The sequence below is a fragment of the Haemaphysalis longicornis genome, unplaced genomic scaffold (genome assembly GCF_048455015.1).
Source record: "Haemaphysalis longicornis isolate Haplotype H1 unplaced genomic scaffold, Haemaphysalis longicornis Haplotype H1 scaffold_8, whole genome shotgun sequence".
In the NCBI taxonomy this organism is placed as follows: Eukaryota; Metazoa; Arthropoda; class Arachnida; order Ixodida; family Ixodidae; genus Haemaphysalis; species Haemaphysalis longicornis.
Window position 1 is genome coordinate 119549269 of NW_027526445.1, and position 71829 is coordinate 119621097.

Genomic DNA, 71829 nt, shown 5'->3' on the forward strand with positions numbered 1-71829 from the left:
TAAGTAGCAAAGGATGTATTTTAGAGCCTCATGATTTGCTCTGAGAAGGAAAGTGCTCACTAGATTTTCATGTAGTGTAGGGGATTGTATGGCAGAAGGAAACAGTCGCAGTTAAGTAGCAAAGCACGCATTTGAGGGCCTCATGATTCGCACTATGAAGGAAACTTCATCAGATTCCCGCGTAGTGTGGGTGATTTTATGGCAGAAGGAAATCATTGCATGTAAGTAGCAAAGCACGCATTTGAAACCCTCGTGATTTGCGCTATGAAGGACACTGCTCAACAGATTCCCACGTAGTGTGGGGGATTGAATGGCAGAAAGGAACAGTTGCAAGTAAGTAGATAAGGATGCATTTGAGAGCTTCATGACCTGCGCAACGCATGGAACTGCTCACCGTGTTCCGCCGCACACACATTAGATGCACATGTTATTTTACTAAGATTTTTTATTCATCTGATTTTTGAAGGAGGGTTCTTACTTTCCCCTTCACACCGGTTTACGTCTAGTTTTCCATTGTGCTGAGCAGAGTTGTAAGTGGCCATATAAGTTGTGAATTAATTGCAATCGTAGTACGTTGTAGCACCTATAATATGGAAGAGGGAGACCCGTGGTTCAAGGAGAGGGGACTGGGTGAATAAGAACTGAGGTCGGGATCAACACAGAGTGAAGGGTATGAGTTGATTCTGGGAGCAGTTCTTCATTTCACCGTGAATTGTTCTTTTTATCTTATGCTTCAGTCCTGGATCTTGGTTCAGTTTTGAAGGTGGTCGCGGAGGACACAGTATTGACCCAGCAGCCGCTGTTAGAGATGGAAGTTTTCATGAAATTGAGGGGCGTAAAAAGCAGATCTCTTTCATGTGGTTTTTAGGAAAATATGAAAAACTGAAAAAAAAACACGTTTTCGCACCGATCTATCAAAAACGAGACCTACTTCTTAAGGAGAACGCCTTAGATGTCTCATCACACGCGAAAAGTGACCGTAGTTGCTGGCGACTATAGGAATGGAACCAATTACGGCTGCTTTAAAAAGAAAATAAGTTAACAAAGTATACATAAGACCCATTTGAGTTCTAATGTGATTTGAACCCGGGTACCAGAGCAGTACCCAAGTGCGGCAACTACAGCGCAAACCCGGCACCCCCGTGTCACGATGGAACAGAATTATCTGACTGCGTGCCGCATGACAGGTGAATGTGACGGCACCGCAAACACGACGCAGAAGTGAAGAAGTCTCCAATAATCGCTGGCTTTCGCATTCAGATCATTCAAGTAACAGAATTCAGTGCCCAATGAATTCTTTTGTGTACCACTGAAAAGAATATAACTGTCACATGCTGCGTCACAAAAGTCCCCTTAGATCTTCGTATCAGCACTCAAAATCTGGGCACGATCTCACGTCAAAGCACTGATTTCAGAAAGCGCTTCCCTCCCTGCAGATTGGTCGCATCACAACAAATTTCCCCTGAGCAGCTCTGTGTTTTCAGTGTTATCCTGGTTGAAAAAAAAAAAAACACGGACAAAGCCTGTTTTTTTTTGTCAGAGTTTTTTTTACTTTTTTTTTTTCAACCGCTCACATCTGCAGTCGCAGTGCTTGTGCTTCACCGCTTTTAGTGGAATAAACGGACATTTTATTAATGGCAAAAAGAAAGTTTGCACATCGCCACAGATTGGCCAAAGGAGTGCGCCCTTCTCAACTGTGCGCCCACCAAAGAAGGGGAGAGGAAGGGCTAAAGGTGGGGAACAGCCGATCACGAGGACCTCCCAGGTCTTCCTTGCCCGAAGGGACGCGATCCCACAGGTTTCGGCCTCCTCCGGGCGGTATCGCTGTCCTGTCGCATGTCACGGGGAAAAGGAGTGCCTTCGAGATAACCGCCGACGCGGTCTCCCCCGACAATCGCGCATCGTGCTACTTAACGAGGAACAAATGCATGTGTGCTCGACAGCTAGAAATGAAAAACGATGACCTTGCCCGTCGGGCGGCTTGCTTGACGCCCTCCACGACCATGCCGAAAGTTTAAGTACGTGCCAGGGAGCGCGTCTCTCCCAGATGGCATGTGGTAGGGAGGGCCCTCTGAGACCGCCCCAAACCCTCTACTCTTTACTGGCGGCATCGCCCGCAGGAGACAAGCTTCGTCGCCAACTGCTTTGTCGGCTTGCTGAGATTCCCTTAAGTGAGCACGAAGGTAGGTAAGCGGCCCCGGAAGCTAAATGACATACGTAGCTACAACGGTGGGGTTCCAAGCTTTCACCTGGCATTCACCAAGATGCACCAACTCACCAACAACAAGTTCTTCTAAATCACCCGGTACTTTCTTGGTGCACACTTTTTTTCTTTTTAAATAGTGATTGTTTACGTGCGCCAATAGTTAATAGCGCCATCTCAACAGCTAATCATAGTTTAGCCGCTATGGCTAGATGATAAAAAAGTGTCAGAACAAAAATATCTTTCTTTTGAGTTTTGGATGCGAAAGCATTATTTTTCAATAGAGCCCCGCTGGGTGCTACTTTGAGCGGGTATGTTGACGGACCAGCCAACATGGACATGAAAATCGGTGTTGAGCCCCTGACTGCCGCTATCATCGTAACTGCCAATCCCACAGAGTCTCGGTGAGGGAAAATTTCGGTTCGTTATGCTGACGTCGCAGCAAAGTTATATTTGTTCAATTGTCCGTGAGCTTCTGACGACAACTGTGATCGTGATTGACTACTCGATCCCGTGGATTGAGGTGTCCCTGAGCACGGTGGGTAGGTGTGTTAGGCCAAATAAGAATTGGTGAAATGGCCCGGACCTTCTAACGGAAGCTGTCCCCGCATCTGGCCAATCTGCCTGAATTGGCATAATGCCATCCACATTTTCAGCCTCAAACTGTAGACACCTTAATGCTAAGCTCAACGGCTTGCCAAGCAACGTCAAACGTATTGCGCGTTGAGCTGGGTACAATAATAAAACACCTTTTATTCTGGAATCACTAAATGAACATTTAAAAGTAAAAGCAACTTAACCTATGTCAATATATTAGGTCAGCTTGCCTTGTCACCACCGTCATCAGTATACTCCGGTCCACTGCAGGACGAGGCACTCTCTCCCATTCACCTCCAACCACTCCTCTCCTGTGCTGCTCGAATCCACTGTTTGGCCCCTAAATTTTTCATTTCATCCCTTCATCGGGATAATGGCCTTCTCCTCCTTTAAAACCCATCTCTTGGTATCCACTCTGTTACTACAATTGCTCACCGGTTGTCAGTTCGTCTCATTACATGACCAGCTCAAGTACGTTTCTTTTTCTTTACTTGAACTATGCCATCATCTACTCTTGTTTGTTCCCTGACCCGGGAATCTCATTTCTTGTCCCGGAGTGTTACTCCTATAATTATTCCTTCCAGGCCCATTGATCCCACGTAAGTCTGCTTTGTAGTTGTTTAGTAAGGCGCCAAGTCTCAGCTCCATATGTCATCACTGGCAGTATGCACTGGGTGTATACATGTATTAGGGGCGAAGCACTTAAGGGGCTCGGGCTGTTGGCGTCTCTTGTATTCACGGTAGTCGGTACTAAAACACCGGGACACTCATTTTCCGGCGCCTCGTGCTAGAACCTAACGTGTACTAAAAGAAAAGTGTAGAATGAATAAAACCTGCCTAAAATCAAGTAACATAACGTAAAGATTTGGGTTCCCTGTTCGCTTCAGCAATCGTCCAGCACAATGTGTTTGTAGACGGGTTATAATTTGTGTTACACTGAAATTCCCAGCGGCTCTTGTCGGTAGGCCTGATCGGGTCGGGTGGTCGGTCGAAGGAAAAAACCTGCTACCGGGGCCTCGTTGATCAACCAGGACGAGCCCCCAGGGCGAGGCGCGGGCAGTGCACTGCGCTCCCTTACCCCTGCCACTACCCCAAACTGGGGCAGATGGGGCATGCAAACGTGGCCTCCGCGATCGGCTACCGCCGGCAGCAAATCGCGGAGGTCACGATGCAAATTGCTTAAATCCGGTTCAACGCAAGAGAGGGCGCCACCGCCTTAGCAAGCGCGTGATGGCTCCTCTCACCGGCGTTTCTCCGGCGCCCAGTCAGCGTGCACCATGTGACGAGAGGGAGACTTACAATCTTTGAACACACTTATACACTGCATGCTTCGTCCTTCCCCAGGTTTCACGTGAGTGGATATGGCCCGTTTTTTTTTCTTTTAAGGGATAGAGGTAGCTTACTTTTTATTATTTGGGAATGCTTGCCAATGCTGTGTTCAGCCCATACATATTCTGCGCAGAATTTCTCTGTCGTGGTGGCGGTCAGCACTAACCATCTGTCCGAGGTAGTTAAATTATTTTACTACTAGCAGTTCATTTGCTAAGGTGAATAGGTCGTTTTTGGCATGATTAATCCTACTTTAGATTTATTCATTTTCAGCCGCACGGCCGCGCTTTCTTAGTGTAGGTTCTCAGGCATTGTTTGGTGGTGTCCTGTATTCTCACTCAGCAAGACTATGTCCTCTGCAAACCTCAAATAGTTGCCTTGTAGTGAATACAAATGCACCGCACGCAGCAGCAGCTAAGTTGCTTATTCATGCAGAGAATATGAAAAGGGTGCAAACCCGTGTCCTTGCCCTCTGCCACGGCCGCTCGATCTCGGAGCATCCGTGCCTCTGCACTTTCCCGCAGTGCATCCTTCATTGCTCGCACGGTTCAGAATGCACTCAAAACACTGCACTTCACAAAGCTTTGTCAAACGCCCCGGTTACGTGTGTTTTGAAAACGTATCGTAGCGAATCAACGCGACGCCAAGGAAGCATGTCAAAGTCTGCAGGCGAAGTGTCTTGGCTGCGGATTCCGAGCGAACCCTGCCATAACACGGCGTAGACGCAGCAGAAACTGGGGTCACTGCGCTTCTGTAGCACCCGTGTGAACGCTACTACAGGCGCGCTGACCCCGTTGTTATCAATAGCCGCGTGCAGCCGCAAATTGGCGCAGCGCCTGCATTTTGATACTTGACTCAAGCACGATAAATTCGACCCCGTTGAAGTAACGCTTGCTGAAACTTCGTTAGAGGCATTATTCTTACAAACTTTCTGATCACTATAACAACTTCATTGTGAATGTGAAAATTTCTTTGCCTTTTCTCTGAACCTTCCGGGTGTTGCTGCTGTGGCCTTGCTTAGTGTCTTGGTAGGACGCGCGGGTGGGTTTTTTACGACATCACCAAATGGCACTCGCTTGATGAGGAGGGTAGGGTGCCTCGGTGCCAGAGCATGAATCGAGGCACCCTAGAGGAGGGGAAACATTTAGCAGGAGAGCAGGCGGTGGCGCATATTTATCGAGTGGTTAGTGAGAAAATAAGGGAAATAGAGGAAGTGAAGCCTGCACCGATAACAACAGCGCCACAGAAGCGAAACGAGAAATAAATTCGAGCAACCTTTATTGAAGAAAGCAGAGCAAAAGGTTCCCCCAAGCAGCAGTGGGCCCGAACGGAATACCAATGTAGCTGATCAACCTGCTTGGACCAAGAAGGACCAAGAAGTAAGGCATCGTTTATGACGGCAGCAGATAATGTGATACAAAACAAGTAAATATCGGAGTATATTGGTTAGCAAGCCGTTTGAATTTAATATGCAAAGGCAGAGGCAACAAAGCCAGTATTGATTCATACAGACCACTCAAAGTAACGTCAGTTGTGTATAGATTCGTATTGCAGGCGATAAAATCATAAATCCAAGTATGCATTGAAGAAAATGAAATCCTCAAATACCTGCAGAATGGATTTAGACAAGACAGGCGCTTAGATGATAATTTGTTCGCGATAACACAGTGCATTGAAATTGCGAAAGATCGGAATAGATCATTACGGATTACGCTCTTGGACCTTAAAGGGGAATATGACAACGTAAACATAGAAGTGCTGTGGAGGAGGCTAAAACTCCAGGGCTTACATGACGAGGTAATACAACTCCTTATAGCAATCTATAAAGATAACAGAGTGCACTTGACACGGGAAAGGCAGACATGCGCACAGCAGGTCAACACCCATCGGTGTCTGAAACAGGGATGCCCTTTGAGCCCAATATTGTTTATGCTTTACATGGCAGGGTTAGAAAAGAAACTAGAAGAAAGTCAATTACGGTTAACCCTAACGCGTATGTTGCAAGGCGAAGTGGTACAACAGCGTATTCCCGGAATGGTATACGCAGACGGCATTGTTCTTTCAGCTGATAACCAGAGCGACATGCAACGGCTCGTAAATATTAGTCGCAGAAATCCACAGATGTCTGGTTAAATTTTAGCACTGAAAAATCGGGAATAATGGTTTTCAATGACACTAGCACTGACACAGTCCCAAGTTAGCATTGCGAATGAAGCATACAGCTCTGTGGAGTATCAGAAATATGAAGTAGTGGAGGAATGTAGAAAGCAGTAACGGTTTCGGGTCTCACATTTGCGAATGCAGTACTCTGCTTAAAATCAGATGCTACAGCATGCCTTGAAGTGAACCAGAGTACAGTAGGACGTTTGTACTTAGGAGCGCATAGTAAAACGACAGACGAAGCAGTGGAGAGAGGTATGTGCTGGGCATCGTTTTAAATTCGAAAAGAGCAGAGTAAAATATGTTTTGCGTGGAGGTTGAAAGCAATGTATCAACGTAGGTGGACAGCTAAAGTTTTTAGGCAACCAATACATAAAAAGCATGAACATGCAGTGGCTAAGGAAGACTACAAGGCTAACGATGAAATACGGAAAGAACAATGAAGAATTCAAAACAGCCAAGGAAACCAAAAAAGAGGCAAAGCAGATAGAAACAAAATAAATGAAGCGAAAAAATGGTAACTAAAACGTCGTTAGAGATGAACAGCGCAGAGAAATTAGACATAGAAAGGAATATTGGTACGATAATTCAAAGGACAATGATTTACTGTTTTTTAGGATAGAGCCGGTTGCTTGAGAACTAAGAGTTTGGGGGGATATATGCACAAAAGGATAAGGTATGCGTGGTCTGCGGAAAAGAAACAGAAATTATGCGGCAGATATTGTAGAAGTGTGGGTGCATCCATCGAAATCTACATGAGGGAAATATTCGACTCCGCAGGAGCCCCAGGATTTAAAGGTAGCACAGAGGGAGTTAACTTCAAGGGTTTCGAGGCAACGAAAAGAAGGTTAATACGCTGGTGGACGAAAAGCAGAGAGAGGAATATTTCCTCGGACTGCTACCATTTGTAACAGAAAAAAAGTATTTTGTGCCTTCCCTAAGAGCAGCGCTAGTATTAAACTAAGTGTTAAACATAGATATATTAGTTCTTTCGGTAAGATGACACGTCATTACCCCGTTACAAAGGAGATTTCACTATCAATCAATCAATCAATCAATCAATCAATCAATCAATCAATCAATCAATCAATCAATCAATCAATCAATCAATCAATCAATCAATCAATCAATCAATCAATCAATCAATCAAATAAACGATCAATCAAATCACCGGCGCGGCAGCATCTCGCAGTCGGACCGGTTAAAGGTTAAAAATACAGCTTTGTTCATTTTGAAAGAACTAGCCTTTGGTAACACTCTGCTGCATCCCAGCACCAAAGGACGCCTTTTTAAACGAAAAAAAACGCGAACATTGAAAAACTTTGAAATTGTGCGCCACACGACGTAATACGGGCAGGAGGGACGTATTGTGTGCCATGACTAAAACATTCTGCCTTGTGTGTGCCATGTGTGCCATCACTAAAACTGCATGTTATCATTTAAGCAATACCGCCAAACGTAACTAGAAGTCTCGGTACAATCGCTCAATCATGTTTCTTGGCGTGGTTTTTGTCGGCGGCAGCCAATCGCACAAACTAGAATCTGTAAATGAAATGAAAAATTGCCGGTAAGGGACTGGGGAGTCGTCACTGCTTCATACATTTCCTTTCACGCCTCAATTATTTGCTTGAAGCTTGGGTAACACTGGTATAATTGTTATCAGGAAAAAGCAGCCTCATTAATGAACAAAACTTGTATTTTGTCTTCATGGCCCCCAAGTTTAGCGAGTGAAGTGTGCAAACGGGAATATCGCCTTGGCCAACCTTTGAATCACCTCGGCAGCAACTCAAACGCAAAGTAAAGACTTCCTCGCCTTGTGCTCCCATCAGTGATTGCTGGTTACGACTAAAGCCATGACAAGATGACACCGTTGGTTTTCACAGGAGAGTTCAACGTCAGCCTCCGAAAATCGGTGAGCTGGCGGATACCGCCAAAAGCGTAGTTGTCATCACCCAGACGTGTATTCTCCAGGTCGTGGGTTCGGATCGCCCCCCGAGGGCATTTTTCTCCACTTTATTTCTGTCTTTCAAAAATCTCCATCTGTTTCGACGATAATAAATGACCTACCACACTCTCCCCTTTGCTTTCCTTGATATTGCTGAATTTTTGACTGCCCTTATTTCTGCCTTAATTCAACGAGCCCCTCATTCCCCATTCTGATTCGCTATATCTGTAGAAGTAAAGACAGAGCCACACGAGAGAAACATTAAAACAAAAGTTTACTGACGTTTCAGGAAGAGGACTTCCTTTCTAAGAAAGGAAGTCCTCTTCCTGAAACGTCAAAGGAAGTCCTCTTTCGGAAACGATAGCAAACTTTTATTTTTTAATATTTTTCTCGTGTGTCTCTGTCGTTACTTACCTTATTTTCTCGCGCACTGTGTTAGTTTTTGAATTTCCAAACTATATATATATATATATATATATATATATATATATATATATATATATATATATATATATATATATATATTTATTTATTTATTTATTTATATACATATATAGATATATATATATAAGGTAAGTTGAGACAGAGACACAGGAAAAAGACATTAAAAATTGTAATGTCTTTCTCGTGTGTCTCTGTCTTTAATAAAGACAGAGACACACAACAAACAAAAACAAAGAAGTTTTACTTACGTAGCGGCAATGGAACCTGCCTTCGGCAGAGTACAATTGGCCGGAATATCATGTCAGTGTACTCAGAGGAAAGCAAGTGCCATTGCCGCTACGTGAGTAAAACCTCTCTGTTATTGTTCTTGCTGTGCATCTGGCTGTTTACTTGAATATATATATATATATATATAGACACGTGCTCGTTCCTTTCTCCACCGTCTCCGACACTTCCCAGCATGTCCCAATTGTTCCTAACCATACGCTAATCTAGAACACTGAATCTTCTTCTGCCCCATTGCAATTCAGTACCCACATTTTCCACACCCTCCTCCTTCAACGTTGCGGACTTGGCTACCTCGGACCAGCTCACGGACCAGATGACGTTGGTGAACCTGGCCCCGGACATCATCGACACTTAATGTTGCGTTTCAATAAACTTTTTTCCTCCGCTTCCTCCTTACCCGAATTTGGAATACTGATGTTCCTCGACTGTAAAGGAGAAAAAAAATTACGTGCGTTATTCTGAAATAGGCGCTATACTGAAATTCATAGTTCTAAAATATTTTTACATTGAAAATATAGGCAATCTGGCGGGGATTTTGAAAATGTTAGGAAATAAGAGAAATTCGTTAACGTGGGGTTCGTAGTAACAAGATTATATATATATATATATATATATATATATATATATATATATATATATATATATATATATATATATATATATATATATATATATATATATATATATATATATATATATAAGGGGTGTCGCCGGCATTAGTATCGCGCATTTTCTCAGTCCCCGCTCTCGGCAGGTATTCTGCATGGGAGACGCTGATGCACTAAAGAAGGGAAAGCAAATGTCTTGTTAGCAGCCCGACATCACTTTGGGAACAAAGCATGTATTTTTCAAGATAATCCACCCATGTTACTGTTTTCCCTGTGGACCAACATGCATGTACTGTGATACTCCGCTATCCATGCTGCCTCTGCTAGAAGCAGACCACCTTTGGAGGAAATAAAAAAAAATGTATTTTTGTGTACTTTTTTTCGCACCCAGATAGGTATCTCTGATGTATGCCGTTACGTTGCACACAAATGTATCGCGCTATCAGCATTTGCGGCATTCACTTCTTCTGTTTGGATATCTGCGTTCAAGGATTGTGCATCTCTGCCGACAATTGTCTGTGTACAATTATAAGTGTACGTAACCCACTTCATTGGCGTTTACGAAAAGGCATTGCCGCACTGCCCGTTTTCTGATAGAGCCGTGCCAAACACGGGCACTTAGAAAGTCAGACAACCGCTTTTTGTGAAGTTCATATGAAAGACAGCTGCTCATATGAAAGTCAGTGTTTTATATAGTGAGGTAACTACAAGGAATTTCTAAATAAATTTGAAGAAACAGTTTAGTTTGCTACTAAACCTTCTGAAATCTGAAAGGTGACACAATGTAGTGTCAAAATGTGACACTGCCGTAGGTATAAAAGCAGATTCGTCGGTTTCAATGCGCAACTCACAAACCGCATAAAGAAATCGAGAAGACTGCATTTTATTATTGTTTTACTTTGAGAGAAGTGTTTAAATACCTCTTTTCATATCCCGCACAGTTTAAAATTTGTTGCCGCACGGCTCAGTGTCCCGGTTGTCAGTACTCGTTTTGGCCGCGCGCGTAATGCTGCTAGATCCAAAAATCCCGTTTCAAATGTTGTAGTGCCGTATCAGAAAAACAGTTTCGATTCAATGTGTCTTAATGCCCTTTCAATTGGGACAGAGGGCGTGAACTCCACAAAAACTGGTTCTCTGTGCCTTTCAGTCTGCTTAGATGCCATAATTGGTTCTCTGTCCCTTTTATTCTGCTTTAGGTGCGAAAATCGGTTTTTTGTCCCCTTGAGTCAGCTCAAGTGCAAAAATCGGTTCTCTGTGCTTCTCAGTCTGCATAGGTGCAAAAATTGGTTCTCTGTCCCTTTGAGTCTGCTTAGTGCAAAAATTGGTTCTCTGTTCATTTCAGTCTTCTTAGGTGCAAAAATTGGTTCTCTGTCCCTTTCAGTGTGCGTAGGTGCAAAATTTGGTTTTCTGTCCCTTTCAGTCGGCTTATGTGCAAAAACTGATTATCTGTCCCTTTCAGTTTTCTTAGGTGCAATAATTGGTTCTCTGTCCCTTTCAGTCTACTTATGTGCAAAAATTGGTTCTCTGTGTCTTTTAGTCTGCTTTAGGTGCGAAGATGGGTTCTCTGTCCCCTTCAGTCAGCTCAAGTGCAAAAATTGCTTCTCTGTGCCTTTCAGTCTGCTTAGGTGCAAAAATTGGTTCTCTGTACCTTTGAGTTTGCTTAGATGCAAAAATTGGTTCTCTGTCCCTTTCAGTTTGCTTAGGTGCAATAATTGGTTCTCTGTGCCTTTTAGTATGCTTTAGGTGCGAAAATTGGTTCTTTTCCCCTTCAGTCAGCTCAAGTGCAAAAACTGGTTCTCTGTGCCTTTCAGTCTCTTAGGTGCAAAAATTGGTTCTCTGTCCTTCTGAGTCTGCTTAGGGGCAAAAATTGGTTCTCTCGTCCTTTCAGTGTGCGTAGGTGCAAAATTTGGTTTTCTGCCCCGAAACCTACTTCAACCACATCATTCTATCCCACATTCTCTTTTTCCACCCAACTGCCCACATTGTTACAGCCCTCTCAACACCTACCACCTCGTCTTCTCCTGCCCCCAAAACCCACACCCCCACCCCATCCTCTTCCCCTGAGCAGTGGAAGTACGAGCTGACCAGCTCCGCACCGGAGCGCCAGGTTGCCCTGATGCGGCGCGCACTGGAGGCAGCCCAGACAAGAGGCCTCCTGGACTTAGGAGGCTAACCACGCCCTTCTAACCCTTTCCTTTGGCTGATTAAGCGTTTTACTACCACCACCACCTTTCAGTCTGCTTATGTGCAAAAACTGATTATCTGTCCCTTTCAGTTTGCTTAGGTGCAATAATTGGTTCTCTGTCCCTCTCAGTATGCTTATGTGAAAAAATTGGTTCTCTGAGCCTTTCAGTCTACTTAGGTGCTGTCCCTTTCAGTCTGCTTATGTGCAAAAATTGATTATCTGTCCCTTTCAGTTTGCTTAGATGCAAAAATTGGTTCTCTGTACCTTTCGGTCTGCTTGGGTGCAGAAATTGGTTCTCTGTCCATTGCAGTCTGCTTATGTGCGAAAAATTGGTTTTCTGTCCCTTTCATCCTGCTTAGGTGCTTTGAAAGTGAACGCTGAACGATTATCAGATTTATGTATAGCTATATTGTTCTCGCGTCTTTCGCTTCACTGACGTTTGATAGTCTTTCAGCGCGAAATACTTCGACAAGCAGAGAGGCCGCACTCGACGCGACAGCTTCCGCAGAATCTGAGCTGGCGTGCCCTTGTTCTACTGATGTGCGGTCACGTTCGTTTGTCACGCGGCAAGTACCAAGGGCCAAGTTACAGCCATGGTAGCGCCCTCGGCTGTTGCTCTGGAGCTCTGGGTTCAACTCCCACACGTGCCCAACTGTGTTCTCTTTATTGTCTTTTTACAGTTACGGACATTTTGTAGAGCCAACAACAACAACGACGTTTTTTCGGAAAAATGGGGCGCTTCAAGCGAAAACTAAGAAACAAGATATCATGCACCCCTCCATCAAACGACGACGACGACGGCTGAACGCGAAGCATTCTTGTGGAGGATTGCTTGGTTTCTTTTTATTGCAGAAGTTTGCTATTCAGCATAAGGAAAAACTGTATGGATTGCGTGGTTGCCTTCTGAGTTTGGACTTTGACTCGCAGATGGTTTTTTCTTCGACGCGTAAAGCTTTGACTGACTCGCCCGCCGTTTGGTCTTTTGATCACAGCGGCTTTGACTTTGACCTTTCGCCATTTGATTTCGCACTAAGAAAGTTTCGCGTTCAGCCATCGTCGTCGTTAGACGGAGGAGTGCGTGATTTTTTTGCCTAGTTTTGCACGTCATGCACCCATCTCCAAATCCAAACTGCTTCGACCGTCTCAGGTTGGAGCGATCGGTTAGACTTCGGCTCTATAACGCGAGGGACCTAGGAGGAGGAATAAACGTCTCCAGGAAGCAGTTAGTCTTGGAGAAGTCTTTATTCCAAAACCGCTTGAGACCGCCAAACTTCTTTGGCTCGCACCAGCCAAAGCTAGACGCAGGTTCGACTCCGACAAAGGGAGGCGTTTTTTCCTTCACTTCACCCACGATCATCATCATCATTGTCACAGAATGTTTGCTTTCCTGCAGTGCGTTTTGTGGTGCTCACGGACGTCATCAGTGAGACATAGAAAGCTTCTATTTAAGGAAATCCCCCTTGCACAAGATTTATGCCACGTTGAAAAACCCTAGTTGTCGAAACCGGTTTGCTGCCCCGCCTAGCGACGCGTCGCGCCTGCATGGTGTGTCGCTCTGACGTAGTAGGGAAGTTTTAACTTTTGTTACACACTCATCCTTCCTATTGCCAACACGGGACAAAGCGCTATGATAGCGGGAGCTGCGGCTCCGACTTCCTCTTCCCTATCTTATATTAATACCGGGTTTGGCGTCGCAGCCGAATCGTGAAAGGAAATGGAGTGGAAGACAAGAGCCATTCTCTACTCCGTGTTGTTGCAACCAGGCCTTTCGTCGACGAGTGGCGTTGTAATATAGTGTGAACGGCAAGCTTCTTGAGTGAGGGTTGATTGCCGCTGACGATAAGGAGAAAGATAATCGTGAGGAACGGTTCAATTCATTACAAGGTGAGGAGCGTGAAGAAGTTACAACGAAAAAAAGTTACACCTGAGTACTTACTCCGGCAGCATAATTCACTTTAAAACTGCTGCCGTTCACGCATTCAGATATGTTCCCGTCTTTATAGGCTACTCTCTAACATGTTCCAACACACCCAATAAGTTCATGTAAAAAACCGGGCCATCTCCACTAACGTGAAACCTGGGGAGGGGCGAAGCATGCAGTGTGTAAGAGTATCCAAAGATTGTAAGTCTCTCTCTTGCAACACGGCTCTCGCTAATGTACGCAATATCCCAATTACGAACACGGAGGAAAAGGGAAATTCGAAAAGGAGGACTGAAAATTTTAAAGTATAAGCGAGTGCGGAGCGAAATAGAAGCAAGCAAGCAAGCGTGAACGAAAAACGGGTGTCCCTGGTGAGTTCTTTTATAATAGTACGCGTTTTTTTTCCACGGAGATGAAACGTTCTAGCTCGAGGCGTTGGAACACGAGTGCCCGGTGTTTAGTACTGTGACCACATGAGAATACGACGACGAACGACAACGACCACGTGAGACGCCGACAGCCCGAGCACCTAAGGTTCTTCGCCCCTGAACCAAACTTAAACTTCTGAGCCACACTTTGTGTTTATATTTTAGTGCTTTCATCCCACCGTCGCTAGTGTGTCTATATCCTATGGCTGCAAAAGACAGTTCCCGCCCACACGCTGCATGGGAATAGGCGCATCGCCCTCTGGGCTCCTTTGCCGATGCCTAACTTGCTGCGAAAAAGATGTCTGATAAGGGTGCCTTAACAAATATTTCTGAAACATGCTTTGGCCTTTTTTTTTATTGGGGTTCTTTTCAAACCCTTATGAAAGGCTGGCTGCCTTATGCCATAAGGTCGGTAAGTTTGCTTTCTGAATACTGTGGTGAGGCACCTTGCACTTCATTCGTAAGTAGGGGCTCAAAGCATGTGTACCAGCTGAAAACAATTGCGACTTTAGTTCCACCTTTCGAAGTAATTTGCCGACGCGTGGTATGTGGGCACAGCTGATATTATCCCGCATACACACGTGCGCACGCTTTTACGTGTAAAAGTATGTAGACAAGAAAAAAAGCAAACAGTAGAAAAAATTCTGGAAGTCATTGGAGAGTAACTGGCCTGTGTTTTCGTTAATTAAAGTTTACCGATGTTTGATGAGTCACGCAAAAATAAACCTCTTTCGAATTGGATCGGAGAACACAACGCCGAGACAATCGTGATTTTTATTAATTTTTTTTATTTGCAATACCCTCAGGGCCAAAAGGCATTACAGAGAGGAGTGGTTGCAAAAGAAAACACACAGTTTTACAAAATGCAGCTGTGAGTCTTATATTGAGCAGAAGTTCCTAATTATACAGTTTTAGCAAAGAGGCTTTGTAGCAAACAAAAGCACGGGAATCACAAAAATTTGACCAAGAAAGGAAAAACGACAAGAAAACAAATACTGTACAGGAACAACCCAACATCAGGTAATACAATACTTTGATGCCCTAAATTACACATAATTAGCTAACACACTTTTGAAATGAAGGTGATTTTCAATGTTTGCCGCTGATGGGGGAAGACGGTTCCAGTTTTCAGAGGTGCGTGGTACGAAAGACTGAGAGAATGCGTGAGTCCTGCAAGCATTTGTGCGGTGAATTTCGTATCGTGCATTTGCGAAGGACACCTCCTTTTCGCCCTGCTCTCATGAAGATTCACCACACACCGAAAGTGGTTGACTGGACGGAGACCATCTAACCGAAAGTGAGTTATTTAGAAAGCGAACTTGCACGATAACCGTTAGCGTTTTTTGCCCAACCCTTTCCTCCTCTTCCAAGGGGTTTCTTTTTTTAACACTTATCCCCCCCCCCCCCCTCTTCCCTGTATTTGAGATCCGAGTTCACCCGTACTTTGAAGGGCGGCTGTTCCTTATCGTCTATGGAATTCAAAGCGACTCCGTCACAATAAAAGTGAACGGTGTACTTCAAATATGCTGGTCCTGCGGCATTACGTGAAAATGTACGCTTCTTTTTCATCGTGTTTTTTTTGTTTAAGTGAACACCTGCAAGCATTTCGCCACCTTCTGGTCACGTTTTGTTTAGTTTTTCACTATATCGCTTGCGCTATTCCGCTGCTGCTTAGCTTTTGTATTATCATAAACAATGGCTACTAACAAGAAATGCGTCTGCCAGAGCTACTCACCTTATTCGGCGTATTCATCCCTCAAATACATATAACAATCTTTTGCTTTACTTTATTTTGTGTTATCATAAACATTGGCTCCTTATAAAAGGGATGCGTCTGTCACAGACGTGGGAAAACCCGTCCGCTTATTTGGTGTATTCATCTCTCAAGTACAGATACCAAGGAAAGAAAGCGATAAATACGAACCGCCAGACAACGTTCGTCGCTTTCTGTATTTCATTTAGTCAGTTAATAGAGCACCGACGATCCCAATAATATTGCACACATGGTTATCGCCTAGTCGTGCGCTTGAAAAAAATTGGGCCTCTAAGGAAGGCATTTCGCTACTAGAAAGATACCTTAGTACCAAATACTGACAAAGAACTGCAGTTACTAAAGGGCAATAGAAGACAAAACTTACACAAGATGTTACCCCTCAACAACAACGTCAAAGTTCATTGGCATCAGAACCAGCGCAAAAAATTACAGGATATCAAAAACGTACGTGGATACTAAAAAGCGTGTTTATCCTCACTCCTTTCATTCTCTGGTCCTGCGTTCCCTGAGCCCATCGCCACAGTTGCGAACACGTGTGTATCGACGAGCTTCGCGATGAGCTAGCGCATATACGACCGATACGCTATACGGTGCGGTGCGAGCGGTATCATCGTTTTGCAGCCTTATCGGTCGCCTTCGATAAGGTTGTTTTCGTTCAGCGGACGCTGCACAGTATACTGCTGCAGTGCGTCCCTCCCGCCTCGCTTCGGCCTGCCCTGCGATAAATCGCTCGAGCGGCACGGAATGTGAGAACGTCCAAGCGCTAAGTTTTCTGCTAAAGGATGGAAAGAAATTGTGCATTAGAAATCGCGTGTGAGGGAAACATTGCTCTGCTTATTCTCGACACGTCCATTACATCAGCAAATTACGTTCCAAATATTCGCAGTTAGCGTAAAGGTATCTCGTGATGGATTCTTTGGTTGGCCAATCCCTAGGGGCATCCTGCCACAATCATCATCAGAGGCGCTGCGGACGGGGCACGGACGCGGGACATCCCCGCGAGCAAGAGATGCTTCGCATCTAAAACATAACTTATACCTTGTTGGTGTAGAATGTCCCGCGGTTATTGGAATTGCGACCCTCCTGAAACACTGTGGAGGCGGACTTTCAGTAGCGTGGTCGCTGCCATCCAGCTCTAGGAGAATGGTGCGAATACCTTTGGGAAAACAAGGAGTAGACGCGTTCTTCGCGCAGACTATAAACAGCCAACCACAAGAGGAGAGGAGAAGATATACAGCGACGGTGATATAGGCCAGCTTTGTTCCGATTGACTCTCTTCCCGATAAGAGCTCTTCATTGGCAATAAACAAATTTCCTTGCTTTAGCTTATAACATCATATGATGGAGGTTGCCATGTGGCATCGCTCTCAAACCATGACACTGCAGTTCCGACGGAGCGGGCGCATTGCTGCACTTCCTACGGGATGACCAAACATGGATGGCCAGTATACTGACGAGCGGAGCGGCGGTAACCATGATGGACGTGCTGGAGCCTGTTAGGCCTTACCCAAGAAAACCGTACGTTTCACGGCAAGTTTGATCAAAACATGGGGGTCTGGTGTAAACATTACCAAAAGTTCAGCCCGTGCAAGTGATGGGGCCATACAGTACAGTAGGATAATGCATCTGCAGCGCTCAGCCGAGTCCAAGGGAAGAAGCGAAGGGACCTGCGCACACCAAAGCCTCAATTCCTTACTTATTCGTGCTTATGCTCATTTCAGGATATACACAAGAATGATCACGTTGATTCGACTCTGAGATGTGCCTTTTAGTTGTGCATATAGACTAGCTTGAAATTGACGTTCTCTACACAGTCGCAGAGACAGAAATGACAGTAGGTTTGGCAGCGCCAACCACTGAATATTGCTGTGTGCTGAGCCCACAATACCGGTATATCCATGCGGCAATTGGACATTAAGGCAGACCATGTAAAGCCAAGGCCAAACCAGACATGCTTTTATCTGTACAGGCCGTTTTCCGCCATGAAACTTGTCAGCTATCGGCTTCCAAAGCTCCGCATAACTTGTTGGTATGTGCACTGCACATTAATCCTGTAAACTAGCTTTCTTCGGGCAGGTTGTGCGGAAGTATGAACTAACACAAATAAACACAGATTCTTGTTTTGCCTTGCTTCTTTTCCACCACAGCAATCTGCGATGCCCATAAAGTTGTGCCAACTTTTCAATCACGCCTTCAGGCTCAAGGCTTTGAAGTTCTTCCCGGTCTCTCGCCGCAAGAGGCAACCTGCGCAGCGTAGCAGACACAGGCATGACTGCTTCTCGTATCTTAACGTTACGAAAAAAATTATCGCTAGCCTCAGGTATTTAGCGACCCAGGGCGAAAATTGGCCAAAGCGTTTACACGTGAGACCTGGTGGGGCCTGCGCGATGCTAAAACATTGCACTTCCATGCTGTTGCTGGGGCGCGCGGCTTCGATAGTATAGTGTCGACGGCAAGGATCTTCGTGGATTCTGTGAAGATATAGAAAATTACCTCGACATGGCGCCTATAGAAGAATGATGGGGCTTGAAAACATTCCTGAATGCTTATTCCGAGGTGAGAAAACCTTTATTGCGCCGTAGATATTGGCTGCAGTGTGTGGTGACAGGTTTTAGTACGTAGCGAGGGAAACTGCAGATGTTGATTTGACCAAGGAATGTAAAAAAAACGTCTTCAACATGCGCTCTTTTTAGAACCCATCCAGTGCTCTGCCAAGCAAAATGTAACACACAAGGGTCGTCCCGTGCATCGTTAATTACGATGAACTTTTCGAACAGCAAGTTTTCACCCGTCAGGCTTAGCGCTTTTCAGACGTTGCAGATTTCCACGTTCGCCCGAGTTTCGGCAGGTTTTGTCCCGTGCCTTGCTTGTCATAGAACCTGCAAGGTGCAGTGAACGACCGCAACGTGTTTAAACAAGGCATGCATGCTGCGGTGACGATAATCTCGTCGCTGTAGGTTGTGCTGGTTGACATTTGCCCACATGTTGCATGCCCCCGGACGAAGCCGCATACGACTTAATTTCATGTGAGTACTTCGTAACCTCCTCGATGTTGCTTTGGATAGACAACGCAAGCCCCAAAGTGGGCAATGACCTTCTAGGACGACAAGAATTCCCGAAGAACGATGTAACGGGTCTCCATGCCGACTTGCTCCCGAATGCAGTATGCAAGGTGCTGCAGGTGCACTGCCGGCTCTCGGCTTCGAAAACTACCACCATCTACAGAAGGGGAGCTGCTGGAGAGGAGATGGTGGCCTGCAGCAACCCCATCTCCCTTATCATAGCAAAGTGGTTCTGTGCATGATAATGCTCTGGCATTTCATAGACACGGCGGGTAGCGATTCTGCCTATTTTTTTCTTCCTTTTTCCTTTTCTTCAGCGGGTATTGCTTCGGTTGCATCCAGCACTACTTTCTTAACACTTGGACTATTCCCCTTGGGCCTGGAGAGCTCGCGAGAGATTTTTCATACTTTGTCACTGCACTTATGATTCTACTGGTGACTTCTCTTTCAGCGCGTTTGCTTTGTCAGTCACTGTGTCAAGGTATGATTATTGGGTTGTCCCCTTGGGCGCAGCAGTATCAAGCTGGGGTGTTCACATTTCCAGTCACCGGAATAGCAGCTCATGTATTCCATATTGTTTCTAGCGGCGCTAAAAACCCTTGATTGTAGAATCATGCTCCAACTTTTAGAATTAAGTTCTGCTCTGTATTTCTACTTCGCGCTGCGTGAGGCCAAAACTTGGCGAAACATCACCTCGCAGTGGAATTTAGCTGACAACGGGCCTGCGCAAAATTGCCATGCCAGCTAGTTTGTTTCAGTGAGCCAACCGCCCTTATATCGGGCCAGCAGACTAGCACGGACGCAGACCTCACGGAGGCTGTGCGAAACATTTATGTGGCAATAAACAGCCGACTTCACAAAACGGATGGGGGACAAAAAGAAGGGTGCTGGGGCTGATCTCCTCCCGTAAACACCTTCGAAATTGCTATACTACCAACTGCATGTCACGCTTGCACGTAACAGCCCGAACCCCTCCCACTAAGAGGCCAGTCTGGATCCGCGCCTGCCAACACGTTATATATCTCAAAGAGGTATCAAAGCAAGGCACGCCGCCGAATCCTTTACCGTCGCCCTCCAACACGGGACAAGGCGGCGGCGTGGTCGTGAGAGCCCCAGACATCGTTTCCGCTTGTGTGTTCAAACACGCTGCGCTTCGGCGGGAGCCCGCTGACACGTAAGTGATTTAGACGACGGCGATTACGATCGACAGCGTGCCGACGAAGATGTCGGCCGGACGCGCGCGCCGTGGTCTGTCGACGATTACCGCGGAGGCGGGCCGGGCGGGCAGTAATAACGATAATAACAATCATAACGGGCGTGAGATCAACCCCTCCCCTGGTCGCCCTCCCCCACCCGCCGTTAATGAGCGACGAAGCATCGCTGAAAAGTGGCCAGCTCTCCCCCACGTCGTGGCACAGTCGATGCATCGTCCTACGCCCCGAACGGCGACCGGCGTTGCGTAGCCACCCCGCCGGCTCATTTGTCATTCAGCGCTATTGGACGCCGCGGGGGCAGGCAGCCCTCGCAGAGGCAGCCGATTAAAATCGTGCCGCTCGACGGGCATAGGCTTTGCTGCGGTGAACGCCGGCATCCAGGAGCTACTCGGCATTTCCCCACAGCGAATATTGGTCTGTATGCGGAAACGCTCATGTGTAATTCTGCTTAAAGGAATGCTGCTTCTCTCTGTCAGTGTCGTAAAACGATATTTGTATGATCGCTGTCGTTTCCGCTCCTGCGACAGACGCAGGGCTGAGAACATCCATGTTCATTAATATTTTCACAGAAATGTATCTATGCCAGATAATGAAAATAGAAAGGAAAGACCCTGAAGCGGAAGTTACCAATTTTCTAGTCCAAGGCGCAATGAGGAGAAACGCCTCGCGACATTCAGCGGGGTAGCATCAACATGAAATCATTAGAGAAAGGCAATGTGAAGCAACATATATTCTCTAAAGGATATATGCGATTTTTACATCTAGAGCTGTTGGTGACTTATGTAGATTTTTATTGGTATCAAACACGAGGTTGTCTTTAAGAGAAGGTTGGGTACTTTTGCAGGTATTCCTGGAAGTTGTTCATACTGGTTCCGTTTTTGTTTGCGGTGTTTCAACTTTCCAGAAGTTTGTAACGAAGTATCGATGGGTGGATGAAGGGGCGGATGGATGGGTTGGGATGACAGGAAATCACCGTGTCCGATGAAGCCATCCGACGGGGCTGAAGTTGGCGAGGTGTTCTCTCGTCCGTACTTTTACCTGTGCAGTGATACGGCCAGTACAGCTTTTACAGATTTTCGCACTCCGTAGTTGACTTAACATACTCTGTGCGCGTGTGCTGTGTTTACGCACCAACACCAGGCATCAGCTGTGGGTTTAACTAACTTCAATAAGCGTCCACTCGGTTTCTTGTTCTATTACTAAACATTAGGCGCTTTCAATCAGAAACAAAAGACCGCGGAATACACTTTTTGGTGGAAATTTTGGTTTATTCAACAGCTACGATACAGACACGCGCTACTATGCTTTCAGGCCGAGACACGGCCTGAGTATTTAAAAAATATATATTTGCGGACAGTAGGAACGCGAGCTTTCTCCTCTCTTATCGTCGTATCCTGTTTCAACCTTTCCCTCGCCAAAAGGAAGCTATCCGCATGACTACATTGATAGTTTATCATCCTTATTACTGTATTCTGTACTAATGGTGGGTATTTTGAATTATTTGGCGAGTTCTTTGAAATATATATCGCTGCTTATCGCCCCTGATGGACGTGCCAACCGGCAATGGTATAAATAGTGTCGTATCATGGCGGCGATGGGGGCAGTCTGTTGATTGTACTCAACTGGCCAAACCGCTTCCGCTCACTGACTATCCAGAGTCACTGTTAACAATTATTCACAATGACTGGCTAGTCTGTGAATGGAAGCGGTTTGGCCGGTTGGGTAAAAAATCAAAACAGACTGCTCCCATCCAGTATAGCAATCCTCGCTGGTGTCGTTTCGCAACTGCAACTGATCAGTCCGTCTTGATTTTACCAAACCGGACAAACTGCTTCCGCTCACTGACTAGCAAGCGTCGCTATCAATAATTAACAGCGACTCCGGCTAGTCAGTGAGCAGAAGTGGTTGGTCTGGCTGGGTGAAATCAACTACGACTGCTCCCATGGCCGCCATGATGTGACACTAATTAGACCGTTACCCTGCCAACGTGCACTCACGATGATGCAGGGGACTGCCGGCGACAGCGGGGTGGTACACCTGCCGACATGGTGTCTGGGATGTAACCTTGTCCCTACGAACACACGTATTTGCTGATAGACACGTAAGTCCCCGCGCCGGTACACGCAGAAAATCCCCCATGAGGACGCCATGTGAGCCGGCATTGCGGCGCGTGTCATCGACGCACCGCACGCGCTTCCGCCCTTATGTTGTCAGCACTGCTTCACGGCCGCATCGGCTGGCAGCAGGCACCGCGTGTGCGCTTTCCGAGTAGCAACGGCTCAGTTTGCCTCCTATTTTATACTAATGTTTACGTGTGCGCGTGCGCACTAACGGTTCGCATTGGTATTTTCGGGGTTAGAAATGTTTAACTCAAGCTACAGCACGGGCAGATAAAAGTGACACATTGCTGACAGATGAAACAAAGTCTCAGAGGAAAAAGCCACCAACCAAAGAGAAACTGAGCCGGAAAATTATACGAGGGCGTTACTGTAATCCCACTTTTCGCTTTTGTGACCAGTGTGACGAGCCCTCAAGGGGCTGGGTCACTGTTTCCCGTTTGGGTGGGTCCACGCAGAGTTTAGGGGAAAACAGACACAGACACGAACGGGTATTAACAGACAGCAATTAAGTTTAATTAATGAGGGTTTAAACTGTGCTGGCCCCCTCAGCGGTCCAGCGGACGGGGTAGGGTCAGCGCTCTCTCCAGCTCCTCGATCAGGCGTGTCAGGTGGGTGGCTGGTGCAGGACCGTGGAGGCGAGATCCTTCGCTCTCGCGTGTTAAGCGCTAGATACATGGTCGACGGGTGCATGCGATTCGCATGCGACTGATCGTGACGACTTATTGTTAGGACCGGTTTTGGCGGATCAGTCGCATGCGAGTCGCATGCACCAGTCGGCCATTTTTCTCGCGCTTAAGTGCACGGGAGACGCACGATCGCTGCTGGACCGGCGGCCCGAGCTGTCGAGCCGAGGAACACGTATTCCGCTGGGCTGAGGAGGAGATCCCTAAGTGCAGCTGCGCCCGGCCCGACCCGGCCCGATACAGACACCGGGCCCGGGCCGGGCCCGACAAATTTTTTAAATGTGAGCCCAAGCCCGGCCCTAGCTTAACGAATTTTTAAAATCCGAGCCCGAGCACGGCCAGAGCCCGACAAACTTCTAAAATAGCAGCCCGATACCGGCCGAGCCCGACAGAATACAATAAAATAAGCCCGGGCACGCCATACGGTTAAATATCATCCGTAGTTCGACAGGCTATAAAAATCTACTCGAAGAGGTTTGCTGTTAACCTAAAGAGTGTAAGGATAAAACTAATGCTACTTTGGATTTAAATTTCCTTTAAACTTGGACCGAAGTGTGTACAACTTAAATATCATCCCTAAGAAGCTGTATTTTCGGTAGTTGCGGAACTTTTTTTTTCCATTTCATTGGCCAGTCTTCTAAATGAAGGCACACCGAGATTACCTGAAATGATTCCGAGCGAGTGGATCAGTTGTTTTTATTACTGCAATGCTTCAACAGATATTGCACCTTTCGGTGTTTCATTCTTTGCTGAAATTTGAACAGGCGATGCGTCCGGTTTCAGCACTTCATTTTTTGTCTTTTCCTTGAGTTGTGTTGGCAGCAATATTTTGTCTGCAATTCTGTTCTTTCTGACCCTTAATCGTGGTTTAAAAAAGTCCTTACCCGAAAAAATCAGGGGCTCTGCTTCGAAAATTGGTCCTTCAAACTCTGCACAGAATGATAAGTCCAGGTCACGTGTCTTCTGTTTGTTTTCGTTACAAAAGCAGAGGGAAGGACAATCACTTTGTACTCTGTGGCTGCAGTGCCCTCGTTTTCTGGTCCGCTCTCTCCCACTATGCTGATGGGGCCCAGACGTTTTCTTTTTTTATTGATGCGAAGGCTTTCTAAGCGCAATCGTCTTTTTATCACACCTTTTAACGGCGCCGTAGTGAATTCGCCGTTCACTTTTTTTTTTCACTTAGCCTGAAATATCAACAAGAAAATTTATCGTTCTCAACAACTTAGATTTTGAGGCACATGATCACCGGGCCTCAAGGACTGCCCTGGCCCCGGCCCGCTCGGGCCGGCACGGCCTGAAAAAATTTTGGTTCAGGTCCGAGCCCGGCCCAAAGCCCGACAAAATGCGTGGTACCCAGCCGGAGCCCAGCCTGCATGCCGGCCCGGCTTTTGCTTTCGGGCCGACCCAGACCACGGCCGGGCTAGAGAGCGAGCGGCGCGCGCCGCTCCCTCTCTAGCCCGGCCGTGCCCAGACCCGAGCAGTGCGCTAATCCACGGAGCGGCGTTTTTCCTCGTCTCGTTCTCGGGCCGGAATGCAAGAACGCCTCCGGCGGCTTCCCCCGACGGGATCGCTTTGCGTCGGGTGGAGAAGGCTACCCCCGGGACCTGTTTTCGCGTTTTCTTGCGTGGTGAGAAGGGATGGCGTGTTGGGGAACAAAAGGGCGTCCGGCCGGTCATCGCTCGCTCGCCACGCGTACGTGTTGCCTCCACCAGCGTTGCGGGTGCTTCAAGGTCGTCTTGGGCCCGTCTTTGCAAAGGACGGGCATTGTACGCAGGCGGGATGGCAAGAACGCTGGCACCGGTGGCAAGGTCCGAATGTCACACCAGGAATCTAGGAGAAGAAGCGCTTTCCCACTTCGCATGAGAGAAAGTAGATGAAGCGCAAAGTTCCAACTAAAGAGAAATCGAAATCCTTCCCGTACAGAACGGGTGTCGTGTTACCTACCCCCCTGTAACGTTGGAAGGGTGTGCTGCGTGCGAGGGTGTGTTTGTTTAATGAGCCCTGAATTTCACAAGTACGATGACATCGGCTGGAGACGGCTACGGATGGACACCTTCTCACAGCAAGGAACACCACATGCCATGTAGTCCACATCATACACTAAAGCGACATGCCTCTTTTGTAGCAACAAATACAATTCTTAATTTCATACCACATAGGTAGGTTTATCGAAACATCATAACAGTCCCTTTATTCCCCACCAACCCTTGGCAGTGGGAGGTCGCTGTGACCAGCGCGGGCCTGATAGATGAGGACAACTTGATGAACCGGCAAAAAGCAGCAGACAGGTAATAGAACAGAATAAAAATATGCTTGATTAAAAAATCCCGGGCCATCTGCACTAACGTGAAACCTGGGGATCGGCGAAGCATGCTGTGAGCGCCGGTGTTTCCCACAGCAAAAATCGCTGCTAATTGGCAATGAGAGACAGAAGACGATTTTGTTTCAATTATATACATATGTACATTTATTACATACAATCAGCAATCGCGTGGCTAATTCTAGTCAATATGCACAATGCCTTTCTTTTGTTCTCCTCCCTCGTCCTAATGCTCCTGGTGTTGAGGCGGCTCTTGCGCTTCCAAGTCGTAGGTTGTGCCGAGTTCAAATAGAGGTATACAGCTTTGCCGCAAATGTCTTGTCTTGTGTGTTTGAAGCACGAAGCGTTCCAGCGCGAGGCATTGGAAAACGATCGTCCCGGTGTTTCAGTACCGTGACCACACGAGACCATGACAGGATACGCCGACAGCCCGAGCCCCCAAGGTGCTTTTACCCTAAAAGGAGAGAGAAACCGACCGAAGAATTGTTATTCAAGGAGACAAAATCTCTGATGGCGCTCATGGCGTACATTTATGAACCACGTTGTATACGGACCTTGTTATGAAACCACGAGATGCATGATCGACTTCAACGAATAGCGAAAGTGCTGTGTTCAGGTTTTGAGTTTTTGTTCTGTGGTATATCCAACCCAACTCTCAATCGCTACCGTGCCAATCCATCTGGTTGCGTTTGCTCGCAATACGGGAGTTCAAAGTGCGCGTTACCACTAACTGTTTGTTTGCCACTAACTGAAACGTTTTTACTGTGTCTAACCGACGCCCCGCGGCACTAGTTCACGCCACCCAACAAGAGGCAAAACCTCTTCGAAACATCAAAACTGGTGTCGTCCTGCTGGGGGGATGATTGGAAAAGACTTTCATGACAAGGCCCCTCTGTCAGAGAAGAGGGACAGACAGACAGACAGACAGACAGACAGACAGACAGACAGACAGACAGACAGACAGACAAGGCCCCTCTGTCAGAGAAGAGGGACAGACAGACAGACAGACAAACAGACAGACAGACAGACAGACAGACAGACAGAAACTTCAACGCAGGATGGTGGGGATGTGTTAGCCATATCGACCCAAGCAGCGGCTGAGGCCCCTGATGATATGGGTTCCTGTTGCTCTTGAAAGCTTCTCGCAACGGCCAGCCACTCCCTAGGATAACTGAATGGTTGGTGCAGGATTGCAGGGGCAGGCCCACATCTCCTGTAAAGATGATACGAATGGTAACAGCACATCGGGTATATGGTAGCACCACATTGAGTGGATGATAGCACCGGGCAGCTTGCAAATGTGTGCGAAGCTCCAGAAAGAAGCGCGGAGGTTGGCTCAAGAAGCAAACCAACAACTACGCCCGATTGCCGACAGGCCCAGAAAACGAGGCACTAACACAGGTGCCTGAAAAAACACATGCTTTGATACAGAGTCCCATGTCTGACTGCAACTTTAGTTATGATGAGGCAGTCAATGTATTGGGTTTCCCTCGAGGACAGAGCAAAGATTTTTCTGTGATATTCCCAAACCATCTTCCATTTGCTTGTTTTAAGTTTGCTTTTACTCGCCGATTGGTTACTATCTACGTTATTTTTAAGGGCTTGCGTCTTGCATCGGGCAATTACGTCAACTTGCTTGCCTGCCACCATTAGCGAGGTAGCAAACCTCGAGGCTGCGAAGACCCGGCTATGATCGCGTTGAACTGGGGTTCTCATTTTGTTCTTAGGGGAGGGGATCTTTCTCTTTGCTCCTATTTAGTCACAAACTGAATATAGTTTTTCTTCCTACAGTCCCGGTCTTGTGGGCCCAGATTACGCAATGTGTTTTTGCATTTTGTAATCGTTTTCTCGGCCTGTGTAACGTTGCTACTCAACATCTGCGGAAAAAAAATGCAGACTTGCGGTTACTGGTTCATATTTTTTCAGTGCCGCTTTAGTTTACGACTAACACTACTCATTTCTTGGCGTTATCGTAATACAGAAAAGAGCGACAGTTCGTATCCAATACATTGTGCAATACTTGACTGAACCGAACCACCTAGCGAAGCGGTTAACTTAACATATTCCGACAGAAAATAAACGTAAATTCGAGGAATAAACGGCGAGGATAATGTAACACATCAACCCATTAAGGAAGTATTCATCTAAGGATTACCATTTTTGATAAAGGGGAACAACGGGTCCCGAAGGCTCCACAGCCGAAGAGGGTGTCAATATATTGTTGTAGTTGCTTTTCGTTTGTACGAAAGGGAAGTGCTGAATATTTCATTGGTAGTAACTATGCCACCCACACGCTTACACACCTCTTTATTCGAAGCATGTTTGTTTAAACATCTTGAAAATACACTTCTAGTCTAACAAAACTGCACGCTGCATTTTGCTACTTTAGAGCCAATATCATTGATACTTACCCTTAGCTCTTTGTGTTCTTAAGTGCTATAGAACAGTTCTTATGCGCCATAGAACGTCCATGTCAACTTTTTCTTTTTGTTTGCATTTAGTTAAGAGCTTGAGTATGAAGTGCTATTTAGTTGGAAATTCTATAAATTTACAGTCCACCCTTTTTCAAAGACAATAATGAGCGGTTGCTATTAAACCAGTTCCACTGACTTTTTGAAGCCTTTATGGAATCCTGACGGAGTGCGCCGGTGACACGGTGGCAGAATTTCTACTTTTGTTAAAGCAAAGATGAGCCACTACTGATGTCTTGTATATGCTAAATACCACGAAAAAGTGAGAGAGGTAACTTGAAAGAAGGAAGAAGTAAAAAACAAGGAAGAAAAGGGGAGAGGGGCAACGTGAAAGAAGGAAGAAGTAGAAAACAAGGAAGCTGAATCACCAAAAGAATATCAACAAGAAAATATTCAAACTCTGAAACACATCAAGATTTTGCGAACGCATATATACTTTATATCACCTTCTGGAACTTTTTAATAAACATTTTAAACTTTTTCAATAAACTTTTTTAACAAACTTCTTCAATAAACATTTTAAAACTGTGATTCTCTGATCGTCCTGTTGCGAGTGAATGACGTAGCCACGTAAGCTTACCGCGTAGCTTGTGACAAAAAAAAAAAGAAGACAAGTATCAGCATCTGCATTCGATGATTGTCGGACTCAGTACCCTCGTCCATACCATCTCCCGCTCTCCCAGGCTCCAAAATTTCCGGAGGCCTTCTTTCTGTGTACTTGAGTGCCTCCAGGTATTGTGTCATTTCTGTGTCCATCACCCTCGCGGGTACAGGTGTCGTTTCATTTGTTGGCGCGGGCATGTGTCTGAAGCAGTGCCGATACGTAATTTTGTTGTTGCTGTTTTTAATATGTGGCGAAACACCCAAGCAGTTGCAATTTCTCCCAATAATTGCGAGGTTTTGATGCAAGCTTGGATTCACGCCCCCAAGTTGAGTTCCCTTGTTATTCCCGAGGTCGTCATGGCGGAGTGTTTGAGATGCCAGTTCAAGAAGCAGGGGGTTCTGTGTCCGGTCAAACACAACTCCCAAACTGGCGAAAGCATTTCATTTCTCCTATGCGCGTTTGCTCGCGCCACGATAGTGGCGATGAACACGGGGCGGAATGTGCACTGCAAGAGACAAAAATTGAAAAAGGAAAACTACGTTATAATTACGAGACCATTCACAGTTGTCACAACAAAATATATTAACAAAGATAAAAGACAAGTATAAATGCTGCATAGTCATTTGCTGTGGTGAAGAACCCGTATTACATGCTGCAAATTAAGTGAACAGTGCCCAAAAACACGAGTAAATGTTTGTGTAAAATCATACCAGACGGTCCCTAACTGGCTTTTGTTCGCCTTCAACTTTTTCAGGCATCGAATTACCCAAAAACTGCGCGCACTTCACGCATTAGCACGGAACGATAAGCCGAAGGTAAATTCTTTCGGCTCCGGAAACACTTGTGGCTGTACGTGGCGTAATCAGCCCGCCAGTATGCATATGATGCCAATTACTTAAGCAAGGCTAAGAGCCACATTTATATTCCAATAGGTACAGATTTCTGAATCATTCACGGTCTTCTAAGCCGCCATTAATTTTCATAATTCTCAGAATATAATCATTTCGGGACTGTTTCTGGAATTGTATTTTCACTTCTCAAGAAGAGGCCTCCATTGGAACGAAAATGTCACAATCGGAGTCATAGACAGTGCTGCCCTCATCATCAGGGTGAAGGGCCAAATTTCCCCTTCCTGACAATAGGGATAGAATCCAGTAGAACCAGAAGTGGAATCCAGATAGAATCCAGGTAATGGCTTGTCGGCTAAGTCATTCATTACGTGGGCGTAGGGCCTTTTTTCCCTACATCCCCAGTACTAGGCCTATCTGTCAATGATGTCGACGCACCTACCGAACTGCAGTTCTAATCTTTATTTCGCATCACGACGGTAAATGTGCAACGCCTCGCAACTAACGCCGGCAAGACTGCTTTTTTAATAAACGGCCTTCTCTCTCTCTCGTACAAAGCCCGGTTTTTCTAACAGCGCATCACTTTAAGTTGTTTCAGTAGCCGCGACACTGGTAATTTTAGAAACGTAGAAATGTCACAGAACGCTGGCACAGCGTAAAAATCCTCCTTTTAACGAACTTCAACACGTTCCAACGAAGGCAGGCTTGTTCCGACCCACGTCTTCGCGAACCGGTGCGCCCTCTCCGCGACAGGGGAAAGACCGCGCGACAGCCAGCTGAGTGAGCTTGGTGGGGGCCCAGGGAGCCGTCCCAGCCGAGCGTTGCAGGCAGGGGAGGCTCGGCCGGTGCGCACGGCGTCGCCAACCTTCGCATCAGCAGCCGCCGCCAGCCTCGGCGCCTGTATCCCTCGCCCACACCAGCCGGCCGCACGGTACAGCAGGCCGCACGAGCCGCGTCCTCAGCTGGCAGAGCTCCGCGTCGCCGCGCGGGGGCGCCTCGAGCGGAACACGCTGATTGGCCGGCGGTGCCCACGTGACTGACGCGCGCCAAGCATGACGGGATAGCCGCGCGCCCCTCGTCTGCATCGCTTGTATCGGGCGCCGCTTCAGTAAGCGACCAGCCGCTGTCGCTGCGGGTGTGACTTTTCAGTTGGCGGTTCGTCGCCGCGAGTGCCCACGCTGTGCGTGCTCCGTCGTCTGCTCGCTGCCAGTGATCGCCGTGCCCGGCTCCCATTGTGCCTGACATCCGTGTCCCGGGCGGGGACGGTGTGGTCCACGACGTGTCGGCGCGACGACGAAGTCGACGACCACCACGGGACGAACCGTGCGGCCGTCATTCCGTGTTCGACGCCAGACGCCTATGGCATGGGGGTAGAGGTCAGCCCACTGCACGCCCTCAGGTTTAAGGTGAGTTGACGCTGCTGGTTTCACGCATGCTGTCGAGTGTCACATTTTCCGAAACTTGCGTCTGGGTTTCGCGCGCGAGCGCGCCGCGACAGTCGGCTACCGACAGAGCGTCGCGCGCACAGAAAAGACCTCGGGTATTTTTCTCTTTTATCGGTGCGAGCCCGATTAAAAGCTGCGGCGTGGCATTGTTCCATGCGCGCTTGTGTGCGATAAGAGAAGTTCTCGCGGCCGCGTTGCTCGCCTCGACAATCGCGAGTAGTACGCCCGGCACCGGACGCTCTTTGCTGTCAACAGCCGCTGACGTTCGCATCTCTGAGGAAATCGCGTTGCAGTCACAGCCCGCCAACGCAGTGACGTTCGCGCGCTGTTCGGACGCCGGCAATTGTCGCCTCGATCCACAGTCGGATAACTTTAAATTTTGTGGCGGAATTTTGGCCTGCCGAATTTTAAATTACTTTTGTATTCGAAATTATCGCGTGCGGACGCAATACTGCGGACAGTATAACTGAAAATGGTTTGCCTCTACGGCGTCGCCACTTCGGAGAGCGCGGAGCGCAGGTCACCTCTCCGGCACGTGAGATTCGGAGATCACGCTGTCTGCCGGTAGAAGCGGCGCGCTTCTCGGATTCGGCGCCGTCGCCTAGCGAGAAACCACGGTCCTTGGTGGGTCGGCGGCTAGCAGCTTTCGGTTCGACGAGGGCCCTTCGGGAGTGCGGCCGTCACTCTCGGCTCTGCCGTCGGGTGGCGCCACCGCTCGAGCGTTCTCAGTGCCAGGCCCTGGTTTCGTTTCCTCGTCGGTCGCAAGCTGCTACGCTTTGCCACCGGGGCTCCGGTTTTGGTTCCGGTTTCGCCGGTTGGCCGAGTCATTCTGACATTGGATTACTGCTGCTTTCTGTTTGCTGGGTAACTTGTGAATGCGTTTTCGAGCTCTTCGACAGCCACGATTCCATGGTATTCTGACGCAACCATTTCGCCTCAAAAAGTCGAAATGGTGGTCTGCGGGGAAGTTTGTTTGCTTTTGTACGAAATATATTTTAGTGTAATGCAATGTAGTCCTGTCATCGTTGTTTTTGGGTATGTTTGCGCGTTTTGATTGCCGGCTGTTACGTTAAACAAACGCCTTTTCGATATACCGCAGGAGACGTGCGTTATACTGGAGCGCAGCTGAACCTCACTGAGCAACGGTTTAAAAAAGCAGTATCGAACAGTGCTGAAAGTTATATAAGGCTGTCTGTTTGCTGTAATTCTCGACCTCACGCATCGTTTTCTTTGCTTGTTCGTGATTTTTTTTCTTAATTTCTGTGTTGTCGTTAAGCCTTACGTGGCCTAATGCGGCCTCTAGACTGTTCTGGAACGTACTGTCCTGTTGACGTCTTCCCGTTTGCCCGTTCGTTTTAGCACGATTCAGAATGAACGCTCGAGGTCCGTCGCCGGTGCATTCCTGGCTGATGGCGTTGGCGCGGATTGGTTTTGCCCGATAGAGCGCGGGAGCCGGCGATCGCAACCTGCCGGCGAATCCCTGGCGGCAGTCCCCCTACTCCGGCTTCGAGAGCTGGTTGACGACCGCTGTTGGAACAGTTGTGTATCTCGCGGACGTGTTCGACAGCTGCCCTTGCCCCGTACGATTGAATCCCGTAATAAAAGCAGATGCGCTTAATCATTACTGCTGGCTTTGTCTTCACTGATGCTGAACTTGACTGGTCACGGGAGAACTGGAATTGTGAGTGCAGGGCCATTGTGTAACCGGCGTTGTAGAAAAGCTCCAGTAACTGCCGCACCTAAATTGTTTTGTAGTGAATGTCCCTTAACTGTTTTAGCGAATTTACATCGCCCCTTACCCACCTTTGGTGGGAGATGGTGCCAACCTTCAGCTATAGCTTCTTAGGTAAGTCAACGGGTGTCGGCTAAGGTGAAACTGTCGTGACGTTCGGGTTCCTGTCCGCTTTCCACCGCTCGGAGCAGCTGCGGTTTGTATCGTCTGGGTGCTCTCTTTCAATTCACATAACGATGCCCTCTACGCTACTATTGCGCTGCTCTGAGCCTTTCGTTTTGTTTAGAATACCCGGTTCGACTTGGCTACGTTAACTTCTAACTTGTTACTCACTGATGATACCTAACTTGTTATTTACTGATGATACGTTTTGCGCCGTGTCACTCGTATCTCTGCGCAAGGTTGGCGATTAACCACCCTGAATAATATTGCGGCACTATGGACCCCACTTCCTTGGTAAGAGTGCTGAAAGGTCTACGTTCAATAGAAGACTTGTAAAAAGGTAATATGCCGCAGTACCATTCTGAAGATATGCTCGAATTATTTTACGAAGCCTTGGGGCGTGTCCCAAGCACCTACACTGGTCACTTGTACATGTTTCTATACCTCCAAGCAACAGAGTATAGACTTGTCCCAAACAGTTAAACTGCTGACACTTTCAGACATTTTCTCCACGTCCAAGCAACAGAGCATAGATTTGTCCCAAACAACCTCCATACGTGTTTCTCTAACCTTCAGCGAACAGCTCTGTCTGCCTGTATAACTTAAACATATATTCGCAGTCGCCGAGGGGACGTGGGTTTTTGCAGAGGAGCGTGAAATAGACTCTGTAACGCTTGTCATCGGCCCCATTATCGCGCGGCCAGCGATAGCGCGCACGCGCTCGCCGCCGTCGGGTCGGCGTCGCCGGCAGGCTGCATTGACGGTGCATCCGTGGCCGTCAAGCTCGTGACGGCGACGAACCTCTGTGTGTCGATATCCGCCGCCTGCTCGCTTTCGTTCTCGAGTCGGCCGCAGCGCTCTGAGGGGGCGCTGTCGGCGCTACAGAGGTGAGTCACGTGCGCGCTCTTCCCTCCGCTCGGCAGATGGGCCATCGTTCGCCTTGCGTTGCAGCTGCGCATGCGCTGTGTCGTCTGTTTTTTGCTTTTTAGCGCGCACATTTATCTCTCTCTCGCGTCTCGCTCTCTCGGCTAACCTCGTTGCTGTTTTTCTATCCATCTTTGCTGCTCCGCCGCCATATTTTGTGCGCCTCATTTCTGGGGATGGCTTTTTTGTTTGTGTTGCCCTTTCGCTGGAGGAGCGGCGCCTTCGGCACCCGTCTGGCGCTTTTGGTCAGGTCAAATTTTGCGGGCGTTTGGATTCCGCTACGACTGGCTTCGCTCGGCAGCGAGAGATGGCGCAGCGGGCGAAACGGAGACCGTGGTCGTTTACGGCCGCGATTCTTTTGCAGTCGCCGCAGAACTAACCAGTCCAGTCGGGGTGTTAATATTGTTGTTGCCCCCTTCTCTCTCTCCGAGTATACGCGTACTACACACTAACTCTAGTAGCGTTTCATGAACGTTCAGTTATAAGCCAGGTCATACTTTCGTGGAAGTTCGTTCTGGTTGGCGCTCTACAAGTTGCCGGCAACTGAAACGCTGCGACATGGCAGTACAGCGTCTTTATCGAGGCAAATGTCCTGCTACAGGGCCTTACAGGACAAATCATTGCCTGAATGAAGCATATTTAGAATTTTGACCGCTTCAAGCGTAAGGAGAGCCAGTACTAACGACTTTGAAAAGCAAACGAGCCCCAACTACTTGCGCCACTGGAATAATGCATGTGGTTATGATTTTCTGCTGATTGAAATACGCTATTCAGCTTCTCTTCACCCGCCCTCGTAACAGTGGATGGTGTCGCATTTTACTTAATTTAGTACTCTATCAAAAAGTGTCAGCCGCTAGCCGCCTTAGCGGTGTTCACATGGCACCGGTTTTATGTGCATTTTCGCGTCACTTAGCATGTCGGGAATCCGTCGATGCAGTTCTAAGCAGTTGGTTTTGCCGCGTACCATGCCGAAAACTGCAGGTACAGACTGGCATATTTTCAACAGGCTGCAAGTCGGGCATTTCCATTTGTGCTCCAAAATGAGAAATGTTTCGAGGACTAGCTTAGTTGCCCGGTTGTAGTTCGTTTTCCCTAGTCGCTTTCGGAGCGGGGTTTCGAACCGCGGGAGCGATGTGCGCCGTAGCGCGCCCGCGCGCGCGTGGGTTCGCCGCCGAGCAACGGCATTGGCTGATCGGCTGGCTCGGCGGCGGCGGCGGCAGCAGCTGTAATAAATAAAGCGGCCAAGAGAGAAGCGAACAGGGCAGAAATGGAGAGACGCCGCCGGGGCCACGGTGAGAGAGAAACGCAGAAAGAGCAAGAAAATAACCGAACCTGAAGCCTCGCGCGAAAAGGAGAAAAAGAAAAGATGAAAAACTGACGGAGAGCACCCGGGAATGAGTGTTGCCTCGCCGCCGCCGCCGAGCAGGGGGTTGTGTGGCGCCATCGTGCGAGCATCCTTGTGCGCATGCGCGCTGGGTCGGCGTCGCGAAGAGCGCGCTGTAATATTGCCGAGAGGAGAGGCGGCCTAGCAGGGAGCGAGGGGTTTGTGAAAAATGGGAGCCGTCTGCAAACCAGCTGAGCGGCGCGGCCATTGTGAGGGGCGCGCGGTGAGGGTACGGGAGAGGACCGAATTCTGCGAAATGGAGAGGAGGTCTCCTCCCGACGCTGCCGCTCTTCTCCTGTCTTCTGTCGTTTATTCGGATTTTTGTTCGTTCGGCGGACTTTCTTCGTATGGATCGTTCTCGGCTAGCGTTCTTCGTTCGTTTCGGAGTCTCCTACTCTCTGGCTCTCTCTCCTCTCTCTATCATGTCCTCTTTCTCTCTGGCTGCTTCCTCGATAGGTTTTTGTGCCTCGATGTTTCCCCCCCTTCGGATGAGGTTGGAGCTCGGCTTCGGTTTTGATTGCTATCCTTTGTTTCTACTGTTTGTCCCCTTATTTCTTTTTGTTCGGGCTGCTTTCTTCTTCCCAACAAAATGAACCGAGGGGGAGCGAGAAAGGGTAGCGGAGCAGTGCGAGGAGGCGTGGTGTGGGCCAAGTGTGGCGGCGGCTTTTCAGAAGTTTTGCCCGAAGGGAAGAACAAACGCACACACCTGGAGAGGGAAACTGCGTATGGGGCGGGCCCTCCCTCCTGCGCCGCGCAGGGGCAGCGTCGGGTCTCTGTGCGCATGCGCGTTGGCCCGGCGCCGGCGCTTTTTTCGAACCCCGGGATTGCGTTGGCCGGGACTACGACGCCGTTCCTTTTGGCCCGCGTCGGCGTGGGGAGTCGGCAAGGGTGCTTACGAGCGATATCGATGAGGCCGGCGGTCCCCGATCGCTGCTGGCCGTGGTTGCTTATATTCCGGAGTGAAACGCTGTCTTCGTGGCGATCTGGGTTGGGGGTGTTGAGTGTTGCCTTGAATATTTGGCCATCAATCTAAATTCTTGGAGCTGCAATGAACGAAGTGTGCGGATTGGGTTTTCTTTATTGTCCCGGGACCGTAGTACACCATTTTATACGTAGTGCACATTTACCGTCGTGATGCGAAATAAAGATTACAACTGCAGTTCGGTAGATGCGTAGACATCATTGATAGATAGGCCTAGTACTCGAAACCGAAACAACCTGGTGACTTCCCTCCTCAAGACAAATTCCTGTCGGCGTTCAAGGAAGGAGGAAAAAAAAGACAGTTCAGTCATGGAGTCGCGTCCGCGTACTTCCTATAACACTATGGTGCCAGGCCCACAACCCTACTTGCCAATATCAGCAATGGACCACTATGCTACTTTCATATCCGGCAAAGGACCACACCGTTACTTGCCAGTATGAGGCAGAGGTTCACAATCATACCTGCCAATATCACGCAGATCTTCGCCATCCTGCTTGCCGATACCACGCAAGAAGATGAGGCTAAGATCGAACTGTGGCACAGTCGGGACCGGCAACCTTGAGATCGATAGCGGAGAGCGATGACCACGGCGGCGGCGCTGTTGCGTAACCCGGCTCGTACCACGCGGCTGCCAGCCGAAGCACCGGCTTGCTGCACTGTCCGCGCAGTGCTAAGGCCCGGTAACCCAAATAGAGCGGGGACATGCTCTCCCGTTACTCGGAACGAGGCTTCATGCAAAGGGGATGCGAAAAGTGGCAGGCACTGTGCTCGGCGAATGCGGCTGGAAGACACAGCTCGAGTCCTTATTGTCGTCCTAATGACGAGCTTGTCTTTCGAACCAGCTTCTTCGCAAAGGAAGCTGTTCTTATCCGGCTCTGTCAGTGCGCAGCTCTTCCCTCAAGGTGATCTAAAGAACTACAGCGTCGCCTTATTGGGCAAGCAAAAATTTGTCGTTTGACACAACAGGTTCTAGATATTGGTTGGTATTCTGGAATAAAGAGGCAAGTTTAATGCTCGCCGTAAAAGTTTTTTAGGGAGCCAGGAAAGTTTATTTCAGCAGCGCAGATTTCCGGACCTAAGAAATTCGTTATTCCAGGCTTTGCACGTTAAAAACTTTCCATTGAAAGTTACGGCGTTTTCTACTATACGTACGGCTGTGTTTCTTTCAGTCATCAGCTGGGTGTCAACAATTGACGTGCAGACGCATGATGAGTCACGTAGTCTCGCAGTTTGTCACTAGCACCGCTCCCTGCTGTGTGCGGGGCACTTAGTGTAGAGTTAATTTGCCGTGAATGAGATAGGTGTTGATTATTTCAGTGGCTGTGTTTTAAAGGTACATTTAAACGTAATTTTAAGATGACCCCCGTCTTCCATTGTTCGTTTCTCTCATTTCTGCGATTCACCTTCAACTTGCCGCCTGTGTGTAAAACTTAAAACTGGCATGTTGAGGTCTTCATTCTCTCGCACTTGAACGTATAGAAGAAATCGCGCGCCAAGCTTGTTCGTCATCGTCAGCTGAAGAGCGCCGAAGAGATGTGCGCCGAGCGTCGCGCGGTTGATGCACGCGCGGGGGAGCCGCGGCTCGCTAAATGGTCGGGCGCCCGCAGCGGGCGAAGAATACGGGAGAACCCGAAAAGCGCGCGCCCCTTTTCGCGGGTCCGTCCGATCAGCTGGCACGCAGCAGCAGCGGCGTCTGCGAAGTTAGCGGCGCGGGATTCCTAAGGAGGAGCACGCGAAGGCCACGCGCCGCCGCCACCTCCTCCGCTGGCGTCACGGCGCCGCTTGGCCGGAGAAGGAGGGCTGCGAGCAACAACGGCGCGCGCGAGCTCCCGCAACACCCGAGTCGGCGGCCCAGCAGGACTTTGAACCTGCGTCGGCGGTAGCTGTAGCGTCGTCTATCGTCGCTGGCCTCGGCGCCTCGGCCATCGCACCGCCGTCGGATGCCGCCGCTAGGTGGCGGGGGCAATGCTCCGGCTTCGAGGGGGGCGAGCACAAAAAAAAGGTCATCTCTACTTTGATGTGGCGAGAGCCGGGTTACTATCATCATCGTCGCTGTTTCGCGGCTCTGTTGTCTGCGAGGACTTTGGGAAATGGCAACTTCTGTACTGCAAGGGAAGCCTGGTCGAAAAAACTTTCCTGTGCGACCAGGATCATCACTGTGAAGTCCCCGTTACGTTCGCACAGTGAATCCTGTGCTACTTGCGTTGTAGAGTGGTGCAACGCGAGAAGGACTTGGTGGTGGGGATGATTAAGGGAAATGGCGTTTAAAACGGCAAAGTTGTTATTTTGCCTTCGCGAATAACGAGTAATCATTTGCAGGTTCAGGAATATTATGTGTGTGTGCCTGTCCTCAAAAGACCCCAAACGTTGCCAGAAGATCGCAGGCCATAAATATTTTAACGATGAAGCTTTCCTATTTACATCGAACGAAATGCTTTATGCCGTGCATCCAGGGAAAGCGTTATTTAGTTTAATTAATAAAAATATTCTTATTATATGTTTATTAAAGCGTATGCTTTAATGATTATGTCCTGGGGACTTCAAACACGGCCTCTGGTCTGGTAACCGCGACTCTACACGTTCTGTGAATACGAACTCGCCTTCTTCATCGCATACGCTGTTACGCTAAATTTTATTTGAAACAAAAAGTCCACAACGTAATCAGGCCCTTCAGAGACGCAAGCTTTTTGTTTTCTCTTCCAGCGCGCAGCTGCTGCACGATCCCTTGTTCGCTCGCTCTTTTCTTTTTTCCTACTACTCCGTCGTGGCATCCTGCTGCCGCCGCCGACTGGCTGCTGTTGTTCCCGAGGCCTCCTCGGCAGCAGCGCCACTTTTTCACCCAGCGGCCTTGGCTCGCACTTGTCGCGCGCACGCGTACAGGCCAACTGCGCCGCTGGTCGCCGGTCGCAACGGTGTGCGCGTTTGCCGCTCTGGCCTGGAAAGCGGCGACTGCGAGCTCGTGGAGTAGCGGCCGTAGTCTTCCTTCTGCTGGCCGGTCTCTCTCGGCGGCGGCGCCGGCGTTTCTTCTTCCTCGAGGCTGGCTTGCCCCCGTTTTCTTCTTGCTGTTCCCTGTTGGCCCGCTCTCCTTTGTCGGGGCGTAGAAGTAACAACGGTCCAGCCTTCTTTCCCACTCCTTGTCAATGTGTTGAACATATGGGGAGGGTGGCGGGAAGGCTGCTGGTACGCGCGCTGTCCATTACGATGTGTACTGGTCGTACCTACCGCAGGTACTCGTTGTGTACTATCATTTAGCTGAGTGGGTACCAAGATGTGCCCGGCGGCAGGAGCAGCCCGTCGAACGCGCCGATTTGTAACCATTCTGGAACACCCTGTAATGTTTGTTAAAGCGTAGCTTTCTTTGACTCATTGGTTGCGACCGTGCGCGAAAACGCACTGCAGGAAAGCCGAACGTTCTCTGACGATGATGATGATGATCGTGTTTGAAGTGAAAGATGGCTGAAACGCGAAGTTCTCTCTGGTCGGAAGGCAATGTGCGTCTTCGAAGTCCAAAGTCAAAGGACAAAGTACAAATCGTGGCGCCCAAAACTCATTGCAGGAAATCCAACCTACGCAACGGGTTTCCACTAGGGCACATCAAGTCAACAGCCAACACTCAACATCAAGCCAACAAAGTCAACACTATACCTGGCCAGTGCCCCCGAGTGGGCACGTGGCGGCTCAAGATCATCATCAAATTCCAAAAACTCAGACAACGACGAAGGAATCCCTCACGAGATTGGAGTTTGGTTTGATTCAGATTGCGGCGGATTCACGCTTTAGCCATCTTTGTCGTTAGACGAAGTGGCTTTGGAACTTTTAGACTGAACATGTTTACGGACAGCGCAGTAAAAAAAGGCAGACAGGACCAGCACTCGTCCTACGTGTTTTCTGCCTTCTATCCAGTCCTTGGTGCGCTGTTTTTAACCAAGTTTCGCATTTCCAGTAACGAACTAGCCAAGCATCATCTATTAGACGACTTTCCATAGCTAACGTAGACAGGACTGCGCGTTTATTGGTTGAGACGAGCCATGGAAACGTTTGGTTGGCATTGTTCATCGGATTGAATTCCGATGCAGGGCCATAGCGGAAGCAAGCTTCGCGCCGCAACCGAGCGGCAGGCAGCATCAACTCTTGCTGCTGCCTGCCGCTCGGCAGCTTCAAAGCAACACGTTATTTCACCTTCAGCTGCCTCTCTCACAATATGGGTTCGCGGGAGTGAAAAAACTTTCCTTACGGGTTGGCGGGCAGGAACAAACTTGTCTTGATTCCTGCCCTTGCACCTAAGCAAGCACATTAAAAGGGGGCATATAAACGTAAATTGAGAGGGCAGATGGTTGGTTTGCCAGATGGTTGGTTATCACATAAGTATTGTGGCCTTTGTTCGCCGGAAGACTGACTTAGGCGTCGTTAATAATTTCTAGTCGCTGTTCCTGGCACCGTTTTTTTTTTTTTTTTTTTCTGCCCTGGAACTGATGGTTCTGGAACTAGTGGTTCCAGCTCCCAATAAGGGTAGAATGTTCTACCGCATAGCTGTACCCACATATGGTGAAGTATGCCATACGGTTGAATAATATACCTCCCCTCCTGCTTTGTCATTTGAGGCTAACGTTCAAAGCTTTTACTTCGATTGTTTTGCCAGAGTTAAGACCATTGCCGTTTATACTTGCACTATTTTCCCCCGCTTTTGAGTCGGGACCATTATTCCGGGAACCGTATAGTGTGAGAATTTTTTTTTTTTTCTATTTGTGGTTGGCCCAGCTTGTTACGGGACTGTGAGCTCCGCTACCATTGGTTCCGTAGCATTTGTTGGTACACATCGGAAAAAAGTTAACGAATTACTACTTCTACCGTTGTCCACTCGCACTGCATGGAACCACTGCGAACCGTGAGGTGGATGTTATTTTTCAGTAATTCCTTCTCAAGCCTTTACTTTCTTTCCTAGCCCCGGCGGGCGCTTTTGTGATGGAGGCGAAATGCGAAAACGCCCGTCCGTTGGAGATTTCGGAAGTCGTTTAAAGACGTTCGGCAAACGTTTGATCCCCAGGGGATCAAAATTAATCTGGAGCCCTCCACTACGGCGCGCCTCATCGCCTGTGTAGTTTGGGCGCGTCAAACCCGATAATCAATCCAATCAATCCTTTCAAACCCTTTGCAATTCTTTCGACAATGCGTTGTCATATTGATTCTAATTATTCATTAAATTCCCGTTTTTTATTTACTATCCCTCCTCAATGACCAACTTTGTCATCGTCGAAAAGAAATGGCTGCTCGGAGGGAACTCTTTAAGAGTATCAGGTTGTATTGAATGGTCGTTGAGGAGCAATAGTAAATAAAGGACGGTTTTCCAATCTACCCAGCTAACGGCAATAATAGGACCGTTTTGTGCGCCTGAGTCAATACATGTCCTCAAACGGCTTCTCTTTAGTGGCAATGCGGTTTAGGACGACCTGCTGATTTGCTGAAGGATGTTCACACTTGTAAGCTTCGCGTGGTCACTGTGTGCCGTCCAGACGGTCTTGCGCCCCCTATCGTTCCCGACGTTGTGGTTAAACAACCGGCGCTCGAGGGGCCGTGGCCCCCACCCGACTCAACAGCTAGCCGCCACGGGTGACGATAAAACGACGGAGAGCATGGTGGCCGCCGCCGGAAGCACGTGCGACCCCCCCTCGTCGTTCTTCACTCGCTAGTGGCGGCGTGGAGAGAGAAGAGCAAGAAAAAGATGCCCCGACTTCCGTTTCCGGTCCCCGCCCGGACGGGAGGAAGGAGCGGCCCTCTCCTCTACCAGGGACGCCGCGAGAAGAGGAGAGGAGCTAGGTCCCCCTTTTAGGGGTGCCGGCCTTGCTCTTTGCGTTCGGTTTTTCATGATGACGACGGGGCTATCCAGGGCTTTTCGAATTTTGCCGCCCATGCACGCGTTCTCCCGACTTTTTATTAATTTTTTTTTTTACCCGGAGGAGCTTGGTGCGGCCATTGTGTTTGGGCGAGCGTAACCTGGCTGGGTAAAACCGCGCGGAACGGACATTTGCATACGACCCCTTTCCTGGTTACCGCGAAAAGAAAGACGGCTGCTTGATACACCGTCTCCAGTGCGTATGCGCTCGCGGATGCACTGCGCGCTGCAGCAGGACCTGTAGATTCGCTTCGCATGCCGATTGTGCCGCTCGGTCGTGTAATGACGGCACTAATCGACTCTGGTTGGTAGTTGTAACGGATTATAGAAGGCTATCCGCTGCTTTGCATACTTAATGAGGGATCAGATTAGGCTGTTATCGTTGTTGCAATAGGCGATTGTAGCCTCCTGGAATATTCCGGGAGTTGTTTTTTGCCGAAGCGATATCGTTTCACGACAGTATGCGGGCTATACCACTGCGGTCCGCAGTGTTCTGTCTTGTAAAAAAAATTCTGTAGAGAGACCCGATACTCGCGGGAAGGGGGTGTGGTCATAGAGACATTGTGCGGCACTGATTTCTTCGGCACCAGCAAAGAAGATCGTCCCTTTTGCGGAGTGTTCTAAGGAGAAGTTGTGGTACGAACATGTCTGACACAAAATGGGATGCCGCGAGGCCCATTCTGAACCTTTAGACCGTTCTCTTTCTGACTGGACCCGTCCGAATGCGATAGAGCAGGGCGCCGTCGGTTGTTTTAAGGCCCTTCGTTTTAAGGGGCGATGATGTTACCGAGCGATGGTTACCGAGTGAATGAATGACTGCGAGAGGATTGCTGGAAGACAGTATAATGGCTGGGAAAGTTAAGTAGCGACGTAAACTGAAGTGATCCGTGAAGGTGAATTCGTGGCGGAGATGACTTCCAGAGAGGTACCCAAGCCTGCGTAAAGCTCACGGTAGAACAGAAAAAATCCCAAATCGTTGGCGACGGAACAAAAGCCAATCCGAAGTAGTCCTTTCTGGAGCGAAAGATAAACTGTCCTCGGGAAGCACAGATTTCTCATTTGCTGCGAAAATTTTACGAACCGATATGTATCGTATCCATTAGCTGACGTTAATACTTCTTTTGTATTAAAGTCAGTGTATTCTTTACGTCGGCTTTCTACTATTCTGTAGCAAGAGGGCACAGAGAGGCGGTTCGGGTGGTAGTTTTTATTGGTTCTCTTTTGCGGCAGCGCTGCCGTCAGTTCAGGCGAGCGGTGCCCGTCAGTGAAGCGGGAACTTGAATGCCTTGTACCAGGCTCTAAAGGTCGAGTTGTTTAGGCGCCGGTGTGGCTGATCTTTGTGGCTTTCCTCGTAGTCGTTTACAAACTTGGGTCTAACAGCCGTTAGTACGGGACTGGAAACATCGATTACGAAAAAGCCTGTCCTTTAACACTATCACAATCTGCTGCCAGTCCACGAAGCACTTTGGCTACTTCGGGATCGCGCCAACAGTCGATCTGATGGCCTGGCAGAGGCGACGACAAAAAGGAGTCCGACGACGTCACAAGCGACAAAGCGAAGATACTTGTCGGAAATCTCGCGGCTGTCTTCTCCTTTTCTTGTTTCTCTTCGCTCTCGGCTGTTTTATTTTTCTGTGGCATTTTCTGTGACGGATGTTCGTAGCCTTTTCCACTCTAACAACGCGAAAGGTCAAGGAGGCATTTGTCGCACTCTACGGCGAGGTATAGTTTCCTAAGCGCTGTCGCGATGTTTCGCCGTATGCCGAGCGTTTCGCGGTGCCCTGGTGTGTACGTAAGCGGAGCTTCGTCCCTGCATGTCTGCTTTCACCGTCAGCTGCGTTGCTTTCCACGCTATTTCCTTCAATTCCTTGAGAAACGACTTCTGCGCTCCTCGACGCCGGCGTTCACATTTTTGACGACACCCGTGATTTGCACCGCCTTTGGCTTTTGTTTACTGCCTAATCGACGTCCTATTGGAACAAAAAATAAATATCGGGTGTACAGCTTGCGGGGAGGTTATACGTGTTGTACGCCGACATCGCGTACAAGTTGAGGGCCTTTCGAGAAGAGTGTCTGTTTGTTCTACTCTGATAGGCTAATGTCGGCATTTCAAGGCTCTTTTTTTTTTTTTTTTGCAATGAAATCACACCAGGTTGGGATTGTAATTTGGGGGCGCCACGCCGTCGTGGTCTGTGCGTATTGACGGGAATTTAAATGGCGCACGCGCAAAGGCGTGCCCGCACGAACAGCAGCGTCCGTCTTAATCGGCTGCGTGGCTGATTCCCCGGTGGCTTGCGAGGAAATTTCTTCTATTTGTCATTTTGTACTGTTCAAAACTGCTCCAAAGCTGCTCTGTATCTTATTTGCTCGCATAATTTCAATGGCGGAAGCAGTTCTGGACTTCCCAGGAGCTCTCTGCACAGAACTGGGAATCAGATCAAGGGTTTGCGCAGCAGCGGTCCTTTACAGATTTAGAGTGCTCTCACCCGCATAGTACTTGAATCGGATCACCCCCTCTTTCTATCGCTTTCTTTATGTTAAATGGAGAACAGTGGGTTTGCGATTAGTCGCAGTGGGGCCGAGCCTGATCGAGCGCAAGAAGGCGCGCGGAGCGTTCCCATGTTTACCTCCCGTCTCCTCAGCCGTCTCTAATCTTTCGTCGCAGAGTGTCTCAACAGCTTTTTGTTCGTTCTTCACCCTTGAAGTTAAGGTATTTTCCGTCTTCGATCTCAGCAGGACGCCGCCGCGTCACCCAATACGCTCATGTTTTGTTGCTTCGTGGTCTTTTTTTTTTTTTGCTGGTTTTGGTAGATTCCCTCCGAAAGACGTCATCGCGTTGTAAGTATGGCAGATAAACATGTGCGGGAGAAGCTTGTGGCCTTTGCTATGCGCAAATAATTGCATCTCTATTTATTTATTTTCTTGTAACTAGGATTGTGGATAATGAAAGTGCAAACAGAACTTTTGCCCTATATATGGTCTTAGTCGAACAATGGGTGTGTAGCGCGTGCGCTCGCAAAATACTTACAAACGCTCGAATGAGCCAGCGTATACGCTCGTATTCACATGGTGTGTGTGTTTGTACGAGGCCATCTGCCCCCACGAATGCCCGCCTTCGCGTCCTGTGGCGGGAAGTCTATTTGTAGCACACCTGTTCCACTCCCAACTTCTTCTCTGATCTTGCGTTTTCGCTCGAAGAAATGTTTGCGAGGTGGCTTTAGCGAATATCAATCCTGTGCGGATATTTCAAGGTGGCCGAAACTATATAGTCGTCGCTCTGATTCAACCTTTCTTTTTTTCACTGCGTGAACTTTATGTTGGTGCCGGTAAGCTGTTCAACGGCGAATGCTCCTGTGGAAGAAACGGAGCCAACCCACGTTGGTATACGGATGCGAATTCACAAAAACAAGAGGAGAAAATGTAGATCCATCGCCTTGTGTCGTCTTGTGGCGCCATGCGGTCATTTACTTCTGTTATTCTTGCGTGTCCGTCGTGCTAGTGTAAACACATGAATCTTCACAACTAGCAGAACCCCATGTGCTCCTACAAGATGTACCACTGTTAATCTATTATAGAAGGCGCCATTTCACTTCCTTGTACATTAAGCTCAGCGTCAAATCATCCCGTCACGTTAAACGGACCGATGAACGGTTTGGCTTGAATCTCCCTTGTAGTATTGAGGTAGTGCGAGGTACCGCCTTAGCAAAAAAAAAAAAAAAAATTGGAACCGTGGTTAAAGTTTATAGTATATGGAAAAGAGTGGCCACCATCCGCAAGGTGTTCTTCCAACTATGAGCTGCTTCGTCCCAGGCAGATCCTGGTGTCCTTCATGAAAAAGCCCGCCAGGATCCTCTAAATCGGCCGTCGTCCGCGGGGCTCCAACATGATCACTACAGCTACGAACAGGCGTGTTCCCATGTAGAGAGTCAGAAATGGCTGACTGATAACGGAATCTACCTTCGGCCATATCACCTTTGCGTCGTGAGCCCAACTACAGTATGCCATCGCTGGCTTTACAAGGTGCCAACTGTTGCCACAAATAACTTGTCTACCGGAGGGGATGAGCAAAGCGGCGGAACGATAGCTTATTTGTGTCGGAAGTGACCTTCCGCTGCAGTATCAGCATTGGCCATGGGATGGCGTTGCCATCGCGAGAGCGGCATACAATGGACAATAGTCGAACAGACAATGGAATCACGATTGTCCCTCTCGACATGTCACCGAACACTACACATGTGGAGACGTCGCGTGGTAGTCTGAAATAGATTAGAACCAAGATTTTGCTGACCGCGAAATTCGCGGCGCGAACTTTGCGCATTCGGCAACTCGCCGGAACGAGCTATGGCAGAGAAGGGCCTTCCATGTCCGTCAGCGATACAATGGTGTCCAGTTGCGAAACTTTTAACTTTTGTCCTTTTTCAAAGCATCCACTTCGAGGTAACCCTGATTGACTGAAGGCAAACTATACGGAAGTGACACAAACAAAACAATCAAGGCGTTGACTTGTGGCATGGCGTCGGTTTCTGCGCATGTCAGAGGCCCGACAGTCGGAACTACGTCACAATAACTTGAAACAAGCGTTTTCGAAGCGGACGCTACTCGGTATGCCGTCCCAAATGCTACGTGTTTACTTCCGCGGTGCGGGCTCGCCTCGTCGTCGACGCATCGAATTCGCCGCCCTTGTCTTGATACGCACACCCTTCCCCGGGCTCCTCCGCTTCTTCCGAAGGCACATCCGCGCCGCTGCGGCGAGGGAGGCTCGGAAAGAAGGGGCCTCGCGGCGAGGAAAAGAAGATACGTAGACTGGCCAAGCCTAGCCTATCCAGGTGGCTGCCGTCTCCTCTCTGCCTCCACCCAAGCGTGGACAGGGCCGGAGCAGAAGTCCCGTATACCGGGGCCCGCTAGCGTCTCGCTCGCTGCGTGCCCTGGCTGCAGCGGCTAGCGGCGGAGGGCGGCATTTCCTGATGCCCACAACGCCGACGACGCGCTGGTAGGCGAGGAGTGCGCGCCACACCAACACTGTTGGCCACACCAACTCGTCGGGGCCCTCCTTTCCACCCGCTCGCAGCTCGCGTGCGCTCGAGTTGAGAAACTTGAGCGGAAAAACTCCGCGCGTGGCGTCGGCGTCACAAATCAGCGCCGAAACAACAAGAAAACCAGCGGTGTGTTGCTGGACCCAGGAAGAAAGGTGCGGCGAGGCGGTGGAGGGGACGGCGAGTTTTGGGAGTAATTAAGTTGGAAAGCAGGATGGGTAGAGGCAGCGTAGACGGGGAAGGGGACGGTCAAGATCTACGCCAAATGCATCCCGTCGTCTGAATTTTACTTTTGTTTCCTACATCGGGCCGCAAAACAACAGGCCGGAGTTTAGTTCTGGGCAGACTGGGAGACAAACACAAACAGGAAACAAACAAGGAGAACAGGGCAGTTTGGAGAAAAACAACATGGCGGCTGATCTGTGGTGGGACGGCGGAGGAATGAAAATTCGAACGAAAGATGAAGAAGTTGCCCAGAACAAGGGCCTGCCGCTGGCGGGGACTTTATATAAATGCCAAGCTGGCCGCGGAGTTGCGAAAGAGAGAAGCACACGGAGGGAGAGACGGCCAGAAATTGAAGAGGAAAAAAAACTGCTGAAATTGAAGGGGAAAGGATAGCGAAGAAACAAAGGAAGAGGGCCGCGGTTTGTTTCTTGCCTGTTTTGGTTTCTGTTTTCGAACCGGTTTGACCGGTGCGAACGAGGTCTCGCGGACGAACGGACTCGCGTCGCCGCCGCCGCCGCTCCAAGGATCGCAGCGCGCGCTGGCCGACGCAGCAGCCCAGCAATCCGAAGCCAGCTAGCCAGCCGGCTTGGCGGCCCTGGTTGTGGAACGCGCGCCAGGACGCATGCGCGGCGTGGTGGTTTTTCCTCTGGTCTCTCGCGCGGCGGGGTTCCCCCTCTCCGATGCAACTGCCGTTCGGTCCCTTTAGAGATCAAAGCAGGCCTTGCAGCCGCGCCACCGAAGGAAGGATAATCACGTGTTTCCGCGTTTCTCTGTTGGATCTACAATATTTCTTAGCCTATTACTCAAGGACATAAACAGCTTTAGATCGAAGTGCTTATCTCTCCAGCGCCAAATCTTATGCAGTACTTTGGGCAGCCGAGGTGGGGCGTTTCGGGCCGAAACGTCACCTGGGTTATGAGGTACGACGCATCTATCTCTATTGCTCGGCTAAGAGATCATTTCCATCACCTGGGCTCTCACAAACTTCTCCGAAATTTCTTACACACGAGCTGTTTCGTACTCCGCCTCCTATTAGAAATCTGCGCGGGTGGGATTCGAACGCACGATCTCGAGCTTTTCAAAAGGACGCCCGATTCACCACCTAGTCGCGTGTCTTGAGAAACTGAAGTTCGAGCGCTTTGAAATGTTTCGAATTTGCTTGACATCAGGGATAAAACCCTAGACTTCGACTTTTGGGTAAATCCATCGTCCCTAAATTTACTCGACTCCGTCGCATTCACTTTCTGCCCATGGCGAGGGTAGCGTGACTCCATTACGGCGTTTTAGTGGGAAAACAGGTCACACGTCTCCTTGCTGGCTATGTGGTGCTTGCTTGGTAGCCCACGTGTGCAGTACCGCTTCCATCCCTACAAAACTTGCGGCCGCTGTAGTGCGGCCGCAAGTTTTGTAGGCATGGCCAAAAGGAAACATGCAGGTCTACTCGTGGGTTTTCCAGTTGGAAGACCAGGTGCTTTTTAACAAGGAGGCGCTCACACAGCCGGTGTTTGTGCATTGCGATGCCACTTCAGTGACCATGTACTACACAAAGGGAGTAGTAGCATCTTCTGCAGTGAGGTGTTACCAAAACAGACGAGAGAGAGTTTCGTTTGCGGAGAACTGATGTGGCATCGTCCTATAGAAAACGGTTTATGTGGTGCAATGCTAATAGAGGACACTGGGACTTCTTGTTCATCTTTTGTGCTTGTCGTTTTTACTTTGTTAGAAACCAAATCCTTCACATGTAGGTGGGTTTGGAATAGGATAAATTCACCTCCACTGTTTTAGCTGGTTTCAGCGCATGAATATGCATTTCAAAGGAATCCACCACCCCAAAATGTAAACGTTTGCTCTTTTGCAATATTCCTTCTCCTCCATATTGAACTCAAATTTTGCGTGTCCAACCTCCCAGATGTTGTCCTCCGAACCCTCCCTCAGGAATAACAACGGTCCACACCTTGCCGTACCACGGCCGTTCTCGACGCGAACGTGCAGACCGGCCGTGGTCCCACAAACTGCCGTTTTTCGCGCATCCGTTGCGAGGCGGCTGCGAAACCGGCCTACACTGATTTCGAATGTTCGCGCTTGCTGGTAGGCCCGAGCACGAACCAGTCGTTCCGTTACCCGCCGCGTGCCACGCTGGGGTCGCCCGCAGATTGCATTGTAAGCTGCCGCTACTTCTGCCCGCGTCCGCTACGGGGGCGCTGTCGACGACTTGCCGGCGGCGCGATGGCGCAGGCGGCTTGCGTGACTCCACGAGTTGCGTTGCGCGCTGAGCGGGATAAACAAAGCGAAGACACAGTGAGAGAGGAGGGCGGCACTTGGGGGGGGGGGGGAAACGCTCATGGTTCCGCGGTTTTTCCTTGGCGTCGCTCTCGGCTCGGCGGCTGCGGTGTCCCCCTCTCTGCTCGCCGTCGTCGTCCCTGGCACGTCCCCAAACGTTGGGCGCCAAGTCTTGGGGCGGCTCTCCGTAGGACGCGTTCGACTTGGCTCCCGTGGAGCGAGGCAGATGCCTGGCGCCGCCGGACGCCATGTATCGCAGTTTTTAACAGCGAAGCTGTTCTTCTTGGTCGAGGTTTTCGTGGGACGGGATGTGGTGAAGGCGTAGCTTATCCAGGAGGAGAGCAAACGCCAGGCACACATGCAGCAAGATAGAAGAATGATTCAATGAGACGCTTATATAGGCAAGGATTTTCTAAACTATGTCTGATGGCAGTGTTTAAACTTTTCAACATTATTGAGCAAAAAGGAAATATTATCTGAGGCAAGACGTCAATGCATAAACGATATTTACAATGTTCTTTTAATTGAAAGTACATGGCTGCTTGATTTTTAAAATGTACACCGTGAAAAAACAAAAAAGCACTCGCGACGCCCCCTTGTGGCAGTGTTCGAAGTTCAAAAGTAACGAAAGATTCCAAGGATTGCGTTTAGTGAACTCGCAGAATTTGCACGGGACCAAGTAGTTCGTATGCGTGGTTGTTCGTTTTATGTTTCACCCTCTGAATGTATTTTCCCTAACTGTTTCTTCCTTAATGCTCGCCGGCGTTTTCGACCCCTGGTTTCTACCGTAGTACCACCCGGTTTGCTGTCATTCATTTACCCTTTAGCTTTGTTCGGCTGGCTTAATGGAAATGAATAACAATGTTGCGGTGTTTGGGGGGCGCTGTTGCGTGCCACAACGAAACCAGTGCACGTAAATTGTACAATCGGAAACGTGTGACTGCTTAGATACCACTTTTTTTTTTTTTTTTTAAAGGACGCGAGAGTACTATAACACGGCAGCACAAGCCCGAACAGCAGACACTGTACAAATAGTTCTACAGGAGCTCTCCGCTGGTCACGAAAACGGCTGCTGTGTTTTTAGACGTCTACACAATACCCAATGTCTCGTTTTTCAAGCTTGGCTATTACTCTCATCTTCTGTTTTGATGATAACGTTTCCGCAAAATAAATCGTGAGGCGAGGCAGTCCCTGTATAAAACTGTCAAAATGGCGATCTTGCGGTTGTTGTTAGTTATATAATAAAACCGGGGGGCAGTTTTTTAGTCTTTGCATACACTTCGCTGTGCCGCGGCATATTTTGGTGTGCGAAATGGGCCTTACAAGCCCACGGCATTGCTAGTTTTTCTTTTTAGTTAACTTGAACCGAAAGCGCACGAGCATCAATTTAATAAGCTCTATAGAAGGGGAAGTTGGAGTAAGCAGGAATAAAATTAGCTTGGCTATCCCCATTTTCTCGTAATGTACTCGAAAATTGGGGATGAAAAGCAGCAGCAGTAAGGTATGTTCTTGGGGCTCGATTTCTTTCTTGCCTTAGCAGGTGACCTTTGGGCAATGTTTTTGCCTGGAACTTACGGTCTCCTCTTGTCTCTGTTTCTTTGTTCGCAGAGTGCTGAAGCAGCCATAGCCCCGCCTTTCCATGTGAGTGCCATGTTCGCGGAGGCCCAGCCGAGGGGGATCAAGCGCAAAGCGCACACGCTTGACGACTTCTCCGACGGCGGTGGTCTCGAGGAAGAGGATGATGACGAAGAGGAGGAGGAAGACTCGAGCTCGTCCAGCTCCTGCTCCTCCGCGAGCTCGACCACCGGCGGGGGCTGCTCGTCGGGCGACGACGCGCGCTCGTACTCACGTCGGCGCCACGTGGTGTTCAACATGAGCCTCTGCAAGCTCACCCGCTTCCGCCAGGCCGCCGACCCGAGTCTCCTCCGGTCCGTGCTCGTGTGCAACACGCTGCGGGCGCTCGAGAGGGACCTGGGGCCTCCCCCGCCGCGTGGACCGGAGCCCGTCCTCCCTCACCATTTGCCTCACCACCACCACCACCACCACTCGCCTCACCACCACCTTCTGGGTGGTGGTGCCGCCACTGGGCACCACCACCTGCCGCCGCACCAGCCGTACGGTGCGGCGACGCCCTGCCACCACGGTGGCTACGGGGACGACTACGACCGCTCGTGCCCCGGGGACAACGGCAGTGGGCGCCTCACGCCTTTCGTGCGGTCCGAGTCTCCGACGACGCCTGCAGCTGCGCCTCCTCCCCCCCTCTGGACGGACGAAGACCGGCTACCCAGCCTGAACTGGAGCTCAGTCCTGAACTTCAGCAGTGGAGCGCCCGTCACGCCCCCGGCGCCGAACGCGGTCGACCCTGCGTCCCCATCGTGCGGCGCCGGCGACCATGGCTGTGGCGGAAACGGTGGGAGCGGTCCGGCTCCGCTCTACACCCTCCTACCGGCGCACAACTCCCCGGCCGCCATGGTGGTCACTTCCTCGTCCGCCGCTTCCTCGGTGCTGCAGACGACCAGCTCGTCCTCTTCCTCGTCGTCGGTGGCCAGTAGCAGCAGCAGCAGCGACGAGATCTTCGGCGACATCGACCTGTCCCTGTACGACTTCGACCTGCTGTCGCCCCTCTCGCCGCCGCACGTCAAGCTGGCACCCGTCAGCGCCGAGGACCTTATGCGGTCGCTTGCGGCGTCCCAGCAGCAGGCCTCCGAGTGCGTTGTCACCACGACAGCGGCGTCGCCTTCGGCTGCCACGTGCCAGTTGGTCGCGTCCACTGGCCAGCAGGTCAGCTTCGGTGGCTACAAGGGACTCATGGGCTCCGCCGAAGACCACGTTGCTACCGTCATGTCCTGAGGCTTGCCCCCGTTGTGCTCGCGCCCTTTTTCAAACGCCGTACCTTGCTCCTCCTTCGAGGAGGCTCGTCCCTAAACCTCCCGTGAGGTTGGACATGGTTCTTTGTACATAAGACAGTGAGAAACGGAGAGAGGGAGGCTTGCGATGAAATCATCTAAGAGTGCCGACATTCACGTTGCCAAAGAGTCGCGACTTGCTCACTGTCATCGGTGGGTGAACCGTTAGCGTCCGCGGGGAAGCTCTAACGCTTGGCCTTCGATGCATGGCCGGGCAGGCGAAAGGGCGTACTGCTGATGTGTGCTCGGAAATAATTTACTGCGGGGCGAGGGTCTGGGCATGGGCAGTCTTTACGCGCTCTGCCCCAGTGCCTTTGACTTGCTCCTCGAATGCTTTCTGTTGAAAGAGGCCAGTTCGTCTTTGAGAGTTTTCCGTCATCGGTGTCGGGCGGACAGTGACGAATGCCAGTGAGAGGTAGAAGCAGCTGTACTCTCGAAAAAGACTAAGGATGCTCAGATTACGCCTAAGGATGCTGACGTCCTTCAATGGTCACCCGGTCTGGATTGATCCTGTCTTCTTTGATTTTAGGCCAAATCACTATCAGCCTCTGTGCAAGACTGGGCCTGGTTGTGGCGTTTGAGCCGGTCCAGTCAGCTTCAGTGGGCGAGGCACTTGGCAGGAGTTCTCACAGCCTCCAGTGGCACTTATGTAATCAACTGTATCACAATCATAGCTAACTTCGCGAGGGCTATTTGATTGGCCGAGTGCGCGGTCAATGCTGCTTGATACAAATTCACCGTGCTCTTGGTAGTCCAGGAGTTCAAAAATGCTTGCTGCAGCTATCTGTTTAGGCTGTTCTGCCGCCCGCTGAAGTCGAATCGGGCCGGCTGTTTCATTTACTGAGCCCCCCTCCCAAACCCCGGGAGTGCATGCGTCTGGTCGATTTGCAAAAGCAACGACCACCGTGGCTGGCAGATGGCGCCACCTTCGTCGTAGGTTCCCAAACTCCATCTATGCTGGCAGCTTCGTTCTCACTGGCACTCGTCGCTCTTCGTCGCACGTCTTCTCGGAGCGCTGCTCCGCCCTTAGCTAAGCCGATCATTGGCGCGACACTTCCAGCCGCGATTCTTTTATTTTAGCGGCCTGCGTGGCCGTCACCGGTGCTGCCTCGTACGCGTGCGCAAGTTTACGCTAGGAAGTGTGGTGCTGGCGTCAAAGGTCTTGTCTTCTTTGTGCATGTATAATGCGGAAGTTTTTAAAATCACTCGGAGTCTTCAATGAGGCGTATTTTACCTTGCTCTGGAAAATAGCACGTCATTGGCGTGGATGTGTTTTAAGTGCATCTCATGTTGGACCAAAAGTTCGCTTCCATTCTGTGTCACCCGCCTTAATGCACCAGTGAAGTAATAACGTTATAGAAACATGGAGATGTTACGGGAAAAACCTATCGCCCTGGTGAGCTGTAGATGTTTGCAGCCACGCAATGAGCCGTGAGTGGATTCGATGTTGAGAAATTGCGCCGGTAAAGTGTGGCTCACTGAGGAGAATGGCTAAAAAGACCGGTTCAGGGAGCAGGCTGTTTGAACGATTAAGGTGTCAAAACACGTTGCCGACCAGGATAAGTGCTTCGAAGTGCTTTTAAAATCAAGTTATAGATTTCAATCGCGATGTTGTGCTGACAATCTTGGAGTCGATGGGTAGTCCGTGTGCAGTCGGCCCCATAGAGGATATAGCATGGGCACCAATGAACCTAATCAAACTTGAGTTTGGAGGAGCTGCTTTGTTTTGTGAGCTCTACTGTGCATTTGCACATGTGTGTGACTTGAACCAGAGAAGCGGGTGCCACACTTGTCGGCGTGTAGTTTGGCGAGTCCTGTTTGGTGCGTGTACAAATTGTGCGGGCTGCGTCGTCCGAGCTTAGCGGACACCCCTCTAGGGGTCAAAGTAAAGGCTTGTACGAGTGGGGTAACGTGAATATGGAAACAGAAAGAGAGCATGTAACCGGCCCTGTGTTTGTTTTTGTTTTTTGCGAGGAAAGGTTTAGAGTGGTATGGGGCTTACTCTCTGATAGTCGGCCATTCTGTGCCCATCTAACGGGTAAAGTACTCAGCGTCCACGCAGGTGAGCGTACCGAACCGGATCGAAGTCGCCGTACTCGTGAAAAAGTGACCACGCTTTTGTTTTTCTGCTTCTACGCGAATTTAGGCGAGTGTAAAAAAGACTCCGGCAAGACTCCGGCGGTTGACAGTTGGAGATTTGAGCTGGCACCCTTTGTACGCCCTTTGTACACCTTTTGGCTACCTCTCCGTATAGTGCAGAGAACTGGGCCCATAAACATCAGAGGTGAAAAATAGCGTCCACTGAAGGACGCTACTTGGGGGAATTTTTGTTTATTTGTGATACGAACCCCACAAAACTGTGATAGGACGCATAAACTCACTCTCGGACCACGCAACGTTTTAAAGAGGCAACAGCATGACGAGGAGGTGATAACATGTTCATAATAGCGCGGACAGTGCAGCGATCACGGCAACATTTTGGTGGTGTACATAGTGTGTCATCCATATTATTTTACGAGCATTGTCTTGCCTTTTTAAATGGTTATTTTAAGTACTGTTGTTGTGCTTTTGCTGACAAGGAAAGAGTATTATTATTCCTGTATGTATGTTTTTTTTATTCTTTGTCGGCGAAGTATTGGTATAAATGCTGTACATATGCGCGGATGCTCAGTTGTTTTGCTATGTTTAAATAATTTGTTGTTGTTTTCTTACCTTGAAGCATCCTCACTAGAAATTGCTTTGTACATAAGCATGCGCGAGAAATTACACTGCATATGTAATTGTGTGCCATTACCCACAGCGCACCCTATCGCCGAGTTTTAAGGGCCACGAAAAGAGCCGAGGCTTCTCTCTCAAACACGTCAGCAAGTGCATTTTGCGAACTCAAATCCTCTGGTTAGGCTTTAACGTATGATTCTCCACTTTGGAAGAGGACCGCCAACTGTCACTCGCTAGGTTCATTCTTACTAAACTTGGCATCTCAATTTGGTTAGCCCAAACAACTTCGTAGTGACCAAACTGAGTTGTGTGTCATAATCAGAACAGGCGATAAAAAAAAAACAGCGCTATGCTGGTCGATTTGTCGATTTTATGGGCCCTTTGAAGACTCGGTGGTCGTGTGCGGTGCGGGCTGGCCCCTGTGTTTTCTTTCATTATCCTCGAGACAGCTCAAGCAATTGCACATATTATATTGAATCCTAAATGTGAACTAAGTTTCCCTCCGCTTACCCCCCTTCAAACGTCCATCTCTTGCACTTGAGAACACTTCGCGTTCGGTGCATCTTCACGTTATGCCTACAGACACGTACACAGACATTACAGGGTGCATCATTTTTCCTCGTGGCGTTAAAATTTTGTTCATTGGTTTTCCGAACAAGAAATTGTGTTAGGCGCGGATGAACGAAGAAGCGCTACAACTTCCTCTGGCTATATGCGGCTGACGCTTCTTTAGCGTACATCTGGTGCAGCAGTTCCACTGTCCCCTCACAAGTCCCTGCAAATCATTTCTTGTCGTAACGTACGCACCGAAACTTAGCGTCTACTTAAAACCGGCTTCATCCTCATTACTGCGGCATTATTACATAAGTGCGGTCATCAAAAGCAAATTGCCCAACTGGGTGTCGGTTCTTTAATTTCCGGTTTTTTTATTTGGCAGCGTACAGCAGCAGTATTGGCAGGTGCCGAGGGCCTAACCTAACATTATTTCATGTGCGTCAAAAGTGAACATCAAGTAATCTGCCACAGCTACATGCCAACTCAGATCTTTCTGGCCATTCGCGAATGCACGATAATCACGAAGTCAGAGTGCAATGATCTTATATCCCTGCATATCCGGGAGCCATGGTGTTTTAGCTTGCTCTGCGGATGCGATCGGTTCGGGACTGAGTCGGTGTAACATGCTACGGGCTTCGTACGCCGAAAGGCACCAAAAGGGGGGCATCATCTTGCATACATACATTGTTTTTCCGTTGACTGCTTTCCTTCCCAAAACTCGCCCTACTTGCTTCGCTCGGTAGCCAGTCAGCCACATTTCTAGGCATATTTGGTCAGTGAAATTCTTGAGTGTGCCAACCGAATTAGCATCTCTTTGCGGGTTATTGCAAAGTGCAGATCTCGCCTTCTCTGCGGGTTATAAACCTAGTTAGGCCGACAATGAAGAGGCAGCGGCTGTCGAAAGTGCAGTGTTACAGGCGGTCAAGGAAGTTAGGAACTCACTTCATGTTGACGTCTGCTATTATGAGTATAAGTGATCACACCATCGCACCAATTGCTACTGGTATTAGCACCTGCTGGCGGGCAAGCGCGGGCGATCTCAGGTGGTGCTATCACAAAAAAGATAAATGCTCGTCCAGCTGGCGCATTGCGTGTGTAGTAGGCTACGCGCAGATCTTTTTACCCACTCGAAGAAGCTTGGGTACTCCGCCCATGTCTGCGCGTCGTGGGAAAGCGAGGTTAAAAAATCAAAGGATAAGCTTGAACAATTATCTAAAGGATGAGCTTTAACGTTCATGCGGTCAAAAGTGTATAAGGAGTAGTAAGTGAATTGATGCAACGTGCAAGCAATAACGGGACATCGCATTCCGAGCAGTTTGCCGCATAATACTTAAACAGCTCTCTCAATACCTTTCCTGAATAAGGACTCACCTCAAAGGCAATACAAGGCTGTAAAACAGCAGAATTTCGGTAGTATTTTGATAGCCCCAATGTCTGTCAGCTTGCAGGAAGGCTGCAGCGACGGGGTGCGGTATTTGAACCAGTCCGTCGCCACCCATTCATCCTACGTCTACAAGTAACTAGCTCATTCGTGACAATTGAACCCTAGAGAGAAATAGTAAAATAATGAAGGAATGGCCATTGTCAAACGGTTGTGCACGTTATCGGGTCTGTAGCAACATAGCGGACGCTTTTTTTTCGTAACGCGATCAGCTGACTAGTAGTGTGCTTCAACAACCAAAGTTCTGGCGCAGTTTTTAAAGGGGGCTTTGCGAACACATAGGCAGACACGATGTTAACACCCAACGGACGAGAATATGCCTAACAAATTATAATGAAGGCACTAGAGGTTATGAAACACAAGGCGGATACCTTTACTTAAAGATAGCCTCACGAAGCGCAGCGTTGGATGAAGTGTTACTTGGACAAAGATGGCCCCGCGCTAACAGTCGAACCGGGATATGTTCATAGTACAGATTATAAGAAAACGTTTAGCGTTCAGCCATTTTCTAACCCGTAAGTCGTGTCTCGCCTATTGTAGATGCGCGTGCTTTTGCTGTTCATTCGTGTTGTCATTTTTATTTTTGGAGAAACATCCCGCTTTTCCGCGGAACGTACGAGAATGCGCTGGGTTCGAATCTGAGTGGAGAGATAAGGGGTACAACGGCAGGAAGCTGCTGTTGGGTAGGTCATTCAGAAAGTGCCTTCTTTGCTTTCTTCAACCAGGAAAAAAGGTTTAGGCTGTGCAGTGTAACAAAAAACCTTGAGAAACAAGAGTTTTATCAGCTACATTTCTGTTCTTGTAAAAAAGACGGCTGCTGCTTGGGGCTGTGTCTGTACGTTCTTGCGTTCACAAAAATCCGCGGCTCGCCTTCGATCGCCTGCTCTTCTACTCCTTAGTTATCCGAGGTATGTCGCGGCTGACACGTGATTTGATTTCCTCTCCCGCCAGTTAATGAATCTTGTATGTGCTGCCGACTGAGTGCTTTACGAAGCAACCGCAATAAAACAAACCACGCTCATTGCTGTGGGCGCAAAATGCAGATAATTTAAGGAACGCGTTGGCGATGACCGACCCAGAAATTCGCTGGTGGGATGATAATAGCCTTGAAAAGCAGAACGTTTCTAAAGCAACTGTACTTCCAACAGTGCGATGTCAAAATAGGAAGGAATACGGCAAACGCAGAAGAGCTCGGCGAAGTCTCCCATCATGCCACCGACTTGCGTAACATTGGCGTTACTGATAGCACTGCACCTGTTCCGTTACGTGAAGGGACATACGGTTGCACAAGCTCGGCAAGTAATTTCTTTAGAAACGTCCAAATTGTCGCTAAAGTGCACCTTATTTTCTTTGGTCAGTGTGTGCCCCGTTTTGTCCTGCTCGGTTAAAGTTCGGTTATCCGTTCTTCACTATGCTCAACCAGTGGACATGCGGTCGCTGTTCTCTTGGCAAAAAAACAACCTGCACCAATCAAAGGCACCCTTCCCGCGTGTGTGAGAAGTGTTGTGAGCTCCCAGCCCTGTGACGGTAGGAAACGTTTTGCGTCATTAACATCCCACGAAGAGTTCCTCTGAAACAAAATTTGCTTGTATGTTGAAACTGTATTCGAGAATGTGCCGCACACTAGTTGCCTAAATTCACAACATCAAGCAGGCGTTGGATGCCGAGCCAGAGATGGGCGGAAGGAAATGTAACTCAAGTCCTTTACTGTAACCTTTGTTTCTGTGAGCACACACGAAGGGTTAGAAGCGAGAGGTTTCAAAAACTGAGCCGCGAACAGGTGCGATAGGACAGATTTATTATATATATACATTATATAAATATATATGTATATTATATTCAGAAATGTGCTACAAGACGAATAAGACGGAGCAAATATGAAGCAGAGGATATATTTAAAGATGCGCGATGTTACAAAGTGTAATATATATAAATATACGTGAAACGCAGTCACACACATACACGAACACTACATATAAATGCGTACGAAGCGTCTTTTTGTCACCACAAACCTTCGTTCATACTTCTTCGCACGCAGTTTTTAATCTCGGGGAAACTGGTTTTCATTGCTCGCGCACAATCACCCCCCACCCGTCCCCCATTCCACCAACCCACCACTGCGCGAGCTGATTGTGTGCTGTCTCAATTCTTTTTTCTCGCTCACTACCCTCTAGAGCTGTGAAATGCACAGAAAATAAATTGAAAACAACTCGCGGCCACGACATCTTTTTGCCATATATTGTTACTGTTTTAAGAAAAAGAAAAAAAAGACGCCACTTGAAGAAAGTGTCTTGGCGAAAAAAATGACAAAAAAGATGAAAACGGCTTGAGCGAAAGAGTGAGAGAAAGAGAAATGTGTTTCCGCTGTCAATAAAAAGAACTGCGGGCTTGACTCACGACTCCTGTGTTTTATGCATGTTTCCCAGCCTTTTCTGCATTCCGGAAGTAGAAAGTGGCTTCGTAGATCCTGCCATACTGAGATCAGCAGCCGCATGGTGTACATGGCTAGCGTTTGAAGCCATCACGTCAGTTGCGCGGCTTTTTAGCGTAGAAGTTCTGAGTGCTTTGAAAAAGTTCCTCGTACAGGTGACATCGAATAGGAAACAATTTATTAGGTTGAAAATCGAGATGATTCTACTGGGTTTTCCTAAGACGGAGTCACCAGGCTAATAAAATGAAGGCACTCTTTCCCAAATGACCGAGCAGGACACAGACGTGGAAAAGTGTTAACGGTGAAACGAAAAATGAAGTTCCAACCAGCATATTGCGCGGGTGTTTTAGGTAATGTCAGGACCATTGATCAGAGAATGGTAAGAGGACGATTAGCATTGGTCTGAGATGGGGACAAACAAATAAAAACGGTAAACCAAGCGTTCAGCTGGTGGGTGGCAGGGAACAATAGTTTACAATAACGCTGCGAACCAAATTAGTGGTGTTAACCACAGAGGATGAAGATGCCGTATAAATTTTGCATAACAACCCAAGCTCAATGACGCACAGTATATATCATCCGATGATACTGTGCGTCCCTGAGCTTCGGTTGTTTCCAGGTTCTTGACTTTATACAGCTACTGAGTAGCTGTATGAAGTTGAGAACTTAGAAACGAAGGCGGTAAGTAAAACCAGAAACAAGAGGAACCTATTGACATACGCAGAAATTATAAAATAATCAACAGAAACAAGAATAATGACATGCGTGCATGCAGCACGGAAATATTGGAGGAGTATTTCAGAGTAGCAAGTCTACGGGCAACCAAGGAAAAAAAACCTTCCTGCTGGCACAGATGAAGTGTTGACACTGAGAGACAGATCTGCTAGCATGCTAAATACAGGTATGAAAATGAACGAATTGGAAAGGCTTTGTACATTGGTGTACGCAACCAACGTTAGGACAAGCAACTGTACGGAAGGGACGAGCGTGGCTCGCGAGGTTTTAACTGTAATGAAAGACGAGGTGGAAAAAGCGCAAGTGATGACCACAAGGAAGGCTCCGAAGAGAACCGCGGATCTAATAGAAGATGGAAGCATTGTTCTAGGAAAGCTAGCCAAATTCTCAACGCTTCAGGACAAGGTTCCATGAGCCTTGAAAGGGGCCAGCCTCGTAATTCATGGGTGAAGCCAAAGCGCTTAAGAATTAGAGAGCCAGCATCTTGGTTGTATTGAAATTGTTTAATAAGATAACTGTATCGTGTAAATGACAGCCTAGATTTTGAATAGGCGAGGTAGCATGCTGGATTTGCGAAAAGCTACTAAGGAATCGATCATATCCATGCCATCAAGATATCTCAGGAGTATACTGAACTGCTTTGAATGGCATTAAACGATAAAGAAAAAGCGTTTGATTGAGAGGCACCGCCGGGTTAAGAAAAGTTTGAGGAGCCAGAAAGTAAATCTGGGCAACTAGGGCTATTGTAGCCAGGAGGGCATATTCAACGAATGTGTGGCCGCGATAACCCTTTACCGAAGAGTAAAAAATTTCCTCTCAAGAAGAACGTTAGACAAGGAGAAGCCACATCTCCGAAATTATTTCAAGCCTGCGTAGCGGCGTTGTTTCGGAAGGAGCCACGTCAGATTTGCGGCTGACATGATACGTCTTGTTGGGTGAGACAGTAGAACACCCGAAGATAATTCGGGAACCCTACTCAGTATGTTCAGTTGCGCGGTTAAAGTTATATATACCGATATCTAAAGTAGTTTTAATTCGTTAAACAGAAAGTCCTTCTTCAGCCCAGGTCTTTGACTGCAGCTGTCTAGGACAGCGCTGATCTGAAAGATCAGAAGGAAGGCTGGCGCAAAACTAGCACAAGACCGTGAGCTGACATTCGGGAATCCCTCTGCAGAAATGAACAGTAGACAACCAGGCACCCGACCATCGCGTATGGCTTGCGATGGCACATGGGGCAGGAACTTGCGGCATTACTGAACACCCCAAAAAATACATCAGCCCAACGAACCATTGGAAGTCTCGTTAAACCCATTCCTCCCTACTTCGTCCACTCACCGGGGAGAACCTTACGACCAGCGCCGACTTGGAGGCCCAGAAACTACCGGTCACCGCTGCTGAGACAACACGGTCGTCATGATCTCTTGGAATGAGTTACTACGCCCACTGGCCACGTCACCAGGCTCAAGTTATGGAGGCTTTTAGCAACACGAACTACTGGAGTCACACTTAGGGAGAGAAAATCTATGTCTTGGATAACACAGGGAACTCAAGTGCAAGACATTATGGCTGACACTAGAGGAAAAAGTCGACTTGGTCGGGAATGAAATTAGGAGAACTGGCAAGTGGAAAAGGGTAAGGTAATGTCTCCAGGAGGACGAGATTACAAGTAGGGTAAGACGAGTAACTCGATAAAAGGACGACCTAAGAAAATTTGGGGGGAAGAACTGTAATCGGGCCTCGCAAGGTAGGATCAGTTGATGTCTGAGAGGGAGACCTTCGTCCCGCAGTAGACAAAAAGTTGTTTTATAATTTGTTCTTCCTATATGCTTGAGTCAAGCGATGTCTCAAAAGGGGGGGAGCAGATTACTGGCATATAATTTATTCGAAAGCTTCTTTGAAATTAGCGAGGTTGGATTGGTGCATTACAACTGGCGGGCAAATTGTACCAGACATCGATGTCCGCTCGAAAAATGAAAGGAGCAGTAGTATGTACGTCTGAATACGAGGCAGTTGTCACATAGTCGGTGCGTTGTGAGGAACGATGACCCTCGTTATATAATTTTATTCGACCCATGGTAAAATGTATCAAAGATGCAAAACCTTGATGTTGTGGTGTTCATCGTTTGAAAGGATAGCTCAGTCTTTAGTGTCAGTGGTGCAAAACTGGTACGAGTTATCTGAAAATATGAATCTAGTGGCCCAGTTGTGTAAGAACCAAGTGTTTTATTAACAATACAATGACGGGAATCTATAGGTAACTCTGGCATATTCAAGGTTGATTTGGACTAGCGTAAATCAGTTATACGTCTAACACAAGGCAATGCTGGGTGAAATTTTGTATGGAGACAATTTAAAACACAGCATTGTTAGAAACACTCATAACGTGGAAGAACCTTGAGCCCGTTGTTGAAGGGATAACACACATTTACAGGAAGTGTTTGCAGTAATTTCTCCACAGAAAAAAATAAATATTTGCCGTATTACTAAGGCTCTTGGTGATGACGACGAGGGAAATGTTTTTAACAGATTTGCATGAAGTTTCTGCAATAATGTTTGAACAGAAAAATGGGTATTAGGAGTACTAGTAAGACTCTTGGCGATGAAGAGGGAAATGTTTTTAAGATGTTAGGTGACAACGTTAACCATATCTTTCGCACCATATTCCAACAAATAGCACGCCATACTGAAGGACGTGAGTATTTTTAGCCTCATGAATAGAACGATAAATGATGCGCCCATCTGAAAAAGCCCAATGCCGCTAAGCGATACTAAGAAAAGGGAGAACCAAGGTGGTTTCCTGTGAGTTGTTTAATGGTCCAAGTACGCGCCTGAAGGGAGATGCAGATGTAGCTGTACAAGCGGTAATTACAGCCTGTTTTCTCTGCAGACCACTTGGAATACTCTTATGTATAAGGCTGTCCAATTCTTTGTCTAGATCCCCCACTAAAACCTGCTATCCCGTGCAGCACTGCTGTCACAAAAAATTCCCCTTGGTTCGTTTCTTATGCCCAGGATTACCCTGTCGTCTATCTTGGTTAGATTGAGGAGGCTTGTGTTCGCCAGCTTGCGCGGGTATGGTACGGTGCTTCCGTAGTAACTTATAAATGTTCAGCTGTACTGATCCGTCGGTTGAGATAGCGTGTGCTGTCAGCAGCGCCCTGGAGCTTTTCTATGTAACTTGACAATTCAGCTTGAACGAAAACCACAGGCTCAGGAAAGAAACACGGACACTATGCTGACTATCAACTGAGTTTACTAACAAAAAAGGGGAACATATATACATGAAACATCAAGATGAATTTTCAAGTCGATATGAACCAACTAGCCCAAACCTAAGCAATTCTAGTTTTCTTTGTGGTCGGGTTTGTAGATGTGGATACGGGCCAGAAGGATCTGGATGATTTGTTTTGGTATACTGGAACTGGAGAGCATCGAGAGGTTCGCCTGGCTTTAGCCTACATTTATCAAGTTGAGAAGGTACAGCAGGAAAGGTCACACCTACTCAGTGAAAGTTTCTGCAAGAATTATCGCACATATCTTATGCAAGCTGAAAGTCCCAAGCCACCCATTTTTGTACGAGTCTGGCCATGTGTGGTTTCAGAATTAGGGCAATTGCATTTGATTTCAGTGCATTAAGACTTACTAAAGTAACTGACAAGGACGACAGAAAGGGACACGGGGTGGCGCTAGAAATTTTTTCGTCCTGGTCAGTTACTCTAGTAACGATGCCTGCAGTCGGTATATACCGACTATCCCAACTTTCCACCTTAAGTCCTCAGTGTATAATCTTTAAAAGCACAGCACTCTCCCAGGTGTGATGGAAGTGTGTGTGGACGTATAAATATTCCCCTGACGTTTGGATTCTCGTACAGCTATTTTCCACGTCTTCACGCACGTGGATGCTCCGTGTTTTCAGGTCATGATTGGAAGCACAAGCTGTACAGACACCGAACTTGTGCCAGTCAGTACTCTGTGTCAAGGGCGCGTAACTTGCGCGCATGTGTTTTCGTTTGCTGTATAATTGTGAACAGTGTGGTTAAGTACAGATCCGGGCCGCATTTTTAGATTTTGTAAGATAGATTCCTGTACTCATTGGAAGGAACATCTGTGAATGTCGGTTGTTTTTTGAACCTCAAGACACCCGGTGTGCAGCCAACAGTTCTGAATGGGCTCTGTGTTGCGGTCTTCACGCTACGAAAACGGCTGCTTGTTATCACAAAAAGAAAACAATTGCTCAATTTCTACGTCATATCGTTAAGGACACGAAAACAACCCCAATAATTTATTTTAATTTCCTACGAAAACCTTGTTACAAATGTCTCTAATGGTTCATTTTCTTAACCACGAATGTGTTAAGAAAATGAACCGCACTCTGCAACACTTCCGATAAACGCTTTCACTCTTTCCTTCGTGTCTGGAAGCACTGCGAAAGCAATGTTACTGCCAGCAATGAGCGGCAGTGCGTGAGTTGCTCGTCGCAGCAGATACACCTTCTGTTTTGTGCGTTGCTACGGCGGCTTTCTTTTTATAGTTGCTATCGAATGCATTCATTGCTGCAACTGAAGGAGAGTCGTCTAATAGCCACTATACCGCCGTAATGACATAATTCCAGCAGCCGAAGAATGTGAAGACCGGGAAAGAAAAAAATCTTTTCAGCAAGTTGGAAATTTATCGGATGGGCATAGAGCCGTAAATATTGACCAAGGTGCTTTGCGAGCCGCTAATATAAGGAGTGGATGTGTTGGCTCACTACATTCCTCAAGCATTTAAGATTTCGGAAATAAAATTGAAAAAAAAAATTGTTGCAGGGTCCCCTTAACGTTTTCAGCGATTTTTAAACTCTCTATTCTACTAAGCAGGCGTACGCGCGTTTAATAGAACACAAACTCGACATCCTTACAAGTGCTCATTGATTTATTTTAAGTGCTGTTAAGGTTCTATGCAAGGTCAGGAAAAAATGATAACAGGATGGTGAGGGATAGAATAAGGACAAATATGAAATGTGAGAGGGCGCAACTCGCTACAAGACAGAAACAAAACTTGCGGTCCGTAAGATACAGGGCGCTGATGTTTATAATAATGCTTTTGAATAAAAAAGTGGTTTTAACTGGACGGAGTGAAAATAGCTGTAAGGGGAGCATAGCATAAATCACAAACTCGTAAACGATATCGGAAAACGAGTGAACTCAATGCCAATACTACGAATATGAAAGCGCCAAGAACGGAGCCGCACGTCGAATTTGAAAAGTTGCCGAAACTGATTAGCCGAAGCAAAGTTCGTGACATTTTCACCTACAACGTTTTCACCATCACATAAACTTTAAAACGCGACGACAATTGCAAGGGTTGCTACGAGGAATCTTGGCCTTAGGGAAATCATAATGCCTGCACCAAAGGCGTAGCCAGAGGGGAAGTTTCGGCGTAAGAACAGAAGTTTATGCATGCAGAAAAATAACTAAGGTATTGTTTGGACAGTCTCGCTTTCTTTTTATTTTTTCCCGGTAGCGTAAAACACCCCCGAAATATATTTTTGACTACGCCACTGGCCTCCATGCACTGCTCAGAAAAAAATAGTATGTGCGCTGTGACAACAGCGCAATTGACATGCATCTGTGCTGTTGTCACAATGCAGATACTATTTTTGCTCAAATAGCATGCTGGGCCCCATTCTCGACAAATTTGCAGATTTGGTCACGATGATTTGTCGTTCTGAAGAGTCGTGGTGAAGCCCACCTACGGCGCTTTTTAAGAGTGTATGTTAGCATCCATTGTAAGACCAGATTCGTACAAAGTACCACATTTATAAAATGGTGTTATTAGGTCCAAGATAGAAAAAAAAAAACCCACGTCAGAATGTGACCATTATGGCCAGCCGAATAACACAAGCATGCGGAATGTATAAGAAAGCCTGCTCTTTCACAACTTTTGACCGACGTTTACGCCCTTAACCAGAAGACACTTCTGCACGAACGTTAAGCGCACATCAGTACTAAACGTCATCAGCATCACAGTTATATTTGTGTGGGTAAATGCATGGCTACTTTATCTGCCAATGCATTTATTTAATTAAACTACCTCCAAGACTGATCGTGCTCGGCAGCGCTACGGCTTGCCCTTGTATGTCGAGGTTCTTTAAGGACTCAATATTTCGCGAGAATGAAACATTTGGCATGTTGGTACGTTTGAAAAGAATTAAGAGTGCTAACCAAAATACCAGGAAAAGAATACCAGCAGATACAGAGCGTACTTGCGTGTAAATTCATTCCACGGAACGCAGTGCACTTCGAGGGCAAGCGTCTAGCTGGAAAGGGACAAGTGGTACCGGTGGTTACGAGAGCAGCGGTGAGGATTGTCGGTCGAGAATAAACAGATTGCTCAAGAGGCGCGCTAAACGCGCAACACACGTAAATGCACACTCAAGGTTGAATACAACAGCAAACTGGACGCAGAAAGGGTAAGCGCAAAAAAACTATCTGAAAAAGAAAACCGCCCAGGCATGGAAAAGCTAGTTGGGCAACTCGTCTTCAGAAAATGCACTTGTTTTTAAAAGTGAAAGTGGGGGCGTGCAGACACAATCGTAGCCAAGTGTATGAATTTCAGCTGCCTCCAAAATTTGTCTAAACATTTGGTCGCCATGCCTGCGCTAAAAAAAAAATAGGTTTGCCAACTCATTGCAAGGTGGCCGCGCAAAGCCGTCGACATGTAGGCTTGGCTGGCGCTGCCCGAAGCGAACGTTGAGGCACCTTGCCCAGGGTAATGCCCGCCGCATGACGCATGGAATACATGCTTCTCTTGCACACACAGCACGAACGGGAGGCGGTGTTTTGTGTCGCATGTGTCAACCTCTCCTGGGTGAGCGTTCACTGTTCGGCATAACCTGGGTAGTCTCTCAGGAGCTGGAAAGACCACGGTAACATAAAAATAAATAAACATAATTAAACGTCGAAGCGCTGTGCAATCTATCTGAGGTATAGTGGGACATTGCATTCATATATGGCACCTCCACGGTTCTTTTTTAAAGACGATAGTCTTTCTTGGGCTACTTAAACGGAGAAATTTTGGTCTGCCTGTCTGTATGTCTGTCTACCTGTCCGTCTGTCTGTCTGTCTGTCTGTCTGTCTGTCTGTCTGTCTGTCTGTCTGTCTGTCTGTCTGCAACTCGATTCAGCCACCCGGCAAAAAGCAGGGACGGCAGTTTACTATCTTCTTTCGTTGACATTTGCAACGAAAGGAGCAGATACGATGCTTAGGCCGTTCAAAAAGCCCCCAAAGAAGCCCAGGTCTTAGGATGTGCAGCCGAGGGAAGACTGCCACCATCTCCCTGGGAACCATACGAACCACTGGCGGGTGTTCATTTGGGCGAGTTTGATAACAGTTTGCGATTGTCTAGGGCCACCTGTTTAGGCCCACCCGACCACCTCTTGCACATCGTTGTGAACTGCAGTAGTACGCGCCCCTCCACACTGAATGCCGTACCGCACGTAAGCCTCGGTCTCCTGGGGCCGAATTCTCTAAAACGACGGGGCGTCGCTTTGAAACGACGGGGTAGCGCCATGCAAATGCATGTGTTCTGGGGTTGGGGCCGTCGCTTTGGGGTTTTCTGCAGGTGCGTGAGCCGCAGAAAAGCGCTGTGGCAAGGGTGCGAAGCGACACCCACTGCCCCCCCCGTCGTTTCACTTGTCACTTCGCGCCCTAGACACAGCGCGTTTCTGCGGCTCACGCACCTGCAGAAAACCCCAAAGCGACGGCCCCAACCCCAGAACACATGCATTTGCATGGCGCTACCCCGTCGTTTTGAAACGACGCCCGTTTTTTAGAGAATTCGGCCCCTGGGTTACTTTTAGGAAGAAACGACATAGTGGGTTGGTACGCCAGGCGCCGAATGTTAATTTAGAAGAACAAGTGTAATTGCGCTTTACAGCATGGTAACTAGTTTTTTGCGTTCCCGGCTGCGTGCGCACAAGGATACTGTGCCCCAAGCAAGTGAAGTGCACGTGGTAGCAGATCCATTGCAAGGATACTAAAGCAGCGTTCTCCTCCTAGCAGGCGTAACGTGTGCAGTGGTTATTTTGTGGGGACCCTCTCGGATGAATGGCCACCACAGCCAGGGGATAAAACATTTTGAAACAACTTGGTCACAATTTTCCATTCTTTCCACGAGAAATGCTTCCTGATACCACCGACTGTTCAGGTACTGTGTCTTGATTAGAAGCCGAAGTGGCCACCATTGTCCTTTTACCAGTTGTAAGCGTTCAGTTGTAAGCGTTCGTACAGGCATGGCCGGGGAACCAGCCATGTGAGACAACGCAAGGTTCTAGTAGGTGTGGCGGACCCTGCAGGAAGCATGGAATGACCTACCTTTTCTTGGGCACACACGGATACCTACCCGCTTCGTCGTAGGGGAGGCGAACATTGGTTTGGTTGGGCTGTATTCAAAGCTCACCGAGTACACCTGCTATACCGACTGCCTCGGCTGACACTCAAACACGTTCCACGTTTTTGAGAGCAGGCCGATGCATTCACATATCTCAGCACTGCGACTTAAAAAAAAAAAACTCCGGGTACACCCTAGGAAGTTTGCCGTCCACTGAGTGGGGATGTCATTGGAGCGATGCTGCGGACTCGCACACGTGCTGTTGTCGCGTGACTTTGTTCGTGCAGCTGTAGCTGCAGTTAAAGGCCAACTGCACTCAAATGTTCGACAACGTAAAAATAATGTAATCTAACAGTTCACCTAAAAAGAGTGGGAAATGCAAAATACTGCTTTTCAAACATGAACGCGCGCGACGCAGACGGCTCACTACATTGGCGTTTTCGGAACCGAAACTGAACAGAAAAGGCGGCCATTACCGGCGGCCGGACGTGACGTACGTGATGGAGAGAAACTGGCCGCTGGAGAACCGGCGACCGTTCAGAGCCGCTTTCAAAGGCGCGTGGTACCGTCGCGTTTCGCACTCTGTTATTTCCACAGAAGAACTCCCACTAACGTTTGCCCAGGATAATGGAGTTTGGCGCAATTCCGACATCGCTTTGTTATCAATCTAAATAAAGTATACCAGACGGCAGTTATCCGAATAACTGCCGTTGTAGCAATCCTTGGCAGTGTGCGCAAAAAAGCGGGCCCTGATTTACAAAGCTAATTGCTCGTCCGATATCGAAAAGCTGATTTGGTTAGCCGGCGCCTCGGCTATCATATCGCTCTTTTTGAAGGATACAAACCGCAGACGTGCGGAGATCAATCACTATTTTTACTATACATTACGTGCAAACAGCTTCGTGAATGTCAGATCCATATTTTTCGCATTGCTGCACATCGAGAATGGAATTATAAGAAGGATCTGAAACTACAAGCCAGCTTCCACAGCTGAATGATGCGCTAAAACACGAAAAAAGTTGCCTATATACCTCTGTTTTTGTCTTCCACCAGAGACGCGTACTGCTGAAAACATTTTACTTTCAAGTAAAGTAAATCTAGTGCTCTACAAAGGTAAATACTTCATTTGGGAATTAAAAAAAAAGCAAGTTTGTTTAGGCATGTGCAGCTTTCCCGCTCATGACAGTCCTTTCAAGAGCAATTACTCTGTAGTTACTTAGCGAAATGCAAAATATTTTCGCGCAGCTAATATTGGGGGTAAAAACTTGCTTTGTGGACAGTTTCAAGTCTTGCACGTTGAGCGAATAAGCTCCAGAGCCATGGAAACTATCCTATACAAACGCATGAAGAGTAAGATTTGACAGCGAATTACACAAAAAATATTCAGAATCCTAGAAACTTATTTTAGAGTTTTCATCTCCACGTACACTTCTTGCTTTATGCCAAATATCACCTTCCTGGAGTGGTTTTGCTAGGTTCCTGAGAGGTAGGAATTTTGAGCGAGAAAGCTGAGTATGAGAGGAGCAGTTTTGTTAGCTTTCGCACTTCGCGGAGACGACGGCCGATATTTGTGCGGATGTATTTGTTACTAACGAGCAAGGCTTATTTTGGTTCACTCAGCGAGTGAACCAGTCAAGTCGCACAAATGTTTATACTTGCGTGTACAACAACTCTAGTTAGATCGCAAAACTTTGGACAGGTCTAAGGGATGGAGGCGGCGTTGGCTCTGCCCAAATGTTTCAAATATTGGACGGTGAAGTGCAAGTGGTCAAGAATTTATAAAATATCCTTTTTTGATCTGTGATAGAGGCAATAGGAATGACAAATGTAAGCCAAGTGAGCGTGTCGCGCTATTCTTTTTAGCATAAATAGTATTTTCAAGTAAAAAAAGTTTTGCTAACTCCAAAACGTTTGCAACCGCGTGAATAGTTTGTAGACTTCTAATGTCTTTTATCGCACTGAAAAAAAGAAAGATATTCTACCTAGGTGGTTATTTTTAAACATGTGATGGCGACGGCGGTACAGCGGGGTGGTGTAGCAGAGAAACCTTGGGCGAGTGCGTCCCTGCGCCCGGCTGAGTGCCGTGCAAGTCGCCGGAGAAGCTTCACGGGACAGGTTCCCCAACCTTCGTCACAGGCCGCTCGGAACTTGCTTCGGTGACTCTCCGCCAGGCGCAAACGTCGTCTGCTCGGAGGTACTTTGAACGACGGTACGTAGTGTGTTCTGCGCTTACGAAGCTTAGGATTTAGCCATGGGGATTTTAGGAGCATAGACTACTTACGTTTACCAAATTTGGACAATGAAAAATTTGAGTGCAGTTGGCCTTTAAGCGCAACGGCCGGTCCTCTTGTGGGCATTGCAGTATTGCGTCGAGACAAAACAGGTGTCCCTTCTTAGGTTTTTTTTTTTTTCAGCTTGAGCCAACCATGGTGCTCGAAAAGCCTTATTAGAGGTTTCCGTAGCGCTGACACTGGTGGTGCTTAGGACGTTCGATCCCACTGTTCAGTTGAAATGGTGCGTGGTGCTTAGCGGCGGGAGATGGGATTTTGAACGGTCAAGATGAAATTTCCAGTCTATATAAAAGAGCTCGCCCAGTCCCAGGCAATTCTGTTAAGCGGGGTGATCGTGTCTGAAGTTCCAAAGGCAAAGGACGTTTTACTGGGTCTGTCAATGCTAACAAAGGGGCTCACTCAGATATGTAATGTGAGCGCCACGGCTCGTGTTGAAACAACCTAGGAAAACTCAGATGATGCCTTGGTTGATGTATTGGAATGCTTAAACCCTGCATTGAACTGGGTGGTCCGGTATACAACGGCCAGGTGCGTCTGTTTGCTGAGTTTAGCTCTTGGTCTTCATTGTAGGCGGTAGACGCGGTAGTATAATTGGCTTGGCGATCTGGACTGAAGTGTCTCCATATAACGTATACGGTGTCGGATGATTAGTGAAATGATTGCGCTGAGCGCCTGTGCGGGACACGACCTGGCTGCACATTCTTTCCTTGACGAACACGCATGCTAATCTTTTTGTCTGGCTATGGAGGGGTGGAAGAGTTATTGTGCGTGGTCGAGCGCATCGGTATGGTGGGATTGTGATGCACTAACGAGTATGTTCGTGTGATCGCGTGATCCTAGAGGTAACCTGAGAGGTCTGCTCTAACTTCCACATAGAATTCGTCATTGGTGTCACAATGGTCCTTCAAAGACAACATTCATGGCGGTTGCTTTTTGTACTGTGGTTAGGCTTAGTTCCCGCGCGGTGCATTTAGATTAAATTCGGATTAAAATACTGCTGATTGGAACAACATTGAAAAATGTCGTGGAGATATACGCGATCCCTTTAGGCATGGAATTTTAAACTGATTCATTCATATCTTCGGCGCATCGGGCAGTAGCAGATTAGGATGGAGATC

The 71829-nt window shown here is 48.3% G+C and overlaps 1 protein-coding gene across 2 annotated transcripts; it reads left to right on the forward strand.

The window, feature by feature from the left end:
• The first annotated feature begins 30115 nt into the window (after positions 1-30115).
• Positions 30116-59273, forward strand: LOC144148930 (uncharacterized). 2 transcript variants are annotated; one of them, XR_013318110.1, is made up of 2 exons: positions 30116-30610; positions 32009-32273. XR_013318110.1 is itself a non-coding variant. In XM_077680460.1 (2 exons), exons 1-2 carry the CDS (start codon positions 30569-30571, stop codon positions 52109-52111), a joined length of 1284 nt encoding a protein of 427 aa, XP_077536586.1. In that variant the 5' UTR covers positions 30125-30568; the 3' UTR covers positions 52112-59273. The 2 variants fall into 2 exon arrangements, 1 of the variants encoding a protein (XP_077536586.1); XM_077680460.1 differs by lacking the exon at positions 32009-32273 and adding an exon at positions 50870-59273 and having other exon boundaries at positions 30125-30610.
• Positions 59274-71829: the final 12556 nt, after the last annotated feature.

Excerpts from the sequence above, each read along its gene's own strand:
- LOC144148930 (XM_077680460.1), top strand. The coding sequence starts at position 30,569 with ATGGGGGTAGAGGTCAGCCCACTGCACGCCCTCAGGTTTAAG. Across the intron at positions 30,611-50,869 it reads TGCACGCCCTCAGGTTTAAG|AGTGCTGAAGCAGCCATAGC; the intron begins GTGAGTTGACGC and ends CTTTGTTCGCAG.